General features: G+C 43.3%; 2 protein-coding genes across 10 annotated transcripts in view; one reads left to right on the top strand and one right to left on the bottom strand.

Moving 5' to 3' along the window:
* The first annotated feature begins 18,785 nt into the window (after positions 1 to 18,785).
* On the top strand, positions 18,786 to 21,623 carry FEZF2 (FEZ family zinc finger 2). Its single transcript, XM_036869792.1, has 4 exons — positions 18,786 to 19,658; positions 20,008 to 20,142; positions 20,345 to 20,477; positions 21,364 to 21,623. Exons 1-4 carry the CDS (start codon positions 18,786 to 18,788, stop codon positions 21,621 to 21,623), a joined length of 1,401 nt encoding a protein of 466 aa, XP_036725687.1.
* A 35,217-nt stretch (positions 21,624 to 56,840) lies between these two features.
* Positions 56,841 to 60,948, bottom strand: part of C11H3orf14 (chromosome 11 C3orf14 homolog) — a 13,875-nt gene continuing 9,767 nt past the window's right edge. For all 9 annotated transcript variants that reach the window (XM_036870809.1, XM_036870812.1, XM_036870811.1 and 6 more), the window contains 2 exons: positions 59,447 to 59,521; positions 56,841 to 57,312 (listed from right to left, as the gene is read on the bottom strand). In XM_036870809.1, the coding sequence (XP_036726704.1) occupies positions 57,178 to 57,312; positions 59,447 to 59,521 (210 nt within the window). In that variant the 3' untranslated portion in view covers positions 56,841 to 57,177. The remainder of the gene's footprint in view (positions 57,313 to 59,446; positions 59,522 to 60,948) is intronic.

Raw genomic sequence — 60,948 nt, 5'->3', positions numbered from 1 at the left:
AGACTTATATAGACTAAATACTGTAAGATTCAGAGGAGGGTTCAGAGGAGAAGGAAAGGAAGGCTTCCTGGAGGAGGGGGTCTTGAAGAGCCCATAGAGAAGACAGGAAAAGACATGGACAAAAGCAGAGGGAGGTGAGGGGATGTGCCACTTGGTTGACGCTGTTTTTTTCTCTGACGGATTCCCAGTGCCTGTAGTAAGCAGTCAACAAATACATGTTGACTTAAGACATTAATGAATATGCTCGGTGTGTTAGGGGAGCCTGGCTTCATGGAAAGATTTATGCAGGGGGTTGGGAGAGATTAAGATGGGAAGGGTGGATTAAGGTTTCCAAGGAGGACATCTAGTTTCATTTAGTTTGGGCTTATTGTTCCGCATAACAAAGAGCTAACTAGGATTTTTATTTTTTCAAAATATTTAAAGAAATTTTTTAAGTTAAAAAAAAATCAGAGCAGAATTCTATGAAACAAGAAGTTGAAGTCTCTCCCTTCCCCAACCCATTTCCCCAAAGTAGCCATTGCTAACAGATGGGCATATATTCTTCCAAATATGTTCAAATTATATATAAGTATATTGGATATATATTTATATATATAATACATATATCCAATATCCAGTTGGATATATTTATATTTTTACATATTTTTATATATATATATTTAAAAATATATTTTCACAAATGGGATTGAGCCTGAGCCTACTAAGGCACATCATATTTTTCACTTATCAGTGTAGGGCCATTTCCATGTCTGCACATACAGATTTGCGGTATTACTTTTAATGCTTGTGCTGTATTTAAGGAGATTGTCTAATCAAAGAAGAAACAAGAGCAAAATAAGGTAAACTAAAAATCCAGGATGAAATGGAGGATGGATCAAAACATAATGGTGGAAATGAGCCATCTGTGGAAGTGACCCAAGAGTCTGTTTGAAATGTGTGACTCAAGAATTTCTGAAACACCCCAAATTCCACCCCAGTCTAACTGCACTGTATTATAATGATTTTTTTATGTGTCTATCTCCCCGCTAGACTGCCAGCTTCTTGAGGTCAGGAACTATGCATCTATTTGTGTGTGCCAGGCTGGTGCCTGGAATATAGGCACTCAATAAATGTTGGTTGAATTGAATGGCTGAACATCAGAGAGGCACACCTGAGTATGATCATGACTAAGAAAGTATAAAGTAGGGACTTCCCTGGTGGTCCAGTGGCTAAAACTCTGCACTCCCAATGCAGGGGGCCGGGGTTCGATCCCTGGTCAGGGAACTAGATCCCACATGCGTGCCACAACTAAAAGATCCCGCGTGCCGCAACGAAGATCCCGTGTGCCGCAACTAAGACCGGCGCAGCCAAGAAAATAAGTAAAATATTTTTTAAAAAAGAAAGTATAAAGTAAATTTATTACAGAATCCTCTCTCTATAAAGAAAGAATTACTAAAAAAGATGATGAATCTCAATAGCTTTAGGAAAACCATCCACCTCATCATTAACGTGACCTGAATTTCCGGTGCCGGCGTGAATAGTCATGCTGTCATAAATTTGGGATTCTGTAAGAATTTTAGGAAATCAACCAACCAGTAAGGGTTGTATCATTATTGTTTCAACATAAATTTTAAGAAGTTCATTTTATTTAAACTTTAAAATCCAAAATAAGTGTGTTCTTTGTGGCCAATTTCCATCAGCACATGGTTCACAAATCTGAAATGAAATCACATTATGCACAATTTTGCAATTCTGGGTAAACAAATTTTTTAAAATCAATATTCACCTTTTATTCAAGGTTGTTTTTCTTTTTCATCTAAATACTAAAATTATCATCTGTTTTCCTTCTTATGAAACTATGCATTTCAACCAAAGTCGTAAATCTGCCTTTGTTGTAACTAAGCAAAGGAGGAGAGGGTGCCATCAGCCAGCAGAGTCCTCTCCCCTGACGACCGTACGTTGAAGGTCAAAGAAAAACACTACACAACAAATGATCACAGCCACCAGCTAACAGAGGAGTAACAAGATCACAATTACTACAAATAAGAGGAATGCAAAGGCTGTAACAAAAAGCTGAGCACCCAGATAAAATTTTTTCTTATTTCCTAAGAATCTATGATGTGATGGCAAAAAGCAATTGTAAACATGGTTAAGCTGGCATATTTTCCTCTGTCCATCAGAAACAAGTTGGCTTGTTTCCTGGGTAGTGAATACAATTGCAAAGAACAAACAAGGCTTTGCTTAAATCTCCAAGCAAGAAACATGTGATTGAAGATAGTACGGATTTCAGAGAAAGCGTTGGAAATTTTGGAACTCACTTAAAAGAAAACCAGAGGCAGCATAAGAAGACAAATACTGCCAGTATTTGGTGCAAAGAAAAGTACAGGTTAGGTGGAAGCTATGACCAGGTTTCAAACTCGAATGTCACTGTATGAATGTCACTGTTATTGTCCTGAACTAGGCACCTCACTCGGTCTCCCCAATCAACCCCTGGAACAGGGCTTTGAGCACAATAAATTCCTCCACAGTGTTCTTTAGTGCAATTACTTTCATTTTAAATAAAAACCACCCTTCAAAAAAAAATCAAACATTAAGATTATAGACTGAAAATTCCAGAGCATATGGAGAATATCGACATCGCAATGTATTTGGAAAGTTTGAACTCTTCAGAGGACGCTTTAATTAAATGACAGTCTCTAGTTTTGTGATACTACAAGTTGAACTCCTACGAAATAATTTTTGGCAGGATGAAGAGATGTCTTTCTCTCCAGAACTTGGAATAGTTCTGATCAAATAATTCTGGAGAGATTAACCTAGACTAGTGATCTCCCAATCAAGGAAATGGGTTTCTTTCTACATTGAAAAGAAGTAAAACCATCTCTGATCCATTTCTTCTCCAACTTTTAGTCAAATCAATTCTTATGTTTCATTGATTCTGAGATAAAACTCTTTTTTTACATTTTTAACGTCTCTGAAATTGGAATTCATCCTTCACTGTAAAAAAAAAAAAAAAAAAAGCTCAGATCGCATCTGCCACCACCCCACCTCTGCAACAACACTGCTGTACACACAGTATTAATATTTCTTTGGAGAATGCAGGGAAAAGGAGGTATCTGTCCCAGGGAAGAGCCCCACACACAGTGAACTGAGGGCAGGGGCAGAGCTAGGAACTGACTCAGGAGTGGATGAGAAACAAGTGTCCATGTGCCCCCAGGAGGTAAGAAAAAGATGGTTCTTGAGATGGGGAGGGACTCAGACCCTGTTATTACAAAGGATGGGGGCTCAAACCACTCAGTTTAATGTTGAAGTAAAGGTGAAAGCAGGGGCTGCAGGATCTGTAGACCGTGGGTGACAGGAATAGCGCGAAGGAGTAGCAGGTGGAGATCAAGAGCACAGGTTCAGGTTCTGGAGTCAGGCTGACCTTGGTTCTGATTTCAGTCGGTGGTAATACCCACCATGTGACCTCAGGCAAATTACTTAATTTCCCTAGCCCTCAGTTTTCTCATCTGTAAAATAGAAATAACCAGAAGAATACCCTAAGCATGACCTATTGTTACAAGCTCATTAAAAGAAGGACCCAAAGGCACAGCAGCATTAAAGAACCTTCACTGCAGCTGCGGGTTAGACCAGGGCCATCCAGGGACAGGGTAGTTGCCCAGCAGCAGCAGCAGTCCCAGCAGAACTGTCCCTGGGGCTCTTCTGGCTGTGCCTCACCTCGCTTGTCCCTTGGTTCCTGACCGAACCTGTCTCCCCAGCCTTCAGTGGATTCTGTGAGCTACTCCATAAACTCCTTTTCTGCTGTCAGTTTCTGTTGCTGGCGACCAAGAGCTCTGAGTGATATAGGAGGGATTCTGGGAAAGGGGATATATTTTTCAGTGCATACTGTTTTATGTTTGATTCTTTTAACCATGTGCATTTATTACTTTTTCAAATTAAAAATATTTTAAAGGAGTGTAGTTTAAATAAATCTCTGTTTACAGTGTCTCAACAGAGCATCATCTGGACAAGAAAAATGTGGAATTGAAGCATAGTACTAGTAGCAGGTGCAGGATGGAAGGTTAAGTATTACCCTCTAACCTTTACTCATGTCCTCTTACAGGGGAGAGAGTCTGAACCTGGAGTGTTTGGCTAGAATTCAAGAGGTCCATGAACTTGAATATGACAAAAAAAAAAAAAAAAAGGAGGTAGCAAACCACAGTAGCACTTGCATTGTCTCTGACTTTGTCACCAAGAGAAATCACAGATATTTTCATATCACATTACAGTTGTTGCAATATCTCAAAATATCATTTACACTCGTCAGGACTTCTAAATTTCCTTAGGATTACACCTGCCACCAGATCTTATTTAATGCATTGAAAAGGAAGCTTATATATCACTGTGCCACACATTTATTTTCTAAAGTTTTTGATAACCGTATATCAATGCAGTTGGTCTCCTTTGGAATTGTACCTATTTTATGCATTTTAAAGCATTATGCTGAGAAGGCGTCCCTAGTCTTACCAGACTGTCAAAGGGGTCTATGGTTTACATACTGTACACATACACACACACATAAACACACACACTCACACACCGAAAAGTTGAAAATTTCTGCCAAAGCTCTTCCTCTTTCACTTCCCCATCCCACTCTTTGCTTTATCCATTGTCTCTCTTCCTAATTTCCTTACCTATAAAATGGGGACCATGTCTTTTTCTTCTTTATACAAACCTTGTAAGCTGTAGAGTTTTAATTCCTTGAAAGAAAGTCAAACCATCAAACTGGCCAAAACAATTTGACAACTGAGTCTACAGTTTACTGTTTGAGGGTATCAGTAGGTCGTAGTTTTGTATTTCTAGATAGGATGAGTTAATGGTTACGAACAATGGGTGTGGGGTCCCATGCTGGCTTGCTCTGAGCGTTGGCTCTGCCGCTCACCTAAACATGTGGCCTTAGGCTAATCACCGATACACACTGAGTCTCATTTACTTCATCTGAAGATGAGGATAACAAGTCCACTTGCTTTATAGGGTCACACTATTTATGCAATAGTAACAGAAACTGGTAATAATTGGTAAGCTCACAGGACCTGGCACACAGTAAGAAACCAGAGTAAGCAGTTGCCTCTAGGGAAAGAGACCAGAGATTTAGGTGGAAGGGAGACTTGATTTTCATTGCATACTCCATTACGTTGCTTGAACTGAGTAAGCATTAGCAATTATTTGAATTGCATCCAGAAATTCATTGAGTCTGGAGACACAAAACTCTGATCTACTAATAACCTCCTAGGTGATCAATATTAATTTATTTACTCTTTTTTGTGCCCTAGGTGAAAACTTAATCTAGTCTGCAAAAAAATTGAAGGAGAATTCTTCCTATACTTGACTATATTAAATAAGCAAGTGCTCCAATTTAATTTAACGAGAGGGATAGAGATTTCCTTGCTACGGCTCTTCTTTCATTCCGCAAGCAAGCTCTTATTTATAGAATGTTAAGTTTCTCCTGTACAGAACTTTGTACCACCTCCACTTCCACCCCCAGGGGACCTATGGAGGTGTGGGTGGGAGAGAGCAGGAGCTCTAAAGGAAATCCTTATTCTGGAATTAAAATAAATATCTTCTCAATATCCAAGGAAAAGTCTGGGAAGCCTGCCTTCTCTTCAGTTAACAACTAGCTGCCTTTTAAAATATTAGTCAGGAGAATAGAAGCACCAATGTACATTCCAGAACCATAGAGGATGAAAAGTCAGTCAGCCTTTGAACTACGGTCGGTAACTCAGAATCTTGATCTGTGCAGAGCATCCTTACAGAACAGTGGAGAAAATGTCTGTGTTTTTAAAACCAGCATGAGGTCTGTCCTGTCCTTAGACACTAACCACACGTGGGGAAAAAAAAAATACATGTAGTGCAAAATGCAGGGCTGCAAGCTGAGTTCAAGGGTGTACATGGCAGAAACATAATGAAAAGAACATAGTTCTTTCAGGCGTTCAGTGCATCCAACAAACCAGGTGTGCTTGCCGTCCAGGTGGTGAGTGTGAGTGACAGCAGTGACCAAAACTGAACGAGAGATGCCCCTGCCCTCCAGGAGTGCACAGACCACGAGACTTAGACAGCAAAGATTTGCTGTCAAAGGAATGTTCAAGAAGGAGTGGCAGTAAGAAGGACAGCATCTGAAGACGTGAGTTTTCAAAATTGCCAAAACCGTAGGGATGCTGTCAGCAAAATGCAGACTATGAAAAGAAAGCTCTATAGAACAAAAAAAATTTTTTGATTTTTTTCAAGAAATAAATTGCAAGGGGAAAAAAAGAAATGGAGAGAAATCTATAAATTAAAGGAGACTTAAAAGGCATAACAACCAACCAGAATGTAAGGACCTTATTTGAATCATAATTTAAACCAAAGATTACTTAAAATTCTGACAGTTGTTCAAAAATTGGAAATTGGAATGCTGGGTATTTGATGATATAAAGAAATTATTGTTAATATTTTAGGTGATGGTAGTGAAGTTATTTACGGATGACAAAATAGTATGTCTAGGACTTGCTTTAGAATAATATGAGGGGGTGAGTACGTGGGGATGTACCTGAATCAGAATTGGCCATGGATTGGTCTTATTGAGGCTAAGTATATGGGTTCCTTATTTTCTTCTGTACTTTTTTTGTGTATGTTGTAAACTTCTCATATTAAGATTTGGTTAGTTTTTAATCATTAGGAAAGATTCAGTAGAAATCAGAGAGGTAATGAAAAACATGCTGTTCTCTGGTTCCAGAGAAGATGCTGAAGATCAACATGAAAATCTAGCTCTTGGGAGTAAATAATCTTCCTTGCACCCTCTCTCCTGTTTGTGAGGCATGGGCAAGACCGCTCTTCTCATTTCTAGTACTTCCTTTGCCTGGAGATTCTGGTTCTTTTTCTATGCATGCTGAGAGGTGTGAACTAGTTCAGCTGCCTTTGGGAGGGAGGGAGACCACATTAGCCTCATTACCTCAAGGCTCCCACTCTTGGGGCTGGACCTACAGCTACAGGTCAGCACCCACATGCAGGACCTAGGGGGAGCTGGCCTGGGAAGGGACAGAAGGTCTAGAAGATGTAGAGGGGCAGCAGCTCACTTTCTGACTGGTGGCTTCTGAAGAGCAAGGTCGTGAGGAGGCTTCTCAGGAAATGCTCAAAACCTAAAGCAAACTGGAACCATTTGGATGCCCCAAAATATGTGATACTGGCCCCCCTTTCTCTGGATGGTTCTTTCTCTGGGACATCCTTTCGCATATTTCTTCCTCTCTTCTGTCACCCCAGCCTGTACCAGCATTTCTGCATTCCAAGTTCTCTATAATTTGGCACCTGAGTCTGCCCTAGGCAAGAACATATAGGCAGAAATAGCAATGAGATACCGTTTGGGATCTATTAAATTGGTAGGGATTTTTAAAATGACAATGCCCAGTGTTAGGGAAGGCACTGGGAAAGAGGCATTGTACCCCCTCTTGGAAGGGCAGTTTGTCACTTGGTATCTAAAGCTTTAAAACTGTGCATATCTTTTGTCACAGTAATTCTACTTCTGGGAATTTGTCCTACAGGAATTAGCTATGCACAAAATTAATGTGTGAGAATGTTCCTGATGGAACTATTGCAAAAAAAAAAAAATTGTGAACAACCTAAATATCCAGCGACAAAGGACTGTTTAACTCGTGTTAAAGCCAGAGAGTGGAGTACTACAGAGACATTAAAATTGTGTCTTAGTTGCATATTCAAAACACGGGGTAATAGTCATACTATATTAAATGGAAAAGCAGATTATAAAACAGAATATATTGTATGATGTCAACCGTGTAAATGCAGAGAAAGAACATATGCCAAAGCACTGTCTGATTTCTGAGTAATAGGATTATGTACAATTTTAATATGCTCCTTTGTAATTCTCTGATTTTCCCAACATTTTTCTACTGCTTTTTAAATCAGAAAAAAAAAAAAACCCACCTCACTTTATTTACAAGAAGAAGTAAAACAAGTACAGAGCAGAATAAGAAAGCTTGTTGCTCTCTTCTCTCATCTTTCCACCAATCAGACTGAAGGACCGTAGTTATGAATAACAACAGTTATTGTAATAACTATAGCAAATGTTCGTTGAGGGCTTTCCTGTGGACAGTCACGGGTACTGAGCTCTCTCTGTGCCTTTTCTCATTTGGTCCTCAGCACCCTGGGACCAAGTAAGTGTTCATCTCCTGCCCAAGGTAGGCAATTGGGGCTTGCAGAGATGTTTAATAACCTGCCTGTGGACCCATAGCTCACAGGTGAGCCAGGCTTCTAACTTGATATGATTCCAGAACCTTCTCTGATTCAAAGATACTCAGCCCTACAAAGCCCAGAAGGGAGTTTCATGCTGTGTCTTAATATCCTAAGAAATGCCATGCTCCATCCAGACCAGAATTCTGTCTCTAGAAAAAAGCACCAGACAATAAATTGCCAAAGGAGCAGTCTACCCACCCATCATGGAAATGCCTCTAGAAACCTGGTATTTATGAATTCATCCTGTGGCCTCTGTTGGAGTGAGAAGTTTTTAAATTTTTTAACTTCACCGTCAGGGAGTTCTTTGGGTATGTTTTTGTTTTCTTTTTTACTTTTTCCGTCTAACTCTGCCCTCTTTCAGAGTCTTGGACCATCCTAGCCACGCCCATTGTCCTTTATCCATTTCTGGGCCCATAGCCTGGTTTACAGAAGGTACTGATGCATGCCTATTGGCTGAATGAAGGAATGTAAGTGGCATGAGGGCAGGGATTGTGTCTATCTTGGTAGGCACTATATTCCTGGCATCCAAATTGTAGGCCCAGTACAGAAAATCTCAAGATAGGTGTACTAGCTAACTAATGAATGAATTACATCACCTTGGGTCTTATCTTGTCTCACTCTTTCAGAATCGGAGAATTTTTATCTTTTTAGTTTATCTAAATTAGAGCACCAGCTCTTAGTCCTCACCCCACCTTAATTGCTTTAGTTGTAGGTTCTTTATATCTTTCTTTTTTTAATTTTTAAAAGTTTTTTATTTTTAAAAAATTTTTATTGGAGTAGAGTTGATTTACAATGTTGTGTTAGTTTCAGGTGTACAATAAAGTGAATCAGTTATACATATACATAAATCCACTCTTTTGTTTAGATTCTTTTCCCATATAGGTCATTACAGAGAATTGAGTAGAGTTCCCTAGAGATTGTCATACTGAGTGAAGTAAGTCAGACAGAGAAAGACAAATATCATATGATATCACTTATATGTGGAATCTAAAAAAAAAGGGTACAAATGAACTTATTTACAAAACAGAAGTAGAGTGACAGATGTAGAAAACAAACTTATGGTTACCAGTGGGTAATGGCGGGGGGGAGGAGGGATGAACTGGGAGATTGGGATTGACATACATACACTACTATATATAAAATAGATAACTAATAAGGACCTACTGTATAGCACAGGGAACTCTACTTGATATCTCAAAGTGCTGAGATCAGATTTGCAACCATTGCCACTGGCAGAATTCACATTTGCTTTGCACAAAGGGATTGTCAGGTATCTGTTTTCTGGGTCCCAAGACTTTTTTTTTTTAATTAATAGCTACTTTATTTATTTATTTATTTTTGGCTGTGTTGGGTCTTCGTTTCGTGCGAGGTCTTTCTCTAGTTGCAGCAAGCGGGGGCTGCTCTTCATCGTGGTGCGCGGGCCTTTCACTATCGCGGCCCCTCCCGTTGTGGGGCACAGGCTCCAGACACGCAGGCTCAGTAGTTGTGGCTCATGGGCCCAGTTGCTCTGCAGCATGTGGGATCTTCCCAGACCAGGGCTCGAACCCGTGTCCCCTGCATTAGCAGGCAGATTCTCAACCACTGCGCCACCAGGGAAGCCCGGTCCCAAGGCTTTTTCCTGCTAAAATAAACTTCCCCATCCTCTCCCAAAGCAGAACTGCTAGTTCTGCTAACTGGGTCACTTGCCAGGGAGCCAAGATTCTTTTTTCCCCTGGTCTCGTCTAGGGCCAAGACCCAGTGAGTTAAGCTCTAAGGATTTGCCAAGGTTTTCTATTAATGCCAGTTCATACAAACATCCCGTAACCCACCCTCCTACCTTCAACCAGATCTCCATCTCCCAGCACAACCTGCCAGATTGGGCCTCCGGAAAGTGTGAGGCAGTTCCTGGCCAGAGGTTCTTTACCTGCTTCACCTGCAGCAAAGGGTACAGGTCCAAGTTCAAAGCTGCCACCCCAGTACTGAGGTCTTGGGTGAGAAGAATGCTTCAGATGTGCTCCCCTGATTAAGCATTCTTTTTTTCTTTTTTTTTAAAATTTTTTTTGTTTTTTTAATTTTAATTTTATTTTTGGCTGTGTTGGGTCTTTGTTGCTGCACGCGGGCTTTCCTCTGGTTGCGGCGAGTGGGGGCTACTCTTCGTTGCCTTGGGTGGGCTTCTCATGCGGTGGCTTCTCTTGTTGCGGAGCGTGGGCTCTAGGCACGCGGGCTTCAGTAGTTGTGGCACGCGGGCGCAGTAGTTGTGGCTCGCGGGCTCTAGAGCTCAGGCTCAGTAGTTGTGGCGCACGGGCTTCGTTGCTCCACGGCATGTGGGATCTTCCCGGACCAGGGCTCGAACCCATGTCCCCTACCTTGGCAGGCGGATTCTTAACCACTGCACCACCAGGGAAGCCCTGATTAAGCATTCTTGAGCCCATTGCAGGTTCCCTGAAGTTGTATCCACTGCCCAGGTTCCAAAGACAATTGTGTTAAAAGTCTGGATGCAGCCTGTTTTTAAGTCTGTATGAGAGGCCAATTAACTGATGTGGGTGTCTGGTCCAGAGGAAGAAATTCAAGGTGCATTACTCAAGAGGCAGGTAAGGAGTAGTATCTCTTTGGGAAACTGGGGGAGGGGGGCAAGTCAGACAAATTCAGGCTGATTATTCACTTATTTAACAGATATAGAGGTAGTATAATAGATATATTAAAATGTGAACAAATAAGTGCATTTAACAGATATATAGAAGCATAACAAACATATAGAAAATATTCAAATAAGCGTGAACAGCCCCAAAAATATTCACAAACCAGAACCCAGATCAGAAAACAAACCCTTACCAGCACCCCAGACGCCTTGTGTGCCCAAATTTTGCCTACTTTGAACTTTAAATGAAATCATGCAGTGTGTAGTCTTTTGGATCTGGCTCCTTTGGTCAGTATTATGTTTGTGAAACTCATTGATGCTGTTTAGTGTAGCAGTGGTTTCTTGATTCTTATTGATGTATATAGTATTTCATTTTGTGAACAGACCACTCGATTTATTTATGGGTTCCACACTTGATGGTGATTCAGAAAATTTCCAATGTAGGACTATTACAAATCATGCTGCTGTGAACATTCTAGTGCCTCTCTTTTGGTGAGCTTAAGTACACATTTCTGTTGGGTATATACTTAGGAGTGGAATTGCTGGGTTGTAAGGAATGCAAACATTCAACTTTAATTGATACAGCCAACCAGTTTTCCAAGGTGTCCCAATTTACACTCCACCAGCCAATTCAGGCTAATTGTTTAGCTGGGTTTTTGTTTTTTTTTTTTTTTTTGCATGGTCTTAGGAATATGGGTTCTGAAAACAATCTCTTGCCAGTTATGTGACCTTGGACATGTTATCTGTATAGTGGGCCCATTGATTGTAAATGCTAACTTCATAGGACAGAAATGAGTACGACTAGAGCAGGTATTTAGCTAGTACTGTGCCTGGCATGTAAGAAGCCCTCAGTAATAAGTAATCATCTACTGATTGCCACCCTAGCTAAACCCCCAAAGAGGGAGGGTCTGTGTGTGGGAGGAGACAGGCGTGGAGGAAGAAAGAGACTGATTCACGGTTGGTGGAGCTCTACTCAGCATTTTTGCAGTTCCCATTTTTGTCTTTACCTAAGCCAAAATGCAAACTCCGGGGTAGAGAACGCAGACAGAAATCTACCTAGGAGAGGAGAAGATGGGATTCGGCTGTACTGGTGAGAACTCAAGAACCCTGGGCAGGAAAGAACTTTTCCGTTCTCATGCATACCTGGGAAGTTTCTAGCAAAGCCAAACCAAACCAAACCAAACCAACCCAACAGAACCGAGTGATTCGCTTGTACAGCGATCACAGTGTTTTGGGTTCTTATCCAGTGGGCCATCCAACTCAGACCTACTTAGGTCGACAAACTTCCGGAAGTGTGGGCGAACCTGGAATCAGTTCCTCTCACCCCTTTGGCCCCTCCAGCCCGTCGTTTTCACTGCCGACTTAACTCCAGCTCTTAGCACTTAACGCTAATACCTTTGGGCAGGCTCCACCGCGGAGTTTAACTGGCTGCCAAGTTAAATAACGCGGACGATCCTAAGCCGTCTTCCCAGGGAGTTAGAAATCGACAGCACCCGAACTACGCAGGGTCTGTCCATCACCAAAAATGCCTTTTTACTGCATATATATATTTCATATATATGTATATACGTACATGGTGTGTAAAGTATATCACAATTGTCCTTTGTAAACTATTGTTTCCTTTGGGTTGCACATCAAAACCGCGTGGCAAGAGGAAAAGGCGTTTGAGAGAAGACTGCCTCCCCCCACCCCACCCCCCGACTACGCCTCGGGAAATGACACGTCCGCTGGCAAATTGCTGCGAGCAGGTATTGGATCAGAGTCCTAATCAAACGGCATTTTTAAGTGAAGGGTTGTCGATAGCAGTGAATGTATATATACATATACACACAATATGCATACATAAGCATACATATGCGCGTGTGTGGTTATATATGCCTCTAAAGCAGAGAGGGCAGCGTACCAAACTTGCGCGCGTAGGGACTGCAGATCTGCTCTTTTGGAAGATTCCCTCTGGCCTAGGAGCGCGCACACTGCCCAGATTTCCGAAGACGCGGTGAAAGTCCTCTTATGTGATCGCGGAGGGGGTTGGGAGGGTTCTGGAAATCGTGATAGGTTTGCACCACCTTCCCCCTTCCTCCTTGGCTGCAAAACCGGCTGCCCTTGATTTATAGGCGCCTCTCCTGTTCGAGGGTGAAAACCAGTCCCCGAATGCGAGGGGCGCTGCGAAACAGCCGGGTGCAGTGGGACGGGCGCGCCGCCACCCTGGCTGTGGGCGCCGCAGCATCCCCGAGGACGCGGGCAGATGCAGACGGCTCTGGCCCATCTGTCCCTGGAGGCCCGGGCCCAAGACGGTGCTCGCGCGCTGCGCGCGGGTACCCGGAACCCGGGATCTCTCCGGGCGTGCCCGGCCTCGCTTGGCCGGCGGGGTATCTGGGGCTCTTTGTCTCCCGGCCGCACTAATCCTGCTAACCGCGCGCACCAAAGGCGGAGGAGGCCCGTGCGCCTCGGACAAGCCAGCCACTGGCAAGCCAGCCACTGGCAAGCCGGTTCGAATGTTTTCAATAAAATGCTTCCTGGGGGGGAAAAAAAAAGGATCGCAGAAGAATTTCTCTTCAGAAGTTAATCTATTTTCAGCGGTTAAGCGCAGCACCGTGTAAATCAGATCCTAAATGTCCCCTTAGAAAGAAGTAAGAAAGGAAGGGAGGGAGGGAGACCCCTTAAACCGTAAACTTTGTTTGGTTTGGGTTTGTTGGTTTGGTTTCGGTTTTTTGTTTGTTTGTTTCCAAACGAGTTACGGAGCAGCGGGGAGAAAGAATATCAAATCTGCCCAGTGGGTGTTTCCCCAAACTCAGCAGCCTCGAGCGAGCCGTCTGCCTCCAAGCTACTCAGCTCCCTGGGGAGATGGCCCAGGACGCTATATTATGTATTGCAACCTAATAATCGGGTGAGGAAATAATAATAATAATGGTATTTAAAATAACAGTGCCTCTTGTCATCTAGAACCAAGAGATACAAGCCACCAGGGCTGGAATTGCAACACTTTTTGGGAGTAGAAATGCTTGCCTTTTCCCTCTGTGATCCCAGAAGTAGTGCAAACGTGTGAGCTTTTGCTCCAGAAAGGGATTTTCCTCTGAGGTTGTCTACACCCCAGGAAGGCGTCTGCTAAGTAATTTATTCTAAAGTGAGGGCGACTTCTGGCATTTAAAAAAAAAAAAAATTTTTTTTTTTTAAACAAAAGTCATCCTTACAGTATTCGGGTTAATGACCATAGAAAGGCCTGAGGGAGGGGGCAGAGGAGGAGGACTCTAGCCGTGCCAGTCATATTTAATATGCTTCCACAAGAGAATCCTCTGCAAAATCAATAGACAGCCGCCAGCTGTGCTTAAACCTGAGATTTCAATTAAAGCGTTGCGCTCCAGTCCTTGCTTGAGCCTGGATCCGCAATCAGTGGTGTGCGAGTGGCTTGGCCTGGGTGCGGCGTCCCACAGCCGCAGATCCCCGAGGTCGCGGTCCGGGTCAGACCCAGCGGAGCTGCAGATCATCGGGCTTTGGCACCCCGCTCTGCAGCGTGGGAAGAGCACAGGCCGCCGAGGGGCGTCAGGCTTAACTTTGGCAGTGTTTCCCCACCGCGGCCGAGCTGTGGAGGCCCCAGCGTGGGCCAGATGGGCCGAGCGAAAGCGTCTGGCTATCGGCTGAGACACCCAGAAGGAGATGGGCCGGAAGCTGAGGCTGCAGGGCGGAGAAGGACCCCATGGTGGGTCCAGAGCTGGTAGGCCGAGCGCGGTGGGCTGCAGCCCGCGCCGTCCAGCAAGGCCGGCAGCCAAAGGCCTGGGTGCCCCGGGATTGCGGGCGCCCAAGCTCATGATCCGGCCCCTGGGGCTGAGCGCACGCCGAGCGAGGCCTAGTGGGCCTCGCCTGGGCCGCGGACGCGTGCTTCCAGGTCGGGCGCTTTGCTTGGGTCTGAGACTCCAAGGCACCGGCACCTCCAAAGTGGAGCTTGCGTACTAGTCCGGATTGGGAGAGAGCCTGGGATTTCTAATCTATCTAGACAGTCTCTGCTCACTTCTATCGGAAAACCATTGCTTAAAAGGACAGGACTTCTTTATAGTGGGAGGCTTTGGAAAACTTTGTCATAAAAGGATCCACATCCCTGAAATACAGGTGTATTTCTGCAGCCTCCTATTGCCCTTCAGGTCGAGTTACTTTGGATTTTTTTTCCCCTCACTGAAAATGTGTAGGTAGAAAAAAGTTACCCTTATTCTCACAGAACCCCTCCAACAACTCCCTAAAATTGTCAAATTTTAATACTGTCCCCTCCCCCCTGTTTTAAAGCATTTCAGCCTCAGGGGAAAAAAAGATGCTGCGGCTGAGAATGAATTTGGAGGATTGAGGGCAGCAAATCGAAATCTCAGCACTCCCTCCACCGAGTGCCACGTTTCCCCAGTCCTCTATTATTCTGCCTGAAATCATCTCGTTTACAGAAAATATTTGTTTGCACTATTAGTTGGTACTGGAGTTAATTACTCAATGTGTTAACGTGAAGTAATATGTATAAAAGTAGGATCAGTGTTTATTGTGTGGGTGAGCTGTTGAGCGGTGCTTGAATAAACTGCAATTAGGGTTAGATAGAGATTAATTAACATGTGAGTGGCAAGGTGTAAAATAGTTTCCAACCCTCCACTTCAATATAATCTGCAGGCGAGGGAAGGAGAAGTTTGTGGAAGCTAATTAAATACTTTCATAAAAGCCAGTGTATTCACCCAGCATTTGGAAAGAGAGGCACATTAGGGGCAACTTGTTTTTACCCAAATGTTTTCTTTCTGTGGAGGTAGCACTCCTTTGTGATGCCGGGGGAGAGAGAGATGGCTTATGCAGCTACAAAGAGCGCTAGGGATGGCAACGCAGGTTCACGGGAAGCCTTTGGAAGGCTTTCAGCCTGATGGAGCTTTCAAACCAGCAGATCTTTGGAGCTGCTGCCGAGATCAACAATTACCCAGTTTGGAAAGGGGGTTGGGGTGCAGTGCTGATGGCTGAACGGGATCCACAGGAAAGTCGGGATAGAAATTCGGGTTTTGAGACCCTGCAGGTGTATTGATACTGTTTCAATGTCCCGGTGAGTTGCTGGTTTGTTTCGTGTCTGGTGATGGGGTGGGGTGGGAGGAGTTCATCTGTGTTGTTTTCACGTTAACACAGGGATAGGGGTATACTGAGTCTGGAATTCTGCCTCTCTGAACATCTAAATTAAATAGGCTGTATGGAAATGTTCTCCTCCCGAGGAGCTAGCCTCTTGCTAGCTTTGAAATCTGGAAGTTGGGTTGGGTGGGGTGGAGGGGTGGTGTTGTTGGGGAACAGATTCAAGACTGCTGAATTCAGGGGTAGTTTCCAAGCTTGGCAGCGTGGACAAATTAACCCACGGCAGTTGCCATCCAGGCCACTTTGCCTCGGAGACCTCTCTCTTTGTTCCCCATCCTAGCTTTACAAGTACACTTTTCCTTTCCTTTACCTGCCACGTCAATATCCTGTCTGCAATTACACATCAGAGGGGGAGTGGGTAGGAGAGAGTTCTGAAGGGGAAAAAGGAATGGTTTGCCTGAATTTAAAATTAGACCTTTCCTGTCTTTTTCCCTGATGCGCTTCCTGGGATGTTTTGCGGCAGAGAGGCCTGGGAAGGGGTACTCAGCCCCTCCAGACCTGTTATTGGGTGAAAAAGGAGAGGGTTTTCTTCCCCCCCCCCCACCAGCACTTTCTTGGGCTCCACAAGATCGTATGTCTTCGGAGATGGAATTCACTATCAAACTCTCAACCCTGTTTGCTCATATTATACCCACCGTAATCCTCTGAAACTGTAGTTACGGCTACAAAGCTCGTGGTCTTGCAAAAGCCGGCTGGCAAGATATAATTGTCCCGCAAACAAAACCCTCCAAAAGTTGTTTTTTTTTTTTTAACCCCTGCAGTCCCCCCCCCTTTCCTAAACCTAATTCTCTCCCTGGCTCTCTTGCTAGCTGCTACGCCCCTCCCCATAAGAACCCTCAGCCTCCATCACTTTTGTTGTCGCCAAGAGCACCCGGCCTGTTGAAAGTGCTGGAGCGTCTTTGAGCAGTTTGTTGTGATACGCAGGTGGAATGGTCTGCAAACAGATGAATTCAGCCCCTCCAAACCGAGCGCGGAGCGCGCTGCTTTTGTGCGCGAGGCACAAAACGCTGAATTCCTCCGAACTTACTTGGGGCCTGTCTAGAAAAGGGCCTTTTCTTCCCTCTGCGTGTACCTCTGGCCACACTAAGTCTCTGCCCGCCCCCCTTCAGCCCTCCTCCCTCTCCCCTCTGATAATCCTTCTCTTTATTTTAGAAAAACACAAAACCCGGTTCCACGCGGTGCTTTAGTGGCTAAAAGTGAAAGAGCTGCCTTGGCAGAATTCAGCTCTATGAATCACTTCGGAAAATTGGTTCGACTGAATGGCCTTAGGAGGAAAAACGTTTTAATAGGATCCAGGGGAGGTTCTGCTGTTTCAATCTGCTCCTTAAACAGGTGGAGATTGGACCTTCTCAACTATACAAACAGTAAGTACCTATCAGCGGGGAGAGCTGCCCTCCGAATCCTCGCCCGCAGCCCTAAACCAGCAGCGGAGCCGGGCTTGGCCTCAGAAATCCGATCACAGATCAGCGATTCTGATCGATTAAGATCTCAAACGACCCTCCAGCTCGCGGTGCCGTCTCCCCCAGCCGCAGGCGGAGAGCTGGCCAGAGAGGGGAAGGCGCACCCGCCAGGCGCCGAAGCCCCCGGGATCTGAGCGCGCGGCCTTGCTCTTCCGGATGCTACGGGGTTGTCCTTAGGCTGCAGGAGCTCTCTCCCGACCTCCGACGCCAGCCAAGGCGAGCCCGTTGTTTTTGCATAAATTAATATTTCCCCATTAACAAGTTCCCCCCTCCAAACGCGGCGCCCGCGTCCATGCGCCACATCCTAATGAGGTAATTATCATTTGCGCGTGTTCGCGGCTGGCGCCGGCTCCGTGGGTAAATGGCAGTTTATTAGCACGATGCCCAGCTCGGCTGCAGAGGTCTAAGGGATACTTCGGCGACTAGACGGACACCCGGGGGCCCTTTGGGGCGGCGCGTCCGGGACCCCCTGCCCTTTCCGCGTCCCCCAAACCTGTAGGCCCCCAAAGTTGTGAATCACGCACGGAACTCTGCCTGGGTTTGGGCTCCCCCCCCTTTTTTTTTCCACCGGCAAAACCATCACGATTCCTCCCCCTCCCCCTCCCGTCTCTTCTCTCCTTGCCGATTCGCGAACCGCTCGCACTTTCCCGAGGGGAGCGCGGGCGCCAGTTGCCTCCTTTTAAAGTTTGAGGGGCGGTGGCGGCGGCGGCCGGCAGGCGCGGTGGAACACAGGGGCCGCTACAGGAGCCGCGCCGCCGCCCATGTCATTCCACTTCAAGTGACTTCATGTGATGTCAGCTGAATGTAAAAGACAGTGATCTCACGCGGAGGGGAAGATGTTTGCCATCAAAATGTGACAGAGGAGACAGGCTGCATGGCTCGGAACGCATCTCCTTGGCGGTGGGGGAAAGAGGTAAATGCGAGGCGGCTCTCCTCGTGCTCTTTAACTTTGCCCCTTCGTTATCCAGCTCCCAGCACGCGTGGCGGAGGCCGGGGTCCAGGGAGCGGCTCAGGGGGGTTAATTTGAGGCTCTTTTCTTTCTTTCTTTTTCTCCCTCTCTCTTTTTCCTCTGTAAACCCTCCCCCTTTCTCCCCCTTTCAAAGTCCCAGGGCAGGGGCTGGTGGGTTCCTTTGCGCGCCGGGTTAATGGGCGGTAATTTGGTACCCTTGGGTGCACTTTGTTCTGCCCCTGTTCATTTGAATGCAAATGGGTGACCTGGACCCTATAAGGTGCTTATTAAATTGCGGTTTCCCTCCCTGCCTTTTCTGGAATGCAGACCTAGTGGAGAGAGGCTGCGCCCTGGCCCAGTCCGGTACGGCTCAGCTCGGCGAGCCATGGCAAGCTCGGCTTCCCTGGAGACCATGGTGCCCCCGGCCTGCCCGCGCGCTGGAGCGTCGCCGGCCACTTCCAAGACGCTGGCCTTCTCCATCGAGCGCATCATGGCTAAGACGTCGGAGCCCCGTGCGCCCTTTGAGCCCCGACCGGGGGCACTGGAGGCGGACGGCGGCCAGGGCAAGAAATTGCTCAACCTCTGCTCACCGCTGCCCTGTATGATCCCCCTCCAGCCCCTAGGCTACGAGGTGCCGTCCAAGACGCTGCTCAGTTACTCTGAGCTCTGGAAAAGCAGCCTCCGGGCGGGCGGCGGTGGTGGTGGAGGAGGAGGAGGAGGAGGAGGAGGAGGAGGAGGCGGCGGCAGCGGCGGGGGGGCCCCGGTGTGCGGCGCCAGCGGCTTGTGCAAAACCAACTGTGGCGTGTGCTGCAAGGCCGAGCTGGGCCTGGCGCCGTCTGCGCTACCCGCGGGCAGGGTCATCAAGCCGCAGGTCATCAACCAGGCAGTGGGGCTTCCAGGCAGCGGCTCGCTCTACTACTTCAACTACCTGGACTCTGCCGCGTACCCGCCGTCTGAGCTCCTCGGCGGCCATCTCTTCCCGTCCGGCCTCCTCAACGCACAGGCCCCCGCTGCCCTGGCTGCGCACCCCAAGCTCTTTTTGCTGGAGAACGCCAAGTTGGCCGGCCTGGCCGCAGACAAGTTCCCCCACCCGGCCCCCTATGCCCATAAGGAGCGCTTGCCCGCGCCGCTGGAGCAGGTGCTGAAGGAGAACTCAGCCCTGACCGCTGAGCGCGGCGGCGTCAAGGGCCACAGCAAGCTGCCTGGGGGCTCCGCGGACGGCAAGCCCAAGAACTTCACCTGCGAGGTGTGCGGCAAGGTGAGGCCCGGGGTCCGCAGGGGCCGGGAGGGGTGAGCAGTGGCGGCTGCTTCCCTGGGGGGCAGCCTGGACGGCCCCTTTCTCACATCTGGGAGCTCCCCAGTAGCTGTCTACTCGAATTGGGGGCACAGTTGGGCCTCAGTTTCCTATTCTGTAAAATGGGGATGCCTTTGTCAGCGGCCACATGTGACTGGCACGAGCAGTGGGTTGGGAAGCTCTTTGCAAAATGAAAAGGGCTCTGGTTTCCGAAGGGGGTTTTTGGTTGGGGGAGGTAGGTTGTGCCCTCCGCAGGCTGACTGTGGACTCTCAGGACAGACACGCCACAAGGCCCCCTTGTGTGCTTCCATAGGTATTTAACGCTCACTATAACCTCACCCGCCACATGCCGGTCCACACCGGAGCCAGACCGTTCGTGTGCAAAGTCTGCGGCAAAGGCTTCCGCCAGGCCAGCACGCTCTGCAGACACAAAATTATCCACACCCAGGTACGTGGCCCCCGGGTCCGACCCGACCCGTACCCAACACCCGGAGACTGAGCGACGGCGTTGGGGAGAGGATGACCAAGGGATCCCCTAATAACCCCCACCAGGGGCCCCTGTCCCTTCAAGGTGCCCCTTCCAGGAGCACCCGAGGTGGCTTCTCCCGGCCGGGGCCTCAGCCTTACGGTGCGCACGCCCCTCTCCGCAGGAAAAGCCGCATAAATGCAACCAGTGCGGCAAAGCCTTCAACCGCAGCTCCACGCTCAACACACACATTCGCATCCACGCGGGCTACAAGCCCTTCGTCTGTGAATTTTGCGGCAAAGGCTTTCACCAAAAAGGTAACGTGCGGGGCAAGGCCCTCTCCTCACCTCCCCTCGGGACTCGGCGGGTCACCGCTAGCGGGAAGGCAAAGAAGGATCCGGAGAGAGGGAGCGCGAGAGCCGCAGGCTCCGGCGCAGCATTTCTTTGGAATCGGGTTGTGCAGGGTTTGGGTGCAAGCTCTCCGGGCCGGGTTAGTAGACCTCGCTGGACTCAGTCTGGTTGCACAGGGAGACTCCGAATTTGGGAGGTGGGAAGGAAGGAAGGAAGGGGCAGAGGGAAAGGAAGTAGGAGAAAGACAAGGTATTGCGCTATAGAGAAAGCGTCCCTTTGTAGCCGGGACTCTCTTCTGAAATGGGAAAAAAAAAAAAAAAAATCGAGGCGTAATCCACCTCCTGGGAAAGGTTTAGGGTGGGGGAAACCGCCGCTGTCTCCAGGACACACCGCTTGGATTTTCCAAGGCACTTTCGGATATCCAAGTGGTAGTTAGCGGACCAGAGGGAGTAACTTTAAAAATGAGAAGAAAAATAATAACAAGGGACGAAGCCCGGGTTCATGCGAATTTCTTCGAGCGAGGCAGCGGCCGGGAGAAGGACCCCATGCGTCTCTGGGCAGCGCAAAAGTTTCCGGGCCGGCGGAGCACAGCGGGAGGGACGCTGCGTGGGCCTCAGGCCCCGGCGGGGCTGGGACGCGGGGCGGCTACGCGGGACTCGGCCCTCCATCCGGTAGTGAGAACCCCGGGCTTGACGCGTACGAAGTTTGACAACTTCTTCACTCGGAGAGGTCGCGCCCGCCTAGCCAAGCGTCGCCTTCTTTGCGCGGGCACCTGAGCCAACCCCGGGACACCCGGCCCCTCCCCGTCCCACTTCATTCCCACCCCCCCTTTTTGTTTTTGGTCTCCTGTAGGCAACTACAAGAACCACAAGCTGACCCACAGCGGCGAGAAGCAGTACAAATGCACCATCTGCAACAAGGCCTTCCACCAGGTCTACAACCTGACCTTCCACATGCACACGCACAACGACAAGAAGCCTTTCACGTGCGCCACTTGCGGCAAAGGGTTTTGCAGAAACTTTGACTTAAAGAAACACGTGCGCAAACTCCACGACAGCGGGGGTCCCACCGCCCCCTGCACAAAGGACCTGACTCGGACAGTGCAGAGCTGAGAGCTGCTGCCTCGCCCTCCCTTCCGGCCCTATCCAACCCCCAAACAGATCACACGTATAAACTTATTTCTAAAATTAAAAGAAAGGAGAAAAAAAAAAAAGCTATAGCAGAAAGGCTAAAATCTATTTATCGAAACCAGCATATTTTTGGAAAGCTAAACGTTTCCTCGATGACTGGCAGCAAACGCCTGGCTCCCACCTTTGTATATTCGGGAAACATTTAAACCCAGAGCGCCGAAACGTATTTAATTCCAGGCCTCGGCTTCTCCTCGGGCGGCGGGTTTTAACACCAGGCTGTCACGTGAACGTCCCGGAAGAGCGCGGCGCCCCCAGCCATCTTTATACAGCCATGTAAATCCTCCTGTACACACGAACACGGAATATATACATATATAACTCAATAAACAGAATCATTAGTGCGTCTTTTCTTCCCCCCCCCCCGCCGCGAGTCAACTCAGCCACCCCAAAGAAGGAAAAGGAAACAGGCGTTTATAGCGTTTCCCGGCCCAAATGCGACTTCCTCTGGGGCACTGGGACCAGGGCAAGGCCAAACCGTTGCTCGTGCGGCGCTAGCGTGCTCATATCCCCCAGGAACCAAGGCTCAAAGGCCTTCACCGGCCCCTACGTTGTACCAAGTTTTTATTTGGTAACTGTTCTGACCGAGGGATTCTGGGTGTTGCCTTATTTGGGTGAGAAAATTGCAAAAAGAAGGGGTTAAAAGTGGCTGGGTGTCGGAGAGCAGGTTTTGGGTGCGTGTCCTGGAGCAAAGAGCCGCGCCGCACCGCACCGGGGTAAACGGCCAGGGCGCTGCTCCGCCGGGGCGCTTCTGGGCACATCCCCTTCTCTGGGTGACCTAAGGGGAGCCACTCTTCCACCCAATCGTTCCTGGCGGCGAGAGCTGGAGGCCAAATGTCCCAGCCTCTCCGGACCTCTGGGGCTCCCCGGCCCGCGCTGTGGTCTGGGGCCGGCCTCCGGGTGCGTGCGCCCTGCCGCGGGAGGGCGCACCAGGGCTCCCGCAGCTCGCCGCCGCCGCAGCCCCCGGCGTCTTGATTACGGCGCAGTTAGCCCATTTCCTGAATAGCCATCTCCGCCGCCGTGCACGCTGATGAAATGGTCTCACGCTTGCTTTCTAAGTAATGACCCAAATTAAGAGAGAAAACAGAGACCCTTCAAACAGCATTACATTAATCATCTAATCATTCCCAGGAGGGGGCCGGCCGCCGCCGCCCCGTTTGATCCGAATCTGGATAATCAAGAGCTCGGATTACTGGCTCGGCGCGCCGGGCCTTCTCCTCCCGCTCCCCCACCCCTAATATTCGCGCCGCGATTCAGCCCACGTTTTCTGGAACAATGTTCCCCAGCGCCGGGAGGAAATGTGGCGCGGGGCCGGGGAGCGCGCTTCCACGCAGCCTCGCCATTGCAAGGGCTAGGGCGGCGGCGTCTGGGCGCTGATCCCACGCGGATTTCCACTGAAGGTGGAGGCTATTGGGAGGGAGAGATGGTTAATGCAAAGGGAAACCCCCAAGTAACTCTGAAAGTGACTCGAGTGAGGTTTATCCCAACGCCCGGTATACAGTAGGCGCTCAGTGCTGCTTGCGCAAGGGGCTCCCATAATCAAAGAAGCTCGCATTGCCGGAGCGCTTGCTCCACGCCAGACACTCAAAGCCCATTCTTTCGAATATTCACAACCCGCAAGCTGGGGATGATTATTCCCACCTTGTGGAAGGACGGAGAAATTGAGGCCAAGATAAAAGCTAAATGACATGCCTCGGGTCACAGGACTAGGTAGGGTCAAGGTTCGAAGTCTAGGCTTTTAGAAAACCCAAACTGCCTTCAGTCCTCGTCGGTGGAGGAGGAATATCCCGATTGGGACTCGGGAAAAGACATGCGGCTGCTGGGTGGACGCTCTGTCCAGGTCACAGCCAAAGGTTGGTCCCCACCCCCAGCCCAGTTCGCACACCCATTGCGCGGGGAAGGAGAATTGTCGATTTTGTTTGCACAGAGGACAGCGACAGCTTCCTCAGGCTGTCGCGGGGGTATTTTTAGTACCTCCGATTCAGAAATAGGAACGTGTACATTAGAATTCCATTTCCTGAAAGGAGAGCGTCCTCGTTTTTTTTGTATTCCTCTCCCCCTCCCAAGTCTGGGAAGACGCAGCCAGGGGAGGGGGGGCGAGGAAGCGAGGAGGAATTTAAATGTTAGCTCGTTCTGGCTGCATTTCGCTGAGGGGAGATTGGGACCCAGAGGGATATGCAGATTTAACTCCGAAATCTCGGTGGATGCCACAAACCCCAGGAAACCCCACAATGGGCGAGGAGGACTTGGCGGCTAAAGATATGGAAATAGCTCCTTGCTCTTCCCAGACATCTATCCCCAGGGGGCTTGCGGGCTGGCTCGAAGAGTCCGCTCCTTTCCTAGTTATCTTACTAGGTTTTATTAGCCCCGCCTCAGAGACACACACCCCTCCCCCATTTCTGGGAGCTGTTGGGTGCCCTCCGCCAGTTGTCTCAACCAAAAATCCTTTACTTCTTGCATCTCTGAAAGGATCCTTGGCAGATGCGCTTCTTGGAGGCCAGACAATGGCCAGGGCAAGCCCACCTTCTTCCTAAACAGTTCCAGAACTTTGGGCAAGGGGCAGACACAACAAAATTTAGTGCAAAAGCATCTTCTTGGGGAATTCTTAGACAACTGCGTTGAAAAGTTGGCCTGCATATGGGAGTCGTGATTCACTACTCCTCTTTCTCTTTAAGAAGAAAAGATAAATAAAAAATAGATGGGACACTCCCATGCAGGGAAATAACTTTCTAACCATCAAGTAAGAGAGCCTTCTCTGAGAAACTTCTTCTGTAATGTTTTCACAGGAGAAAGACTAAAAGGGTTGCCCATCTCATAAACTGGAGAAATTTATTTCCAGGTGACAGTTCTGAAGAGGGTTGAAGATCCCATGCTTGCAAACGACAGCAAATGAAATAAAACTAAAGCGTGGAGCAGGAGGCATTTCTCTCTTGGACTGCTCATTTCTCTCTGCCGTCGGGGAGAGGTAAGGAATCGGGGCTCGGAGTTGAACCTGGGCAGAGTTACTGGAATACTCCAACCTCCTTGAGGTTGTTTCCTCCTAACCGATTGTTCCGTAACCTTCACACCAGCGCCTGTCAATCGCTCTCACCTGAGAAGGTGTTATTTCACATCTGGTGGTAATTGTAGATAAACAGAGCTCTTCCCTATCTATAGGGCTTAGCTCTACTTTCCCCAGGTTTGAAGTCCTTCCTCCTCGGGTTAAGATGTCTGCTTCCTTCAGTTGTGGGATTCAAGAAAGGATTCCTTCACCTGAAAAGTAGTGCGAAGAGAAAAGGAACCTTCTGTCTGAATGACTAAACACCTTTCACAGCCAGTGCAGGTTCTGACACCAACGCTAAGCCGTTGTAAGTAATCATCCTAACTGGGATCCTTCTTAGTTATTCCCCGTGCATCGGAATTGATGGGTGAAAGGCTCTGTTTTCTGATTTTTTTCCCCCTCTTAATATTAAACTGTTTGCATGACTTGTAGTTTCCATTATTAACAAATGACTTAAACAAGGTAGTCATCAGCCGCATATTAATATTCTAACCTTGATTAAATTGAAGAGGCCGCCCTTTAAAAATATTTTAAAAAAATCAAATTGCGGGGGAGGGGAATCCTGTCACAGACACAAAAAAGACTCCAATTATCTTTTCCCCTACAAGATGTTTGTTCTGTCCATGACTGCTCACACTTCAGCAATCTTGCCAGCAAGGCTCAAAAAAAAAAAAAAAAAAAACCCTTCTTCTTCCAAAGCCACAGCCTTGTACATAACAGATTGTACAGTCCTATTGCCTTAGGCGGGTAAGAGGTTCCTCTCTGCTAAGAGCGACACAGAGAAGTTGCCAGCATCCAGACGCATTCTGGGGGGCACTGTGATCACTCTTGCCTCGGCTGCAGAAGTGTGCCTGTAAGGTCCCCATTTTGCTCTTTGGCTCCTAAGAGGATAGGGAGCCGCCTGAGCCAGGCCCAAGAATCACAGCAACAAGGCATCCAGGTGTGCAGGTGGTGAATGAGCTGGGGGGGAGGGGAGGGCCCGAATAACAGTGAGGGTTAGTTGGGGGGGTGCTGCCAAAGAGAGGACAGGAGTCTTGAGAAAATGCTGGGAAATAAACAACCTCAAGGCAGCTGCGTTGCCCTTTTCCCTGCACTTCCCTCTCAAACGTCTGAGCAACCAGTTTGCTCCTAGAAACATGTTAATTGCCAACGGAGCTCATTAAGGCATGCACATGCAAAACACAGCAAGAAAGATTAAATGGACAAAAGCGCAATAATGAACTGTCAACAATCGGGCCCATCTACGCGACCAGGATCACTCAAGAATGAGGCATTTAGAGGCAACAAAGGATTGTCTGAGACAGGAAGAAAAGACGACCTAGACTTTTGTTTAGTCAACACAATTGATTACAAATGAGAGATTAACAGGATAGCTTCAGATTTTTTTAAAAAGAGGCAGAAAAGAAAAGTCCAATTAAGTCCACCGAATGTTAACTACATTGCGTTCCATGCCTAGCCCCAAAGAAATTCTCATTAAACCATCCCTGGCGATCCCTTTTGGAAAGTAATTTGTCTCCCTGATGGAGCAGAGAAAGAGAATCGTGTAAAAGAAAGCGTTAGTTCTTGGCGCAATGAGCTTAGGAGACACACTAGAAAGAGCCAAAGGGGGAGTTAATGAGCATCTGACAAACTGCTTGGATTCAGGCCTAGAGAACAGCGATGAAAAGATGAAATTGGCCAACAACTATTCTTTATATCAAACATAAAAAGGCCAATCTGAAATGGGGCTGCTCAAAACTGGTTGAAAGTACATAGCCCAAGAAAAGGGAGCCACAGCCAGGCCCCTTGGTGGACACTGGACAGAAAGAGACAGAACTCAACCGGCCAAGAGCTAGGAAATAGGCAGAAAGATGGCAAACTCCAGCCACCGGCCCCACGCCTTTGGAGGTGCTGATCTGAAGCTCTCAGTGCCCACCGCCTACCCTCTGGATGTTACTTTCCTGAGTGAAAAATGTATCAGGCTAGCCTTTGAGGATTCCCTAAAGGTTCTGGTAATCTGGTCATTAACTCCTGGCATTCTTCAAACTCTTCCTTTCTCTTCTAGAATCATAGCCAGGGTTACCATATGTCACTAATTCACATCCAGTTCTTCTACTCTCCCTCCTAGTGACCATTCAAAACCCTCACCCCCAGGTGACTGCCTTCCTAATTCTGCACAGAGCACAGAGGTGGCAGGATCATCATACACAGCTTTGTGGACCAGGTGATGAATTATTTAAATTATTAAGTTACTTGAATTATTTCTTATAGTTCATCTGGCTTTAAGAGACCAGCTCATTTTAACACTTTCTTTTTCTGAACAAAGTAGGTCAATGTATTTGTCTCTTTGAAACACATTACATCTTAATTAAACATAAACATCCAGGCATCCTAGCAGCAGAAGTATTTGGGGTTCTCTTACACTCAGTGTCCAGTAAAGCCAGGTAAAGAGAATCTAAAGGTGTGATGGGGTTTCAACGTACTCCACCAGCTAAGGAACCCAGAACAAATTCTGTGGTTTCTTAACGCCTTATTTATTCCATCTTTGACGTGGGACTGGTGCCATCTCAGATACTAGAGTGCAGCATTGAAATCTTGATTCTAGGTTTTGTACTCTTACTCTCAAATCCTTGGTAACAGCTATCACATTTCTGAGGGCTTGGCTTGCACTTCAAGGCTTTGCTCATGCTTCATGGAAAAAATGTCTTGGTGCCTAGAAGTAAAGAATGGGGAAGAAAAAGTATACCAAATCAAAATAAAAACAGTCATCTAAAGACTCGTTCTGGTTTTCAAAGCACAGAGGTGTTATACAATCTAGAAAGGTGGATTTCAGGAAATAGGGGAGAAAACAAGACTTTTCTATTGTAGATCAATCAGAGACTGATATAATTCAGTTTTTATCAAGGTATCCTGCCAAGGCCACGTGACCTGACGCACAATCTTTTGCAGTTTCTCTCCTTTCTTTAATGCTTTTCAGTCCTGGGTCATTTTTGGAGCTCTTTTTTCTCCAAGAGTTTCAGTGTCCTCATTTTGCCCCCCAGAGCGGGTGGTGCTGAATTGCCTTGGGAAGGATAACATATTATTTATAAGGAGAAAGTCAAATGAGTCGTTAGGAGTCTGGCACCAGAACAGCTGAGTTCAAATCCTAGCTCAGGTACTTATCAGGGAAAACTACCTTGTCTCTGTTTCTGCATCTGCAAACTAGGACTAGTTCCAATCACACCTGAAACTAATATAATGTTGTGTGTCAATTATACCTCAAAAAGAAAAAAAAAACAATATCTATCTCACAAGGCTGTCATGAAGCTTAAATGAGTTAACACATATAATTAGAACTTAGAATAGCACCTGGCACGTACATAGGATGTATAACAGAAGTTAGCGATGATTATTAGAAAAACTCAAGTAGTAAAACTTGAATATGGCACTTTATAAAGAAACTTTACCTGTGTTGTCTTATTGACTCCTCATTACATATTCATTAGGTAGGTTTTCTTAGCCCCATTTTAAAGAGGGGCAAACCAAGTTGCTGAGAGGGTATGACTTCCTTTAGTTCACACAGCTGGAAGGCGATGGAGTGGGGACTCATACTCAGATGATTCTGACTATGGGTCATGGTTCTAACAGGAGAGTGCACAAGAATTACGTAATATTTTTGCTAAAAATGCACCTGAACCCCATTTACTGAAAGGCTGGGTCAACGGATGTGCTCTGTAGCCCAGGAATCTGCATGTTAACCGGAAGCAGTTGGTTCCCAACTACACTTTAAGAAACACTGATTTAGCGTCTGTGTTCTTTCTGCCTCACGACGATGCTGCCTGTGGAAGATGAAACAGCATCACCAGCTCTTCATAAACTAACTAATACACTTGATCATTCATTCAAGAAATACGAAAAAAAAAAAAAAAAAAGAAATACGATGTGAACACCTCTAATGTGTCAGACACTAGGCTGGGTGCAGGAGTTACAAGGAAGAGAATTCTGAGCATAGCCTCTGCCCTGGAGTTTATATAATAGAGTAGGGGAGAAAATCACATACAACAAAAATCCCCATATGATACTTGGTTATGAACATGAAATTGGGCATTTAATCCAGTCTGGGGTGGGGTGTGTAGTGGACATCTGTTATTTTTGCCTGCTGATCATCATTCTCCCTTCTGGTAACAACATCCAACATTTCCTTTGGAGACCGCCACCCCTTCCCCACTCTCCGTCCATAAGGTTAAGGTTGGGCTAGTCCCTCCCTCCCTCCATGGGGGGCATGTGACCCAGGCCTGGCCAATCAGAGCACAGCATCTTCTGGGCCACAGTGACTGGCTGAGGACTGGCCACGTGACCCAAACGGGGCAATAAAGGTTCTGCCCCGGCCTTAGGCTGATGCAGAAGCCTTTCCCGTGGGGTTCAGGAGTGGGTTGAGTGTTCCTCTGGGGTCTGGTGTACCGCATGTTACAACGTTAGGGAAGACCTTCCCGTACTGCAAGTATCAGAGGTGGAGAGGGAGAGGAATTGAAAGGCGGCCCGAAAGACTCCATCGGACTCTGGTGTGATTGAAGCCTGAGGCACAGGTGGACTTCATAGCTCTTTGCTCTAATATGGAGTCTCCCTGCTCTCGCCCTATCACTCCTGACGGACGCTGGGCAGAAGAAAGGGAAGTCTGAGATGCCGCTCTAGAGGAAGTCATGCCTGCATTGACTCTTCAAAGAGCAGGAGGTGTTAGCCACCGAAGAAACGGAGGCAGAGCTATCTCAAGCAGCCCACGTGAAAGTCCAGAGGTGAAAGAAAGACGGTGAGTTGATGCAACCAGATGCGGTTGAGTATGGCTGGGATTAATATCACGAAGTGTGACTTTGAAACTTAGCTCTGCTTCTGAGCAGCTGTGAGAGTCTGGGGTGCAGTCTTGCCTTCTCTAAACCTCAGATTTCTCCTCTGCAAAATGGGCACCATAATAACATGGGCCGCTCTGGGACGTTATGATTCAATGCTGTGCGGCTAGTCAGACACCTGATCCGTTGCAGGTGTTCAGGTTAAAATGATTGTGATTATTATCACCGGAAGGCGAGGCACCTTAAGAGGGAGGGACTGGTCGGCATCCTAAATGTCCCACGTTGTCCAGTGGAGTGGTCTGCTGGAGCTAGAGCTGTCTTAGGGCAGAGGTTGGTACCTTAGCACCCTGTCAGCATCTGCCTGGCTGTTGAAGGCTGCCTGTTTCTGAGTAAAGCAGGGAATATAGATGAAATATCATAGACTTTGGCGTCCCATAGACCAGCTGCTTCTCATAACACTCACCAGCTGTGTGACCGTGGGTGCGCCTGCTTACGTTGAGACCCAGCTGACACATCTTTAAATTCGTTAACATTGAAGGGTTGTTAGAAGGACTTAAATGAGATAATATGTGTAAGTGCCTGGCACATAGTTATTGAGCAATAAATTATAGCTGTTTACTCTGACTACTAATAACTACTACTGCAGTTATTACCCTTCAGATTTCGAGATCCTTGGTGCAGGGTTCTTTAGCAAATAAAGTGCTGTAAGCAGGACAAGGGCATGGATTGTCTGCTTTGTTCGATGCCGTGTGCCCAAATGCTTGGCACATAGTAGGTACACTAAGATTAAGAGCTGGATATCAGCTTCCACTCCTCCCCATGGGCAGGGAGGTTACCCCACTCAGTCTTCTGGGCAGCCACTGCCACTCTCATCTTGTAGCAATTCAGCCATAAAACGAATATTTATTTATTTATTTATTTTTAACACTTTTATTATTTATTTATTTATTTATTTTTTGGCTGTGTTGGGTCTTTGTTTCTGTGCGAGGGCTTTCTCTAGTTGTGGCAAGCGGGGGCCACTCTTCATCGCGATGCGCGGGCCTCTCACCATCGCGGCCTCTCTTGTTGCGGAGCACAGGCTCCAGTCGCGCAGGCTCGGTAGTTGCGGCCCACGGGCCTAGCTGCTCCGCGGCATGTGGGATCTTCCCAGACCAGGGCTCGAACCCGTGTCCCCTGCATTGGCAGGCAGACTCTCAACCACTGCGCCACCAGGGAAGCCCAAAACGAATATTTATTGAAGGCCTGGTATGCGCCAGGCATTGTGGTGGAGCTACAGCTGTGAACAAGACAGACTTTGGCCTTGTGGAGCTACACATCCTAACGGTGGGACACAGGTGATGAGCAAGCCAAGAAACAGGAAACAAATTCAGATTATGGTAAACGCCAGGAGGGATATCAAAGAGAGTACCTGATAGGACATATGTGGGAGAAGGCTACTTGAAATACGTGGTCGGTACCAGTCTAGGTAAAATTCAAGCCCCTGATACACCCAAGAACTAAGAGAAGCATCAACACAACTCAAGTCGGCCCCTGGAATCAATCCACTTGGACTTAATCACAAAGCTTCTCCTCCCCCACAGCTCCTAATTACCCACTGGTTGGTCCAGCTCAAATCTGCTTGGGACTCAGAAAAAGAGTTTTTCAAGGTACGCTACAGAAAATAAAAAGCACCCCTGGGCAGTGGGTGCTGTAGGACATTGACCCACATACCATTTTCCTACTGAATGGCACAGTAATTGATCAAAGTAAAAAAATTTATAGAAAGAGATACTGCTGCCATGTTTTTAAAGCATGCGTTTCCCAGCCAAGTCTCCAGATGGAATCACCGAAGCGACACATCCTTGACTTAAATGTGACTGTTTAACAGTTATATTGGGTAGGCCATATTTTTCCAAAGGAGGTGGTTGCTTGTCTTAGGAACTTGAGACTCTTAACAGACTTTTGGGTGAGAGCTTTCCAGGATACCACTCTTTTTCTCTCACTTCCTGAAGGCACAGAAGTCAGAGACCTAGCTGTAGTGTCAGGAGAAGAGAGTAACGGTAGTGAGCTGTTACATAGCTCATGGAATGATGAGGTCTGTAGGATGTCTTCATGACAATGACTGCCACTAATGAACAATTCATAAGCATAAGCATGGTTCTGTTGTTCGTGTTCGCCTGACCATTGTCTACCTTCCCTCCTGGTTATCAGCCTTCTAATTTTGCTTTGAGGGAGCTGCCCTTCCCCACGGAACACAGATCATTGGAGTTGTGAAGAAGGCCCCCCCCATGACATGTCCACCAGCCAAGGGACAGGCGGGGAGCATAAACTAAATCACACAGATGCTTCCTTTGGAATGCAACCCTTGAGCAGAGGGATGAGACTATAAATAACTGGAATGCATTCATTACCCGGGGACTGTGGATCGGCCCATTACATATCCTGAGTTGCCCTAATTCCTGCCCTTCTGAACCTGTGATTATAACCTTCCCTTTGTACCGTTAGCTCCCCCATAGCATGCCAATGAATGAATTTTCCACATAAATTGACCAGAGTTCTTTTCTGTAGTTTACAGCCAAAGATACTGACTAGTACAGTAATCTTCTCACCCATGGCCCACCTTGTCCTTGTAATCCTTAGAAGCAGAACATCTGAAGTTCAAGACTGGTTTTTCCTGCCCATCATTTTTATAGTCTGCCTAAATCCCTTCTTCTGGTTGTGAGAATCTTTCAAGTAGACATGGCCTACTTTGCGACATGAAAAGCGTTTGGAGGAAGAAAACTCTATAACCCTATCCACACCTCACATTATTTATTTATTTATTTATTTTAATTTTTGGCTGCATTGGGTCTTCGTTGCTGCTCGCAGGCTTTGTCTAGTTGCAGCGAGCGGGGGCTACTCTTTGTTGAGGTGCACGGACTTCTCATTGCGGTGGCTTCTCTTGTTGCGTAGCACGGGCTCGGCGCATGGGCCCAGTAGTTGTGGCTCGTGGGCTCTAGAGCGCAGGCTCAGTAGTTGTGGCGCACGGGCTTAGTTGCTCCATGGCATGTGGGATCTTCCTGGACCAGGGCTCGAACCCGTGTCCCCTTCATTGGCAGGTGGATTCTTAACCACTACGCCACCAGGGAAGTCCCACACCTCGCATTTATATACAGAATAAAAATATCTCCAGAGGTGGGGCTGCGGCTGAGCAAGCAACTCGGGGACGAGAAAAGTTACAGCTACAGCACTACCATGATGAGATTTAGGGTGGTTCTGCTTAGAAAGAGCTCTCAGGGAGGGAAATGGACAGATGTTGATCCAAGGGTACAAACTTCCAGTTAGAAGTTTAATAAGCTTTGGGGATCTAATAGCACTGTGTGTGTACTTAACAGTACTGTATTTTATACTTGAAAGTTGCTGAGAGAGTAAATCTTAAATGTTCTCACCACAAAAAAGAAATGGTAATTATGTGACGTGATGGAGGTGTTAGCTAACACTATCGTGGCAATCCTTTCACAATATACATGTATCAAATCAACATGTCATACAGGGCTTCCCTGGTGGCACAGTGGTTAAGAATCCACCTGCCAATGCAGGGGACACAGGTTCGAGCCCTGGTCCGGGAAGATCCCACATGCCATGGAGCAACTAAGCCTGTGCGCCACAACTACTGAGCCTGCCCTCTAGAGCCCACGAGCCACAATTACTGAAGCCTGTGTGCCTAGAGCCCGTGCTCTGCAGCAAGAGAAGCCACCACAATGAGAAGCCCACGCACTGCAACAAAGAGTAGCCCCTGCTCGCTGCAACTAGAGGAAGCCCGCGCGGAGCATCAAAGACCCAACGCAGCCAAAAATAAGTAAATAAATAAATAAATAGATTTATTTTAAAAAAAAGTTGTACATCTTAAACTGATACAATGTTATATATCAATTATATATCAATAAATCTTGGGAGAAAAAAACAAAAATAAAATACTTCCCCACCAAAAAAGTAAAGAAGAATGAGCTCTCAGGATATAATCTGGTTATTTCTTTCCAGTACTCCCATGATTTAGGGACAACTTAAGTGTAGTCTACTGAAAAAGAGGACTTCTCAAGACAGACTTTAGGAAGATACTGGCTGAGGTCAAGCAGTGCATTGCGAGAAGGTTGGCTTTCCTTTGTGGGAGTCTGAGCCTAGAAGTTTGAGCTTTGTCTATTGCTGGACACAGATCCTATAAACCTGGTGGACATAAGAGCCAAGAAATTTATCAGTATCTATCTTGTGTCCCTTTCCAAAAATCAATAAAATTTTACCCAAACCTCTACTCAATAAAGGTGATCGATAAAAATAGAAAATCAAGTTAACAAATAGGAGGACAGTACACTAGCTACTAAGGTTACTGAGAGAAAGGATTTGCTGTGACAGACACTGAATTTCTTGGTAGCTAAAGGGAAGGACAGTGGGTTATATTCTGACATTCTTCAAGAGATGCCAGAAAACAAATAGAACCGCTTCCTTGATCAGATTTTTCTTGTAGATTTCAAGTTACCTCTTCAGTCTTGAACATTGTGAAGTCTGTGCTCATAAGCCCGCATATAGGTTAGCACCAGCTGGATTGTGTAGTAATAACTAGAAGGTGCCAGCCAACTTCTGTCATGGCACAGCGTACACAGAGTACAAATGCGGAAAGTCAAAGCCCTCTGCCTTGTGGCTGATTCATGAAAATGCATCACTTTTAGATATATGGTCCTCTTGGCTGGAATTTTCTCTCATGTAAATTTCTCACAGGTTATACGTCTCTGATAAAATGTGCAGGTTTTCTCTGGGGAGGAGAGCAGAGTGGAGTTGGATGTCTTGAGTGAGCCAGAGTAAACGCAGGATTTAAACTGTAGGCCTAGGATTAATTTGAAGAACATGCGGGGTCTCGACGGTTTTCTCTCAAATCTATAAAATTGACATAAGACCATTGACGATCTACTGCAAAAGAATATTGTGTTGGAAACAGAATGCACTGATGTTTGCAGTTGCATCCCTCGAGGGATGCTTTGCAGAACTCACAAGTGGAAGCTCTGTGCTTAAAGTACTCCTCACGTCAGTTCTGCTTAGATGATAGGAAATCAATAGCTTTGGAAGTCAGTGTTATATATCCCATCCTCTGGGAAAACAGATGTCAGAATGTCTACTAGAGAGAAGAGATTTTCATTTCCCCATGAGTTGTGTTTTTTTGTTTTTGTTAATGGGGGTGATTTCCTGTTTGGTTTGTTTTCCCACATCTGGTACTTTGCACCTGCTGTTCCCGTTCTCAGCCTACAGAGTGGCCTCCTCTCCTCCCTCACTTATCTAGTGGCTGGCTTTTGCTCATCCTCGGAGCACAGCTTGCTTTGGAAAGGTCTTTGTTGGAAAGGGACGAGTTACGTAGTACTGAATCTCTAGTAGCACTTGGGGTGGGTTTGGTCTCCAAAGAGGCTTATCCCTGGAAAAAACCCCAACTTCCCTCACTCCCCCTCATTATCCTAGATGGGCTTCCTCTGGTCTTCTCCCTCTCATTCACTTCACATTTCTTCCCTTCTTTTTTGTTTTTAAATTTATTTATTTTATCCTTGGCTGTGTTGGGTCTTCGTTGCGGCACGTGGGATTTTTGTTGAGGCATGCACGATCTTTCATTGAGGCACACGGGCTCCTCTCTAGTTGCGGCGTGCGGGGTTTTTTTTCTCTAATTGTGGCGCACAGGCTCCAGAGTGCCTGGGCTCTGTATTTGTGGCATGCGGGCTCTCTCGTTGAGGCACGCAGGCTCAGTAGTTGCGGCACGGGGGCTTAGTTGCCCCGCAGCATGTGGGATCTTAGTTCCCCGACCAGGGATCGAACCCGCGTTGCAAGGTGGATTCTTTACCACTGGACCACCAGGGAAGTCCCTTTTCCCTTCTTTTCCTTCATAGTACTTAGTACAAGTCATATATTGTTCCTCTCGTTTGCTCCCTGAGTATACTGGGAGGACCACAGTGCGGGGCCATGTCGTCACCTGTGGGTGTTCCATGCCCAGCTCCATGCTCGTCAAATCTAGGTCTGAATGAAGTTAGGTACTGCCTCCTTTAAAAAAAAAAAAAAAAAAAAAAGGAAAAAAAATCAAGTGTTGAAAAGGATATGCAAAGTTCAGAAGGTAACTGTTGCTGGTCCCACGCTCTCTCTCAAACTGGGGGAGACAAAAACTCAGATCAGCAGGATTTATTTTCTATCATGAGAATGAGCACTTATTTGGCATTCACTAAGCACAGGGAATTTTATGAACACTATTTTTCATTCTCTCAAACCTTCAAGGCACATGCCCTTTCGTTTGGGGGAAAAGGAAGCTCCCAGAGACTCCAGTGTGGCCCAGCTCTTATGGGCTAAGTAGGCACTGATGGTAGAGCCAACCTGCTTTGTGCCTTTCCCACCTTCGCAGGAAGTCTTCTCGCCTCCTGGATGTGGCTCAGTTCTATGCCCCCTCACAGATTAGTTCAACACGGCTTCCTTCCTCCAAATGCCCCATTCGAAACTCTCATAGCTTTTTGTCTGTAGCTCTTGTATGATGTCTGACATTTTTCTACCTTGGGTCACCAATTTCTTCTTCAGATTGCTTTCCCAGGGCTCCCAGTCTACCTCCAGTCTAGGGCTACAATCTCATTCTGTGTTGCACTCTCCTTCATGCTTTAGGGATTTGCTCTACTGGTGTCTTTCTGTCCTTGCAGCAAGCAACATCCTTTCATGTCTCGGGCCCTGGAATATGCAGTTTCTTCTGTCTGATGCACTCTTTTCCCCAACATTATATTTAGCTCCTCTGTCCCACTGAAGACTCACCTCCAATATCACCTCCTTGGAGAAGTCTTCCTCGACACCCAGACCCATTCCCCTCACCCCATTTGGCATTATGCAAGGACCTGGATTTTGTTTTCAGCATGATCACAACTAGCAATAATTTTTGTGAGTTGGATTACTTGCTTGTCTTTCTTTCCTGCTCTGATCTAAGCTCCATGAGGGCAGGGACCTTGTCTGCCATGTTGATTGCACATCTCCAGCACCCACGTGTCTGGACTAGCACAGTGCCTGGCCCACAGTAGTTGCTCAGTAACTATTTGTTGCAAAAATATCAGATCATGTCACTCCTCTGCTTGAAACCCTCGAATGCTTTACCATTTACCACTCAGAGTAAAAGCCTTACTCTGACTTTCAAGGCCATAACCCCCATACCCTTGCATTGGCACCTCTGAGCTCATCTGCCTTCTTCCCTCACTCCACTCCAGCTACACTGGCCTCCTTGATGTTTCTCACAGATGCTAAGCAAGCTCCTGCCTCAGGACCTTTGCACTTGCTGTGCCTTCCTCTGGAACCCCTTTTTCCATGCATTATGTCTCTCTCCCTTCAGGTCTTTGCTCACATCTTGCTCTCTGAGGAAGGTCTTCCCCTACCAATCTGTTTGAAATGTGAAAATTGCCTTTACACACCCACACACTTGCACTCACTCCCACTCATTCCTTCCCCCGCTTCCCTGCTTTATTCATTGTCTATCTGCCCCTACTAGAGTGTAGCCTCCATTAGGGCAGGGATTTTTAAATATTTTCTTCATTGCTGCCTTTCTTGGATCCCAAAATAGCACCTAACACATAATAGGTGTTTAGTAAATATGGAGTGAATGGCTATCTTGGCCTTTCTGATCTGCGCCATTGTTCTTCATGGCCCTCAGAGTTCCAGCAAACCTTCATTGAATATCACTTCAAAGAATGAATTAATCTGTTCCTAGATACTAAATATGGTCCCTTCAAAGAGTGTACCAGACACATTTGGATAAACTACAGATCTTCAGCAAACATGTCAAAGACTTTCAGAGAAATAATACTGCAAAGCCTTAGCTTTCTGTTATCACTGGTGAGTCCGGCTAATCATTAATGAAACAAAATGATGTCTTTACTTGCCATCTTTTTTCTCCTCCCCCGGACATCTCTCCTGGCTTCTTTTCTGCAGACTCACAGTTTCTTTTCTTTATAGACTATCTCTGGGCTGAGGAACTGGCTCTAAGGGTGGGGCAGTTCTAGCAATGAATTGAGGTGTATAAGCTTTTGGTTTAGCTCTACTCATCAGAGAGAACAAAAAAGCCATCAGAAAGAGTTGAAGACGGTGGATTCATTAAGCGTGTCCCAACCTTATTTATCCAAAGCTAAAAGCTGCAGCTCAAGGGTGACCTTAATTAGTATGGCTTTCTAGTCACTGCAGGTCACAAGGCGTGGGTTGGTGCCTCCTTCCGTACCAGCTGGGCTGTATGGACCATATGGGCCATATGAAGTGACGCTGTCTGAGTGTTTTGTTTTTGTTTGTTTTAAGAAGTAGACCTTCCTTTTAGGGTATAAAATGTTTTCTTTTGCAGAGCACTTAGGATGCTTTGCTGCCAGTGTTCTTCTGTCCCTGGGTTCACTTTTGTCCTTGGGTTCGTTCTTCTCCGCCAGCATCTTGAGCTGCTCATCAACATAGCACTTGGCAACCTCTGCTTCATGCACCGCTTTCCTCACCTCTGCCCACCCTCATTTACAAGCTTCTTGAGCACAGGAAGAGTAGGGGTTCCAAAAAAAGCTCAGTGAAAAAATAATAAAAGAATATAATTCGTTCTCCTCTTTTCATTAGTGATTTGGATTGCTAACTTCTGTTTGACCTAAATGTGAGTCACATTCTAACTACTCTTCTCAGATGACCAGTGAAGAATAGAGTCTCATTTTAACTTCTTAAGAAATTTAGGCAAAAATATTTGCAGAATCCTTACTTATGACCTTGATTTTTTTTTTTTTTTTTTTTTTTAATTACATCTTAGCACAGTTTAAATGCTTCTCACGGAGGCCTGGCTGGAAATCCCTTCTTTAGCTTTACTTTACAGAGTGTATTTCTTTAGTGTATTTTATTCGTTAGCGTATGAAAATTCATGAAAAAATGTTAAGGGTTAAAAAGCCATGAATTTTCATAAAAACTCATCTTTCGTTAATCAGAAATGCCCCTTAAGCTAAATAATTTCTAAATCCTGCTTCGGAATTTGCTTCTGTTCTGTAGCACTTAGACTGATCAATTTTCAGAAGTTGTAGGAGAGAAAATAAATTCTGTCTCCAAACGATGTTTATAATCTCAAATCTAAATTAAAACATGTCGATTCCACAGCAATAGTCACTATGGAAATAGAAACATATAGGCCTCGATTCTAAATCAAGAGAGTGTTTAGCTGGGTGGTATATATTTTCCATCATGTTTTTGAAAAATCTGTTACAGTGTATGCATTTTCAAGGGCTTGGATTTGATAAGCTTCTAAGAAATTGTACATGTGTGGGTCAGATTAGAATTAAATGTACTTTGTATACTTTTCAAATGTGGTTTATAATGTCCTATCCCTATTAATGAAAATCCCTATTGAATTATTAGACTTAGTTTATGGAATTTTAAAAAATAATAAAGAAACATATTTGAAATTCATGGAAGCTTCCGTCTCAGGCAGATATGCCTACACATTATCTCCATTCAAATCCTACTAAAATTCAAATCTTGTATTGAGAATACTAAGAAGTGTAGAATGGATTTTAAAGAGTTTAAATAGAATTGCCACTCACATCTCAATTTACACCTAATCATCAAGCTTTATTTAGTTTCAGAATCTGTTTAAAAATGTGTTTGCTGGGGCTTCCCTGGTGGCGCAGTGGTTGAGAATCTGCCTGCCAATGCAGGGGACATGGGTTCGATCCCTGGTCCGGGAAGATCCCACATGCCATGGAGCAACTAAGCCCATGCGCCACAACTACTGAGCCCATGCTTTAGAGCCTGTGAGCCACAACTACTGAGCCCGTGCGCCTAGAGCCTGTGCTCTGCAACAAGGGAAGCCACCACAGTGAGAAGCCCACGCACTGCGACGAAGAGTAGCCCCCGCTCACCGCAACTAGAGAAAGCCCGCGTGCAACAACGAAGACCCAACACAGCCAAAAATAAATAAATAAAATAAATAAATTTATTTTAAAAAATTAAAAAAATAAAAGCTCTCCACACACACACAAAAAATATGTACATTTGCTAGTTTAAAAAAATATCAGCTTTAAAAAAATATCCCAAAGGTAATAATAGAAATAATTTACTCTGAAGGTATATCATGTAAAAAAAATTTTTTTTTAAGTTACTTAAAAGTTATAGAAGTTAAAAAAGCTTTTTTCCCCTTTGTTCAGCTGAATAATGTTCATCCTTTTCAACTTTTTCTAGTAATTAGTCAACAAATATTCCTTCATCCAGTATCTGCATGCCTACTATGTGCTAGGCGATGTTCTAACATAGAATGTCACTTCTCAAATAACAGAAAACAAACATATGCTGTGATCATTTTGCTTTAAATAGCATTCGCCAAGCATATAACTCCTTTACATAAAATACATAATTCTTCTCATTTAAAAATTACATCATTCCTTTCTTTCAAGGAGCTCAAGATGTTTTTAGAGTCAAAACAACTATCTTCACATGACCCTCCTGAACTTAATGAAAATCAAGTCCTACCTCCCTTTTCCTGTACCAGGCTATGCCTTTCTAAAAACTACAAACCGAAGGAGTGATTATACACTCCTTGGTGAAGACAGAGTGATACAGCAAATCTGCCCGTTCCTTGCCCAAGTAATCTATCATCAATTGCAGAATGAGGGTGGCCTAGCGTCCCCTTTCCCACAAAAAGATCTGTCAAAATTTAGTCTTCTCTTTTTCCCTCTTTCTCTCCCAGCCTTAGATTAGATCTGCATCTCTCCCTCTGCTGACACTTAACCTCAGAAATCACCTGCTTTTATACACTGCGCAGTACCATGTAATGAAATAGGTTAGCCCACCTTGTGTTTGTGTTCAGAACTTTAGCTATTTGGACATCTTTTTAAGTGTACAGCTTGTCTTGTAATTAGCCAGAATGCTGAGATCTTTCTCAGTAGCAGCTGACACCTTATAGCCATGCCTCCAAACATTTTGGGGTTGATGACATGTGAAATTCAGATGTGCGAGAGTTTTTACCTCTTTTTTCTAATAGAGTTAACTTAGGCATCATTTTTTTTGTCGACCGTTTCTGCTCTTTATTCAGCCTCACCCTGTTGGCTAGAGTACCCCTAAACTTCTCAGAGACTTATACCATTAGTGTTTTTCTCTGATCCCATATCAACTCATACACTTACTTTAGGTTTTTTGAGCTGAAATGACCAGCTGTTTTGGAGTCACACAGACCCACTCTTAGTTTAAGCTCACAGATTACTTAATAATAGATAGGAAGTTGTGTCTAAAATTCTGAAAAGGTAATGTATCATTTAAGAGCACTTAGCTGTAAGTAACATGCAAGTGGCTTAAATGATAAGGAAATGGATCATTTCACGTTGTCAGAAACTGGGAAGTAGGAGCCTCAGCTCTGTTTCTGTGTGATTGTCTTAGATTGGTCCTCCTCTATGTGAAGTTTTCCTTGAGGCTGGTAGAAAGATGCTGCCGGGTCCCAGCCTCCTGTGCAGCTCGAACAGTGTCCAGATGAACAATCTTCTGTCTCTTAGGAGCAGGAGAACCTTTCCCAGAAACCCTCCTGACTGGCTTACTCTCCTACTTCGTTGCCCAGGATTTTATCACACGTTCACTCCTAAACTAATCAATGGCAGGGAGAAGGGGATTAGCATGACTGGTTTAGGTAAAATGGAGTACATCACCTGGAACTACCAAGTAGGGGTGGGGCAGCTTCCCTGAAGTGCTTGAGGCTTGGTAAAAGTTGACATCTGAATAAAATCAAGTTGCAGTTCAGAAGCCGGTGGAGGAAGCAGTGTTATAAATGTTAGCTAGCCAGCCAAATTCACAAAGTCAGAGTGGCATTTTAGACCTGATGGATAATTTCCCCCAGGTGAGCAAAAGGAAGGCTGAGGTGTGATATATGTATCTGTTGGATCATGGGGTTTTTAAATCCATGTCTCAGCACAATAAAAACAGTGGCTATAGATTATTTAATGTTGGAAACTCCCACTTCATACAAAGATAGAACTTGTCTTGAAAAAAACTTAGCAGTGTATACAATCAACGTGCTTTGTAAGTTAGCAATTGTAACTAACAACAGAAATAAAGCATTTAATAACCTGTGCCCCAAGTTCAAAATATTATCAATGGAAAGAATTAATTAGCTGAAGTCATCTGAATACATTTTGTCATTTGTTTTCCTCTAATTTGATTTGACATTTATATTAAACCCAGATTTTGGAAAAAAAAAATGTTTTTGATGCTACTTGGCATATCTTTGTACTACATTACGTGTTGCTGTAGAATTTACAAGATCAACATTTAGATGTCACCAGAGAGACATATATCCTTGTACTGTGATAGACATTATCAGGCACTCCCAAAGTAGCAGCAGCTATTTACATTGAACTTAAATAGACAACTATGGAAATGTCAGGAAGCAGTACATTTTTGGAAGTTGGAAACATTGAAGAGAATTAGGCTTTTCGTTTTTGATTTGCATCAAGTGACCAGAAAGTGTCTTTTGTGTTCGAATGATTCCGTATGGGCAGAACAAAGAGCAGGTAGTTAGAAACCTTCACACCATGCAGCCCAAACCTTCGGAGCATCATGAAATCGACTTAGGGGCTCATCACCACCATTCTTTTTACTTCTATTATTGAGTTAAAAAAAAAAAAAAACCCACCAGAAAATATGAAAGAACATTATACATAGCTAGGGTAAGAGTAGATTCATTTCATTTGAACTTAATTTTGTATTATGAAAAAGTTCAAGCATATACAAAAGTAGAGAGAATAGTATAATGAACCCACATATGTTCATCACCCAGATCCAACAGTTGTCAAGATTTGTGCCATACCAGTTTCATCTCTTTTTTGGCCGATGATATTTTAAAATGAATCCCAGACATTACTTCATTTTACTCTCATATATTTCAGGAGGGTTCCCTTTTCTTCACATCCTCTCCAGCATTTATTGTTTGTAGATTTTTTTGGTGATGGCCATTCTGACCGATGTGAGGTGATACTTCATTGTAGTTTTGATTTGCATTTCTCTGATAGTGATGTAGAGCATCTTTTCATGTGCTTTTTGGCCATCTGTATGTCTTCTTTGGAGAAATGTTATTTAGATCTTCCGCCTATTTTTTTGATTGGGTTGTTTGTTTTTTTGATATTGAGCTGCATGAGCTGTTTGTATATTTTGTGGACTAATCCCTTGTTGGTCGCTTCGTTTGCAAATATTTTCTCCCATTCTGTGGGTTGTCTTTTTGTTTTGTTTTTGGTTTCCTTTGCTGTGCAAAAGCTTTTAAGTTTAATTAGGTCCCATTTGTTTATTTTTGTTTTTATTTTCATTACTCTAGGAGGTGGGTCAGAAAAGATATTGCTGCGATTTATGTTAGAGAGTGTTCTGCCTATGTTTTCCTCTGCCTATGTTTTCCTCTAAGAGTTTTATAGTAACCGGCCTAACACTTAGGTCTTTAATCCATTTTGAGTTTATTTTCGTGTGTGGTATTAGAGAGTATTCTAATTTCATTCTTTTACATGTAGCTGTCCAGTTTTCCCAGCACCACTTGTTGAAGAGACTATCTTTTCTTCATTGTATATTCTTGCCTCCTTTGTCATAGATTAGTTGACAATAGGTCCCAATGAACCCTTTTTTTAAAAAATCTTTTTGCAGTTGGTTTATTTGTAACATAAAACTTTTATTTATGTGTCTATATATCTGTGGTAAGTCACCATGTAAAATAAATTTCTTAATGTGGGTTGCAGTTAAAAACATTCTGGAAAGTTATTGTTGAGGTCGTTGACAGATTTTTGTTGGGAACTCGAGCAAACTTTTTCTTCTTCTAGACAGGCAGTTTCTATAGATGCCAAAAGATAACATAAAGTTAAAATTTCTGCCATCAATTGCTTGTTTCTTCTATGTGGAGCTATGAAAATGCTTTGGCTCTTTTTTTTTTTTTTCTTCTCCCAAATGAGGTATCAGAATTTTCTTATTTTATGAATACACAAGCTATTCATTCAAAGAGGCTGTTGATTTGATTGTTTGTAGGACTTCATTAAGTAACTCAGGCTAGAGGAGATGCAGCCTAAGGTTTGCAGTCTTATTCTTAAGCAATGGATTTAGAGCCTTGTTTGCCACTAAAAAAAAAAAAAAAAAAAAAAAAAAAGCATTATTTGGGGCAAGATGGCAAGGTCAAGTGTTTAGTTATGTGATATATTTATATTCTGTTCATCTTTCTCCAGGTCAAGAAATTAGGAAACAGCAAGAAACAGGTTTTTTTCCTGCTATTGTGTTCTCAAAGGTCCATTGAAATATTAGCACTCTACCTTTCCAGCCATAGGACCTTCACATATGCTGTTCCATTTATCAAGAGGAATTAACTTCCTTACCCACTGCTGCTTCTCCTAGTTTTTTTCTTTTCTTCCTTTAAATCTCAGTCTCCCCTTTCCCAGAAAAACCTTCCATGACCTTCTTAAGTCATATTCCCCCATTATGTGCTTAAACCATTCTTTTGTGGGCCATTCTTTTGTAGAACTTATTAGTGTTGCAGTTTTACATTTCTCTGTTGCAGTAATCCATCTAATATTTCTTTCCCTTCTTCGTCTGTCAGTTCCGTGGGAGTGGGGATTGTCCTTGCTCATCACGGTAGTCCGAGTACCTAACACAGTTGAGCTCAACACAAGTTTGATGGGTGAATGACATGCTGACTAATGGACTGAATGCTGTCACCATAAAGCAGTTAATTATGCAGGCTGAAAACATCTTTATAATTAAGCATCCTTGTCTTTCTTTCAACTTTTGGTTTTTTTCTTGGAATTTCAAAGAAATAGGGCAGGGGTGATTTAATAGGTGCCATACTCAGCCTCTGTTGTTTTTTATGATGTCTGAAAGAATATAATGATTTAAAAAAAAATAAAAGAATATAATGATTTTAGCAGGGCAACTTTTGTATATTATGAAAGGGATTTATAGACAATGACTGTTTTGCAAGGCTGCAAGGGAATGTAATGATTTCAAATACATTTTAAAAATGTGTAAGGTCAATCCTAGTTATTGGAGAATTTCCCATAGTTCTCAAAGCTACAAATTATACTAGAGAAATGGATGAATGGTGTGGAATCATTGGATAAAGTCCATGAGAGTTAGCCTGGTACACAAGCCTGTTCACAGCTTGCCCCAGGCAGCCTCTCTAGTCTCAATTACTGCCACTACTTGCCTCAATCTTACTGCTCCAACAAAATAAACTTAATTGTTCTTAAAATATGCCAAACAATTTCAGGTTTTCTACTGGTAGTTCCAGTCTGAACACCAACCCTATCCCAATTCACTCAGCTAATTTCCTTATATATACTTTAAAAAGTATATATTCTTTTTGTAAATTGCCTATGAAATAGTAAAGTGTTACATATAAAGATGAGATCCCCTTGGACAATTTACTTGCTTTTGTGCCCTCCAACATACAAAAACATTATTTCCTTGTGAGACATGTAGTAATCCCTGTGTGTACACTTTTTTAATAGAAATGATAGAGTGAATAATGCTGCATATAGCCTTTTTCACTTAAAAGTGTGTCTTGGAGAGGTATTCATGTTGTTATATGTAGCTCTATCTCTTGCGTTTTAATGGTTGTATATTATCCCATTATATAATAGATATAATAGATATTATAGATATAGATATATAGATATAATAGATATAGATAATAGATATAATAGATATTTTTCCATTTCTCTGCTGAGGATATCCAAGTTGTTCCTGATCTTTTTAATACTACAAACCAAGCTTCAGGCAGCATTCTTGTATATGCCTCATTGCCCAACTGTGTGAATGTTTCTCTAGAATATAAATGGAAATGTTGGATCATAGGGTGTGTGAATTTGGGGGTTTTATAGATACTGCAGAATTGCCCTGCAAAGTGGCTGCACCTCTTTACACTCATACCAGCAGCATATGAGAGAACATTTTCCCCGTATTTTTACCAACACTTAATGATATCAAACTGTTAATTTTTCCAATCTGATGGGTGAGAAATGGTATCTCGTTGTAATCCACATTTCCAGAATTATTGTTGAGACTTGGCCTTATTTCCTACCTTGGGTGGTGGTTGTCATTTCCTCTTCGGTGCCTCTTTTACTTCTGGCTGCCCTGTCTGGCTGCTTGTTTGGGCCCTGGTTCACTGCTGTGGCTTCTCAGCTTCTCTGCTCTCTGTTTCTGGCTCTTTGCTGGTTTTTCCTCTTGTTTTTGAGCGGGGTTATAGAGATATTAACTTCTTTCTCTTTCAATTTATTCAAATAATACTCCTCAAGTGCCTGCTAGGTATCAGGCACTGCAATAGGGGCCGATGATAGGGTGGTGACAAGACAGAGTCTCTGCCATCACGTAGCTTGCATTTCAGTGGGAGAAAGAGACAACGTATAAAGGATATGTAGTACAATGTCATGTCCAGTGAAGATAAGGCAGACAAGGTGATGAAAATTATGGGCATAAGGGAGGGACAGTCTTATTTTGGAGAAGGTGGTCGGGAAGGCCTCTAATAGGAGGTGAGATTTGAGCAAAGACCTGAATGAAGTGAGGGAGAGAAGAGGCTTCCCAGGAGATGCATCATCAGCAAGTACAAAAGCACTGAGGTGGGAATGAGGATTGGGAAGGAAGTTGGTGTGGCTGGAGCTCAGAGGTCAATAAGCAGAAGGTAGGAAATGAAGTTGAAAAGGTAGCCAGGATCCAGATCGTGAAGGACTTTGAGGTCCGTGATAAAGGTTTTTAAATTTTATTTCCAGCGTTAAGCCTTGGAGGTTTGCGGCTGGGACAGTGTCACTTAGATGACTCTGGTAGTGGAAAGGGGGACAAGCGTGGGAGTATGGAGAACAGTCAAGTGGGTATTGCAGTAGTCAAGGCGAGGGTGTCCAGGATCATGGTGATGGAGGCAGTGAGAAGTCAGATATGGGACATATTTTGAAGGTGGGGCTAGCATGACTTGCTAATGGATTATCTGTACGTGTGGTAGGAGGGGAAAAAGAAGAGTTGGGGGTGACTCCAAGAGTTTGGCCTAAGCTACTGGACAGCTAGTGATGGCACTTCCAGAGGTGGTAGAAAAGACTGTGGGGAGAGCAGGTTTGAGGGGAGAAATCTAGGGCTCTGTTTGGACATGTTAAATTTGACATGCTTATTAGATATCCAAGTGTTGAGTGGCATTAATTAAAAAAAAATCAGAACCGAGAATATGTATTTGGGAGTTGTCCCCTTAAGGGAGCATATTTAATGCCCCAGACTGGGTGTTATCCCTGCAGGAGTAGCTAGAGAGGAAAATAGGGTCAAAGACAGAGCTGAGGGCCACTGCAGTATCTAGGAGGCAGGGACTCGGAAGCAGAAGCCAGTAGACAGGATCGTCAGGGCTCTGGAGACCAAGAACGAGGGAGTGACTGTGTCATATGCTGTTAAAGGATTAAGAAAGATGTGTACTTAGGGCAACACATTGGACTTAGTAAGACCGAAGACTTTGGTGACTTCTACTTGAGAAGTCTCAGTGGAGAGAGCTGGGGAGAAAATCAGAGGTGAGGAAGTGGAGATCCCCCTCATTTATAAAGGTTGGGTATAGCGAGAGAGCTGTCACCATTGCTTCTCTGCTCTCTTCAAGTTGGAAGTGTCTTGGCTAATTCGGCTCTTCTACTCAGAGCTGCTTAGAATGCAGCACTGGTTTCTTTCTCTCTCCCAGCTCCCGTAGCTCCCCATGGCCATCACCCCCATTTCCCAGACTGTGTTCAAAGTCCTACCTTGGTCTTCTTATAACTCTCCACTTTGTCTCTACAGCTGACTCCCCCGCAGACAAGAGGCTCTGGGGCAGCTGCATTGTTAATCTCCATCCATAATTCCTAGGTCATTCTGGGTCTCAGTAATAAATATTTGTTGAACTGAACTTCACTTCCAATTCCATTTTAAAAGGGAGGATGGGATAAAGTAGGCTTTGTTCTCATTAGAGGAGAGTCTGAATTTGATGAGCATTGTAGGGGAGTGGATGAAGAAAATAAGTTCTATTACATGAGCAGGCAACTACATAGTTGATACAAAAAATAGCACCATTCCTCATGACATCGGTATTGCCATAACAGCAGAGTAGGACACTTCAAGGACCTGGTGGATCTGTTTGTTTGGGTTTTTTTTAAGTTAATTTTGAATGAAGGTTAATACAAAGGCCTTGCTCAGAGCCTTTAACTGGTGAGTGACAATGGTGTTAATTCCATTTTGGACTCAGCCTATTAAGTTTATGAGGTTGAAATACATGCTTTGTGAAGCAAAGTACTAGTTTTAATATCGATGGAACATATTTACTGAACATCTAATATCTCCTGGGCATTGTCCTTGGACTTGAGATTCTAGAAATGAACATGTGTCTAAATACAACTCTGAGGATAAAACAATATTCTCCTCTGCTCTTAAAAACTTTCACTTACCTTCTGAAGTATTGTGTTAGAAGTATGAAATGTCCATTAACTATTTAAGTTTCCCCCCAAATTCAGTAATTATTCTCTTCATTGTTAAATATTAGAGTGGATTTTTAAAAATGCTTATAAGGCTACTTGTTTCAGGGAATTGCAGTGGCTCTGAGGAATTGTCTACTTCAATACTCTTCAGTAAAATATAATGCAAGACCCATATGGAACTTTGAATTTTCTAGCAGTTACTTTAGAAAAAGTAAAAAGAAACAAGTGAAATTAATTTTAATAATGTATTTAACCCAATATGTTGAAAATACCATTTCAATATGTCATCAGTATGAAAATTATTAACAAGCTACATTCTTTTGTTCATACAGTCTTTGAGATCCAATGTGTATTTTACACTTATAGCACATCTCCATTTGGATGCTAATTTTCCTTGGAAATACTTGATTTCTGTTTAGAGTTCATAAAACTTACAGTTGAAAGTTGTTACAAACATACTTAAAATTTTTTCCGATAATGAAATGAAATAAAACTTTAGCTTCTCAGGGGCACTAGCTCCATTTTAAATGCTCAATGGCCACATGTGGTTAGTGGTTGCCCTACTGGACAGTGCAGGCATAGAACATTTCCACCATGGCAGAAAGCTCTGTTGTACCACGCAGGTCTAATTCAACCTGCTGAGGAAACTTAGTGGCAGACCTGGGACTAGAATGTTGTTTGTAAGGAGTTTCATAGACAGAAAACCACCACTGGGAACACCAACCTTTCAAAAGACAGACGGTCAAATGAATTTGAACACATGGAGAATAAGTCATTGTTTAACTATTGATAGAGAAGGTTTCTAGGAGGAGTTAACCTGCCTTTCTATGCTTGCTTCTCACAAATAACAAGACTTAAATCAAAGCGCTCACACATTGGAAGTATTCAGGTTATGTATAGAGAGGATTATTTTTTATTGCAGCAACATATACATAACATAAAATTTACCCTTTTAAACTTTTTTTAAAAAGTGGGCATTTCAGTGGCATTCAGCACATTCACATTGTTGTGAAACCATCATCACCATGTCTCTCTGGAACTTTTTCATCTTCCCAAACTGAAACTCTGTCCCTTTAAACACTAACTCCCCATCTCCCTGGCACCCACCATTCTACTTTATGTCTCCGTGAATTTGGTTACTCTAGGTACCTTATATAAGTGGAATCATACAATAATTGTCCTTTTCTGTCTGGTTTATTTCACTTAACATAATGTCTTCAAGGTTCATCCATGTTGTAGCCTGTGTCAGAATTTCCTTCCCAAGTAATACTCTATTTTATGGATAAACCACATTTCAAAATTAAGAGATAACTGACTTAGAACATTGTGTAAATTTAGGGTGTGCATGTCAAGTTGATACATTTATATATTGCCTTATGAGCACCACTGTAGCTTTAGTTAACAACTTTATCATGTCACATAACTATCACTTCATTTTCTGTGTGGTGAGAACATTTGAGATCTAGGCTCTAGCAATTTTGAAGTATTTAGTACTGTATTGTGGACTACAATTAATATACTCTGCATTAGATCTCCAGAACTCATTCATCCTTCAGTTGCAAGTTTGTCCTCTTTCACATATCCCCAATTCCCCCACTCCCCTGCCTCTGATAACCACCATATTTTACTCTGTTTCTATGAGTTTGGCTTTTTAAAGATCTCACATAGAAGTGATATCATACAGTATTTGTCTTTCTCTGTCTGACTTATCTCACTAAGCTTAATGCCCTCATGGTCTATTCACGTTGTCACAAATGGCAGGATTTCCTTCCTTCTTAAAGCTGAATAATATTCTAGTGTATACATGCCACATTTTCTTTATCCCTTCATCTGTTGGTAGGCACTTAGGTTGTTTCCTATCTTGGTTATTGTGAATAATGCTGTAGTGAACATGAGAGTGTAGATATCTTTTTGATATTCTGTTTTACTTTCCTTTGGCCATGTATCCAGAAGTGGGATTGCTGGATCCTATGGTGGTTGTACTTTTAATTTGGGGGAACCTCCAAACTGTTTTTCATAGTGGCTGAACCAACTTACATTCTCACCAACAGTCTACAAGGGTTCCCTTTTCTCTGTGTTCTCCCCAACATTTGTTTTTTCTTGTTTTCTTGATAATAGCCCTTCTAACAGGTGTGCAGCAATATCTCATTTTTGGTTTTGATTCTCTCATGACTAGTGATGTTGAGCACCTTTTCATGTACTTGTTGACCATTTGGATATTTTCTTTGGAAAAATGTCTATTCAATTCCTCTGTCCATTTTTTTTTAAATTGCATTACTTGTTTTTGTTGTTGGTGTTGTTATTGAGTGGTACGAGTTCTTTATTTTGGGTATTAACCCCTTATCCATTATATGGTCTGCAAATATTTTCTGCCATTCCATAGGTTGCCTTTTCATTTTATTTATTGTTTCTTTTGCTGTGCAGAAGCTTTTTAGTTTGATGTAGTCACACTTGTTTTTTTGCTTTTGTTGCTTGTGCTTTTGGTGTTGTATCCAAAAAATCATTGCCAAGACCAATGTCAAGGAGATTTTTCCTTATGTTTTCTTCTAGGAGTTTTACCTTATCAGGTCTTACATTTAGGTCTTTAATCCATTTTGAGTTAATTTTTGTGACTGGTGTAAGATTGAGGTCCAATTTCATTTTTCTGCATGTGGTTATCCAGTTTTCTCAACACCATTTGCTGAAAAGACTATCCTTTCCCCATGAGTGTTTGTGGCTCCCCTATGAAATGTTAGTTGACTGTATATGTGGGGATTTATTTCTGGGCACTGGATTCTGTTTCTTTGGTCTATGTGTCTATTTTTATGCCAGTGTTATACTGTTTGAATTACTATAGCTTTGTAGTATAGTTTGAAATCAGGAAGTGTGATGCTTCTGGCTGTGTTCTTCTTTCTCAGGATTGCTTTGGCTATTTGGGGTCTTTTGTGGTTCCATAAAAACTTTAGGGTTGTTTGCTCTATTTCTGTGAAAAATGCCACTGGAATTTTGATAGGGATTGCATTGAATCTATAGATGGTTTTGGGTAGTATGGACATTTTAACAATATTAATTTTTCTGATGCATGAACATGGGATATCTTTCCATTTATTTGTGTCTTCTTCAGTTTCTTTCACCAAAATCTTGTAGTTTTCACTGTTCAATTTTTTACTTCCTTGGTTAAATTTATTCCTCAGTATTGTTTTTGATGCTGTTGTAAATGGGATAATCTTTATTTCTTTTTCAGATAATTCATTGTTAGTGTATAGCAATGCAACTAATTTGTGTGTTGATTTTTATATCCTGCATTTATTGATTACTGAATTCATAGATTAGTTCTAATGGCTTTTTGGTTGAGTCTTTAGGAATATATATATATATATATATATATATATATATATGATATTTATATATATATATTTTTTGTATATATATGATATTTTTAATCATATCATCTACAAATAAGGACAGTTTTACTTATTCCTTTCTGATTTGGATGCCTGTTATTTTTTGTCTTGCCTCATTGCTCTAGCTAGGACTTCCAGTACTATGTTGAATTAGAATGGTAAGAGTGGGCATCCTTTTCTTGTTCCTGATCTTATACAAAAAGCTTTTGATCTTTCACCATTGAGTGTGATGTTAGCTGTGGGTTTGTCATATATGGCCTTTATTATGTTGAGGGGTTTTCCTTCTATTTGTTGAGGATTTTTAATCATGAAAGGATGTTGTATTTCGTAAAATGCTTTTTCTGCATCTAGTGAGATGATCATATGGTTTTTATCTTTCATTCCATTAATGCGGTATTGATATATCACATTTATTGATATGTTTGTTGAACCATCCCTGTATCCCAGGGATAAATCCCACTTGGTCAGGGTGTATGATCCTTTTAATGTGTTGTTGAATTCAGTTTGCTAATACTTTATTGAGAATTTTTGCATTTATATTCATCAGGGATATTGGTCTATAGTTTTATTGTTGTTTGTAGTGTCCTTATCTGGCTTTTTTTTTTTTTTTTTTAAACATCTTTATTGAAGTATAATTGCCTTACAATGGTGTGTTAGCTTCTGCTTTATAACAAAGTGAATCAGTTATACATATACATATATTCCCATATCTCTTCCCTCTTGCATCTCCCTCCCTCCCACCCTCCCCATCCCACCCCTCTAGGTGGTCACAAAGCACCGAGCTGATCTCCCTGTGCTATGCGGCTGCTTCCCACTAGCTATCTATTTTACATTTGGTAGTGTATATATGTCCATGACACTCTCTTACCCTGTCACATCTCACCCCACCCCCTCCCCATATCCTCAAGTCCATTCTCTAGTAGGTCTGTGTCTTTATTCCCGTCTTGCCACTAGGTTGTTCATGGCTTTTTTTTTTTTTCCTTAGATTCCGTATATATGTGTTAGCATACGGTATTTGTTTTTCTCTTTCTGACTTACTTCACTCTGTATGACAGACTCTAACTCCATCCACCTCATTACAAATACCTCCATTTCATTTCTTTTTATGGCTGAGTAATATTCCATTGTATATATGTGCCACATCTTCTTTATCCATTCATCTGTCGATGGACATTTAGGTTGCTTCCATGTCCTGGCTATTGTAAATAGAGCTGCAATGAACATTTTGGTACATGACTCTTTTTGACCTTATCTGGCTTTGATATCAGGGTAATGCTGGCCTTGTAAAAATGAGTTTGGGAATATTTCTTCCTCTTATATTTTTTGGAAGAGTTTGAGAGGGAGTGACCTTAATTCTTATTTAAATATGTGGTGGAATTCACTCTCCAGCGAAGCCATCTGGCCCTGGGCTTTTCTGTGTTGGGAGGTTTTTGATTACTGATTCAATTTCCTTGTTGGTAGGAAGTCAATAAGATCTAACGAATGAATGAATGATGCTCAAATGTTATCCACCTTTGTGTTTACTGGATATCCTTTTAAAAGGCTCTAGATTAGGCTTCTTTTGAATAACTCAGTATTTGTTTTCCTGGGGTAGAGTGTTCTAGTACAATGATATGTTTATAAGTGTTACAGACCTTATAAATGGTTGGAGACAAGGTATAAAAAATAATGATATTGTATTGGGAGATGAAAGAAGGCAGAGATAGACTATAGACAAAATTATAAACGGAAATTTGTCTCCTTCTAATTTGATTGTATTGTCTCTAAAGTGGTATTGTGTAAAACATCAGAAAAATTTCTGCATTGATAACCTAGACTTATTAAGGAGTAATAAAAAATCCTTTGACTGTAACAGTGGAGCTTAAATAGACCAGTTATCATCAAAATGAGAGAAACAAACTAAATCATCCCTACTTTCTAAAATAAGAACACTTCATTGTCCTTCTGTGCAACTATTTATTGATTTGTACTGTGGTCAGGCTACTACTTTAGCAGAGTCTCAGTCTCTTTCTTTGTCTGAGACACAAATTAGGGTTTTTAAAATAGCAAGGACTTGAAAACATTATTACAATGTAGGGGACCCAGTCCTTTCTCTTGTAAGCAAGGAAACCTGACTCTGAGAAGTAAGGTGATGTCCGGAAGCGGTTTTTTAGCCTCTGTCTTTGTTGGACTCGTTTTCCTTGTCTTGGATTTTAGTAAGGATATAATCTCAGTTCCAGTTAGAAAGCGGGATCACAATGCCAGGTGTCAAATCCACAAATCAATCCTGTCCTTAATTGCTGAAGTTTGACATGTCCCCATGTTTGTCCCAGAAAACTCTAAGCATTCTCCTATTAGCAGTAGAGAATTAAATTTCCTATGTAGACAAATTAACTTCTGAATTATATGAGAAACAAACAAAAACACCACCAGAGAGAGAGAGAGAGACACCTTCTCGTTCCAACTTAAAGCTTTCTCAAACTAATTTCTCTCCCCTTCCCTTTCTCCATATTTTTCATAGACTTTATTTTACTGTTTGAATTCACCATCTAGTTACTACCTTCTCTGAAGAATAGATTTTGGTCAGCAACTCTTTAAAAAAATAACTTACTATCCTAATTAAAGTGGAAGAGGTCAAAATAGACTACTGCAGTGAAGGGTGTTTTAAGCCATGTAGGTATTATGTTTGGGCAATTCTTGAAAAGGGGAAAAAACTCTTCAGGGAGATTTAAAACTTTGTTTTAAACAAGAGACTTTCTTAAAAAAAAAAATGAAATGATGTGAATTGGCTTAGAATAAAAAGACAATAGACTAAGGAAGGAAAAGAATGTATTTTGTAGATAAAGCCAAATTCATGGCCTTGTGCATTAAATTTTACACAGTAAAACCTTACACTGGGTTTAAAGCTTAATATCTTCCTCCTGCCTGAAATTGGTGACTGCATACCCTGGTTTTTCACATACCCCTTCCCCGCTCTACGCCCAATGTTGCCAGTTGTCTCCTAAGTGACAAAATAGCCTCCAAGTAAGTTTAATTTTGAATCAAAAATAAATATACCCAATACATCTTTCTCTCTCTTTTTTTTAATAGAAAAGGGAGGATGAGGCAGAGAAGACAAAATGGTAAATACAGTTAAAGATCATTTTAATTCTCATCTAAGTCTTAAGCTAGCAAGTTAAAACACCTTATACATAAGGCAGAGAAAAACTGTCCGTTTGACATCACTTTCATTCACGCTGCTCCCCGCGCATGGGAAAGACCAGATGTCTGGTTTCCAGAGTATTAGGCTTTTTCCTGAGTACTTAGTAAAATTAATTTTTTGAAGTTCAGAGAAAAACTGCAGCTCCTTCTGAACTTTAGCATTTTATGGTTTAATAATACTCAATATCATACACAAGAAGTGTTCAGCAGAAAATGATCTTTGAATATTTATGCATTTGCAACAATCCAAGAAAGGCTATGAAAAATTCTTGGAACAGGGTTTATTTTGAAAACCCCGTTATTCTAAAAAAAAAAAAAAATACAAATTCATAGTTTTCATAAAGATTAGTGGGTACAATGTAGTGTATGGTAAGGGCCTGAATAGGGAGGAAAAAGTCTCAGTAGATGACATTTCTTTCTCCTTGTCTGATTCCTACTAATTATGTACAAAATGTATATTAGATACTGTATTTCTCTCCTCCTTACAGAAAACAATATTTGGAAATTCCTACGTAAAGCTAATTTGCCATGAGGAATATAATGCCCTTTAATGGGGTATCTAGGTCTCTTCGGGATTGTTTTTTTCTTTAAACATACACCATGTGGTGCAATCTGTTCCATTCTACAAGAAGGGGGCTGGGGGGAAACTCTGGGGGGGGCCAGGAATAAAGTCCCCTCTGGGAGTTTTTGAGGTACTAACTAGAAATGGGGGAAATGGTACAACTGAAGCCTAGAAATAGCTTCCCTTCTGCCCTAAATCATAAGCCAGTTTACATTAAACTTAAGGGTTTAAAAAAAAAAAAAAAGATTTAGCAAGTTAGTCAATTTAGGGGAGAAAAAAACCTGAACCTTTCCTGAGATGGTTAAATTGCTATTCATTTTGTATTTTAATCTAACCTACTGGTGCTTTAATTTACAGAACTCAAAGGAAGCGTAATGCTCAAATATTTGAGGACGGCTCATGTATCAACCACTGTTTAATTTTGGAATATGCCTACTTGCTTGACACAATATTTTACCATCTCAACAAATGTTTAGCCTTTTTTTCACTTGACTAAAGAGAAATAAGTTTCACATCGCTTCATTCACCTTCTTATGTGCATATGCTGGGAAAGATTGGATGTTAAAAAAAAAAAAAAAAAAAAAAATTCCTCATGTTCTCTCTACTACATCTAAATCTGTTTACCAATTCAAAGCTGCTAAAAAGCCCTGCATTCTCCTGCTAAATCAACTGGATGGCTAGAAACCAAACTGTAATGTAACAGGAAAAAAAATATATATCAATTTATTTTCGTGACAGAACATTCTTGAGAAGGTATAAAACGGTTCTGGTCCCTATGCCAGTTTTCTTTTTTCTTTCTTTCTCTGTCTTCCTTTTTAAAGGGCTTTTGGCTTTTAAGCCAACCCTTTTTATAGTTATATAACAGTTCTAATATTTTGTGACATTTTGTATTGTGACACTATAGATGAAATTGTCATCGGACTGACACTCTGTGCTGTTTATTCCTTAATTACAACTGTTAACACTGTAGAGAAGTGTGCTCATCTGCCAGCACATGCTATGAAAACAACATTATTGTTACCCACACCAACACCCACTCAACAGGATATTTCCAAGATGGTAGTTTAAAGGAACTTATCAGCACAATGGACTTTTTTTTTTTTTTTTTTTAGTTTGTCCTATTGTCGTCTTATAAAACCACAAACCAGTTTAAAATTGAAAATCTTTCATTGTGATGTGGACTCCTAAGCAGGAGCTGCTTTTATAATTAGAAAAATCAGAATTTTTTTTCTTGAGCACTCCAGCAGTGGTGGATTGAGGAATCCCAAAGCTATTGAGGGTTGTGACCCAAAAGTTTCTGACTGACAGTTGTTTGAGAAATAAAGAAAATAGAAGGAACAGGGAAGGGTAGATTTAAAGATGAAAAGATGAGAGAAGAGTTACTTGTGTTCACAGGGTTGGCAATCTTTAAATAACCAGGTCAAAATCCAGCGACCATTCCCAGCTCTAATAGGTGTCCTTTTTCAGAACCCAGTCTGAGCCCTCCTGAAACTGGCTACTTATTGAATGCTTGGTAGTTTAGTTTTTGCTTCGAGAATTTTTACAGGTCCAGTGATCTATGAGGGACAAAATCCTATGAATCTATTTCCTGATCAATATTATTATACTAAGCAATTGTCACTGTCTTTTCATTTGTTAAAAAGCTAAAGGAGTGAGCAAACAACCACTTGGATCCTGAGCCTTATCCCCATAACAAAATAACTGAAAAGTAAAGATTATAGAATATGTAAAATCAGAACTACTGGTATTCACTGTTTAGGTGAGAGTGACAGTAAATGACTTTTTTTTTTTTTAACAGCACACAACACTCATTCAGCAGCTTATTTAATCAACAGTCCACCTTTCAATTATCAGCTTTTAACACTTCCATGGGTTGGGTAGAAAGCAAATTCATGACACTGAAAGAGTAGTAGGTCTCCCAGTGATGGCCTGAAAGTTCCAAGTAGATTCTCAAATCTTCATTGTCATTGAGGAAGTAATGAGACGATGTGAACATGTCTGATTCCTAAAGTTCCTGCAGTGACCTGCATATTCTTTAACACTCAGCTTTCCTAAATAGGTTTTTGAAATAGTATGTGAAGAAGCTATTGCTGCACCTCCTTTTGAATGGTATCTTCTGCTTCATTTGGATTTTCAACACCAATAGGATATGGTGCTCTTCCTAAAAGAAACTGTTCCCATTTGGGAATATATTCTTCTACTGATGCCCAGTAAAGAGTCTGGAAAAAAAACCAACATCCAAAAGTAAAAAAGCATATCAAGCAATTGAACTTGGCTTTTCATAATAGTCTAAATGTTTATTCACTTAAATGTGTGTGTGCGTATACACACACACACACACACACACACTCACACATATACGTAGAATGCACTTCCTCTACAGAATATTTTATGTTAATTTTAGAAAAAAATCTGGCTACTTACTAGTGTTAATTTTCAAATTTCTCAGTAAAACTAGAGCCTGGCAGAATTACAGGTTTTACAATTTTATTGTGATTTTACACGCCCTCTTGTGGCCAATCTTGTGATTATTACCAGTAGTATCATTTCAGGCTACACAATCATTAAAAGTTTTTGTTTACTGTTCCCAATCCCATACCAAATGATTGCCCATACTAAAATTATCACAATGAAATGATTCAACATGAACAACTGCTGTAGAACTAACAGAAAAAGATGTGACCTGGATGAGATCAGCACCTGAAATATAAGGGGCATGCTAGAGGACTCAGGTGAACTGACCCCTTAATTGCAGGGGGGAAAAACATTTAAAGTTATGCATCCGCAAAATTATGCACCCGCTCTATCTTTTAGAAGAGCACCTGATATGGCAAACTGTAACTTCTTCCCACATTTTTTGGGATAAAACAATATCAACATCATCTAGCTATTTTTAATTCAAGTAACTTGGAAGTTGAGACGCTGTGTTCCTAGACTGACTGTAGCAGTCTGTAAGCTGTAGAAGCTCTTACTGCATTGCTGTGTGGCATCTACACGCTTGCATGGTTTCTTGGCTGAGTGCCCTAAGGAGGCCAAAGAAGTCAGATGCCAAAAGCTCTGTGTCATAGGAGGGCATTTGATATGAGATCATCACTATCCAGCTCATTTTCAGAATTCAGTCAAAGAGTTAGCACTGGGGAGACATAATTATTCGCGTTGAGCATTAAAAAGGTAGGGGGTGGGGGAAATTCCCTGCCAGTCAAGTGATTAGGACTCGGCACTGCCACTGCGGCGGGCTCGGGTTCAATCCCTGGTCGGGGAACTAAGATCCCGCAAGCTGCCTGGTGCAGCCAAAAAGTAAAAACTAAAAAATAAAAAAAATAAGATGCTATTATTAAAAAAAAGGTATGAGGGCTCTGAAAGCTGAAAATGATGAGGGGTTCCATGTATCTATGCATCTATGCATGTGGTCTGAGAAGCAGCCTGACATACTTGAAATAAAGGTCATCCTGCTGTGCGAGACTAGCTAAGAAAAATACCGACCAAGGCCTGTGGTTGGGTGTTTCTCCACCATTCACGGCTGGATTAACCCCTATTGTGTCGGCCCTGTACGGGCCAGGGTAAGGTATTGGAAAATTCAACAAAGAAAAAGACATGCCCAAGGCACAACTTTGAACGGGAGGTCTTTCTATCCTTGATCACTGCCTTTCCTTATTACTCTAGATGACACAGAAAATTGCAGGGCAAATTCTCAGCCTTTAATTTTTGAGTCTATTCACATCCCTGGTTAGGCAGCAAACAAAAACTGTATTGAAAAAAGGTCATTAAAAATATAAAATCAAACTATTCTATATGTAGCAAATTCCCTTTCAGCACACATACATTCGTATACCAAATACGGTTTATTTTTGCCAACCATCTTCCCAATCTGTTCTTGAACTGAGCAAAATCAAACAGACAAAAGCCACGCTATACTGCATGATAATACGCATTTAAATAGCGTTGGTTGCATTTTTGGTGAAGAGACTGAGCTGCTACTTCTAACATCAGCCAACAGGAAAAGCATTTTGGTTAGGCTGTCATCTTAAGATTTAGTGCATATTGTCTGTTAGGATTTAACAAGAGAGTCGTTTCTAAGTGACTCGGTGAAAAGGCACAAGGTCTTGATAAAATTTTCACTTGATGTAAAATTTTTTTAAAACCCAGATACTTACAGATTACCCACTACATACAAAGCATGACACTGTGGACATAGAGAGATCAGTGAGACACATCTCATTTATTTTACTGAATGAAGGAATCTGGGATGTATACATACACAGCCACTTACAATGCACTACTAACTGAAGAACCTCTTTTCCTTCTTTTTTTTTGAGGGTCTCTTCTTTTACATTTGTTCCTTAAGATTCTCACCTCAAGAGAAGCCACCTCAGGTGGTGGAACTGGATGATTCTGGGTCTGTAGAGACTTCTCTGCCGCTTCTATATCCTGTAACAGATAGAAGCATTTTCAAAACAAAATGTATTTAAACCGCGCACACAAATGGCACCTGTAATAGCAATATCTGTATCCCAGATCTCTCGCTTCAACTCTCCTCTGGATATACAGTTTGAACTGACGGACAGGCACTGACAGATCACTGCTTAATTAACCGGTTTCAAAGAGAGGATGCAGGGTTTCTTATTTTAAAATAAAAGGCAGGGATGGGGGTGGTACTTCTAAGTTCTGCCTTTTTCATTTTAAGTAGCTAGGAAATGCCAATAATTCTTGGAAAAAGAACTTCCTCTAAACTGCTCAGAGTACTAACTTAGCTTTAAAATCCTTTAAAAACAGCCAGATGGATAAAATAGTCAAATATTCCGATACGAAAAACAATCAGATACTCAGACCCATGCTAGGCTGACCTTCAAAGTGAAGAGTTCTAGTCTGTCCAGATCATGCAAATGGTATATGAATGACACACATTACATTTGTTCAATATTCCATTTTTTAATTTTATACTTAGGCAAATACTTCCCATATTGAAAAGGTCCATGAGGTACCTGAGTACTCTGCAACAAGAACCTTTCACTATGCTATCTAGATTTTTAGTATCAGATTGCTAAGCTAATCTCAAAGGCAAGTTTTATTGCTAGGTAGTATTGATACATCCTTCAGCTGATGGCATTCAAGTATCATGCGGTATGTTGTAGTTGAATTTGTAGATGTTTGTGTTTTCTCTTATGGTTGTAGAAACACAAGAGTACTTAAGGTTGATTCATACCTCAGTAAAGATTTTATCTAGATCTGTGCATAAAGTTCACGCCCAGAAATGTAAGACTTTGCAAGTTGTTACAGAAATATTCGAACCCTGTTAAATAAATACTCCCCAAATCAGCACCTGTGTTGTCTTGTGCTTCTTTAGGTTTGTCAAGTTTCCAGGGTGTTGGTTGAAGGCCATGTGAATTTTGTCTCTCCTTTGAGCTTAGTGAGTTGAGAGAAGAGAGAAAGTTCTCTGCTCCATGTACAAGCACTGGAGTGATCTAAGTACAGGGCTGTTGGACAGAAGGAGAGCGATGGAAGAGGGCGTGGGAGTGGGGTGTGAAGAAGCCAACGCTGAACAGGAGAAAAGAGATAGCAGATGGCAGCGGCGGGAGCAAGGAATGGGTGTGAAATGGAAAAGGGAAAAACAGGAAACTCCCTAAAGGGACTCCCCAAAGTTGCACAACCAGTAATGCACCTGCTGTCTAGAAGAAGGTGATTTGAAGGGGAAAGACAACAATTTAGGGATAAAAAGCCCATCTATAAGCATGTCTCTCCCATACCAGAAGTTCACGGCCAAGACTCAGGCTTAAAGAGCTCTTGATGCCGATGATACAACAGACATGGGAGACCAAGTCTTCTGATTACATTGAAATTTAAGAAGGTCCTGGAAG

This window comes from Balaenoptera musculus, chromosome 11 (assembly GCF_009873245.2).
Source record: "Balaenoptera musculus isolate JJ_BM4_2016_0621 chromosome 11, mBalMus1.pri.v3, whole genome shotgun sequence".
In the NCBI taxonomy this organism is placed as follows: domain Eukaryota; kingdom Metazoa; phylum Chordata; class Mammalia; order Artiodactyla; family Balaenopteridae; genus Balaenoptera; species Balaenoptera musculus.
Note: the sequence above shows the minus strand (reverse complement) of the source record. Positions and strands in the feature narration are given on the sequence as shown.

What these genes read in the sequence shown, in the direction of transcription:
- FEZF2 (XM_036869792.1), top strand. Translation starts at nt 18,786, where the DNA reads ATGGCAAGCTCGGCTTCCCTGGAGACCATGGTGCCCCCGGCCTGCCCG. An exon ending in ACAAAATTATCCACACCCAG is followed by an intron (nt 20,143 to 20,344) that starts GTACGTGGCCCC and finishes CCCTCTCCGCAG; the next exon opens with GAAAAGCCGCATAAATGCAA. An exon ending in CAAAGGCTTTCACCAAAAAG is followed by an intron (nt 20,478 to 21,363) that starts GTAACGTGCGGG and finishes GGTCTCCTGTAG; the next exon opens with GCAACTACAAGAACCACAAG.